This window comes from Moschus berezovskii, chromosome 4 (assembly GCF_049115385.1).
Source record: "Moschus berezovskii isolate FMDL1 chromosome 4, NW_MosBer_1.0, whole genome shotgun sequence".
In the NCBI taxonomy this organism is placed as follows: domain Eukaryota; kingdom Metazoa; phylum Chordata; class Mammalia; order Artiodactyla; family Moschidae; genus Moschus; species Moschus berezovskii.
The window spans coordinates 114,243,695-114,314,440 of record NC_142463.1 but is presented as its reverse complement, the minus strand read 5'-3'; the positions used below and the strand labels follow the sequence as shown (position 1 = coordinate 114,314,440).

The window sequence follows — 70,746 nt, the reverse complement described above, 5'->3', positions numbered from 1 at the left end:
GAACCTATTTGCAAGGCCACAGTGGAAACACAGACAAAGAGAACAGACTTATGGACAGTGGGCGTCGGGGGGAGAAGAAGAAAGTGAAACGAAAGGAGAGACTAGCATGGAAATACATACACTGCAATATGTAAAATGGATAGCCAGTGGAGATTTGCTGTATGACGGTGTGACTCAGGGCTCTGTGACAGCCTGGGGGGCGGAATGGGGTTGGAGGTGGGAGGGAGGTTCAAGGGGGAGGGAACATATGTATTCCTTTGGCTGATTTATGCTGATGTTTGGCAGAAACCAATACAATATTGTAAAGCAATTATCCTTCAATTAAAAATAAACAATTTTTTTTAAAAGGGTTCAAAAACAGACTTGAAGTCTCCAAGAGCATTGCCTTGGTGAGAAACGTCAAGTGCTGGATGCACCGCATTGACTGAAGAACTGTAAATGGCGTCTCTGAGGCAGAGACCAGATTGCGCACAGTGATTCTGCATCCCCAGAGAGCAAGGGTGGCCAGGTTTCCAGATGTGGATGGCCAGCTACCCTTGCGGGAGGACTGTCCCCAGCAGCCCCTGCTGGAGTGGTTCTCTAATGTAGGTGCTACTTCCAGGCAGCCTGCTCTCTTGTATCCCAGCCCTGATCTCTCCTCTCTGACCTGATTTCGCAGAGACTTAGGACCCTAGCACTTTTCTCTCCTGTGTCTCCCCCAGGTCCTCATCCCTTTTCTCTCAGATCTTCTCCAACAAGGGATGATTCCATTTTCTTTATTTAATAGGGCATTGGATCCCAACAGGCTCCATACATTTTCTTAAAAACCTATTTAGGAGGTTATGATCTGGGCCTCCACTGCTACCTGGCAATTTTTCCTGTTCAGTCTTTAAACCCAAAGGCTGATCATTTTCCCAGTCAGGGCGAGAAGGGGTTCATTTTGTGCCACAGTGGTATCTTTCTAGTTAGAAAGAAACTGGTGACACTTATTTACATTCTGCTAAATTTTCTGCTGGGCTTCCCAGGTGATGTTAGTGGTAAAGAACCCACCTGCCAATTCAGGAGACTCGAGTTCAATCCCTGGGTCAGGAAGAGACCCTGGAGGAGAAAGTGGCAACCCACTCCAGTATTCTTGCCTGGAGAATCCCATGGACAGAGGAGTCTTACAGGTTACAGTCCACAGGGTCACAGAGTCAGACATGACTGAGTGACTAAGCACAAACTTTCTGCTAAGCTTTGAGGCTTAGTTCAACATCACCAGAAGCTGACTGGAAGCTACTCTAACAAGTAGTATTTTCTCTGCTCCCTCCAACTGGGCTGGGTGTTTCTGCTCTGTGTCCAGTAATAGGCAGAGCAATATCTCTCATACAGCACTTATCACAATCTGTTGCAATTATGTGCTTATATGCCTATCTCTGCCACACATATGAGTTTCTGAGAACAGGGGTTATGTCTTATTCATCTTTGTATTCTTCACACCAACAAGTGTCTGACACATAGTGTGTGCATGTGTTTGCTCAGTCATGTCTGACTCTTTGCGACCCCATGGACTATAGCCTGCCAGACTCCTCTGTCCGTGGAATTTTCCAGGCAAGAACACTGGAGTGGGTTATCACTTCCTCCTCCAGGGGATCCTTCCAACCCAAGGACTGAATTCTCATCTACTGTGTCTCCTTCATTGGCAGGCAGATTCTTTACCACTGTGCCACCTGGGAAGCCCCTGACATATATCAGACACTCAATAAATGATTGTGGTTGTTTCACTGACTTCCTTTGCTAACTGGAGTAAATAAGAGAACTGGCCCCTGCCCTCAAGGAACTTAACTCCAATTTAACATTGATCATTGCTACTATGAATGATGATTTTTTCCTGATAGGAGATCTTTTTCTGAGACACAAAGAATTATAATGAAGATGGGAAACACATAGAAACATATTTACCTAACCATCAGATCAGTTGACTGGCTGTGACGATTCAGCATCAACTGGAGACCTATGATAAGAAGTCTACCAGGAGCCCAGGTATCATACAGTCTCTGCAGGATTCTGGATGAGATGTACCTTTTGTGAAGGGGTGGTAAGTGCTCTGACCCAAAGAACACAGAGTCAGATACCAAAGGGGTGTTTAACAGATACTTCTTTGAAAGTGGCTCCATGTCAAGGAAATATGTTAAAGTCTAGAGAAGAGCTGATGGAAAAAAAAAAAATCTAGCAGAGTCTCAGGAATGCCTCAAGGGTGTTTAGAATAGGAATTCTTCTGGGAACTTTCATTCTTACAGAGGAGATGAGGCAGGCCTTTGTGCAATAGGCATATACATATCTTTCTGATCTCTTTTCTCCGAATTGCAAAAATTGGCAGAGAAGCAAGATCTAGTGGTGATGAGGGACTTCCACTAGCAGGACATCTGCTGGAGGTCTCATGCAGAACAGCTGATGAATTCTTGCCTTGCCTTGCTGACAACTTAATCTCTCAGTAGGTAGAAAAAGCAGTGAGAGGGAACTGCTACTCAGGACTTAATTATGACCAGTAAGGAAGATCTGGATCATGATGTGTATGTTATAGGAGGCAGGGAGGAAAGTGACTATGGCATTTCTGAAAGCTAATAATAAATGAGATGGTAGCCTCTTATTATAATGAAATATGGCAACCATATCAATTCCTTTCTGGAAACAGTATATGGATAAATTAGATAAAATATTCAGATCACTGTATCCCAGATACCAAGAGAGCAGATTTCTGGAAGTTCAGAGCAAAGGATTGTAATCTCTTGACCCACGATGCAAAATAATAAAGGAGCTCCACTCTTTAATGGTATGGGCACTTCTAAGAAATGAAATTCAAATAACATTACTGTTAAGTCCTTCTGATAAAAAAAGGAGTAGGCAGCTAACAAAACCCATGGGGCTTCATAAAGAGTACTTTGATGAGCTCAGATTGAATAAAGCCCTGCACAAAACGTATAAGGAATAAAGTGTAAGTTATAATAAATCTAAAAGTGCACACAGTCCTATAAAGACAATAATAATGTTAATGCCTGATATTTACTGAGGATGTGCTCTGTGACAGGTGCTGTTCTCAGCACTTTACATATATTGACTCTAGGATTCCTCAGAAGAACCTTATGAAGTACCTGTAAAATTTACCCTGTTTTTACAGATAAAGGGTCTAAGAAGCAAAGTGGTTAAAGTCATTGACCCAGGATTGGAAAACCAAAAAGCTGGGATTCAAATCCAAGCAAGCTTACTCCAGAGTCAGCACTCTTCACCTCCATACTCTACTTTCGTCTACTCCACAGCTCTTCCTAGGCCACTGAAGGCAAGGTGAAGAGCAGAGTGCTTAGGTTTTGGCAAAATAACAATTGGATATGGCTTTTGAAGGGGATGTTCCTGTAACAGGAAGAAAAGGGAAATACTGGACTTAATGGAGGAGACAAAAATGGGAACAGATATCAAAGTAAAGGCAGTCCTATTAAACTCTTATTTTGTTGTCAATTTCCTCCAAAGGGGGGATTTTTTAAGTTGTAAAAGGTAGATTAAACATGCTTATAATGTGGAAACCAAAAAAAAAAAAAAAAAAGGAATAAGTTTCTTGTTGTTCCAAAGTAATAGCTGTCCTAGGGTTCTGGGGATTTTAGCTGGCCAGAAAAGAAACAAGACCCCTTTGTGATGTGAGGGCTTCCCGGGTAGCGCTAGTGGTAAAGAACCTTCCTGCCAATGCAGAAGATGGAAGAGACGCAGGTTTGATCCCTGGGTTGGGAAGATCCTCTGGGCATGGCAACCCACTGCAGTATTCTTGCCTGGAGAATCCCATGGACAGAGGAGCCTTGCAGGCTATAGTCTCTATGGTCGCAAAGAGTTGGACACGACTGAAATGACTTAGCACATATGCACAGCACACAGGGTGCCCAGGACGGGTAGGGTAAAGTGGCAACAAGTCATGGAAGCGGCACCTTAAAGACCTCTCAATTCAGCTCTTTGTCTCGTTTCACTCCATATAGCTGATTAGATTATGCTCAGTGCTGGGTAGAATGTTTTGTGGGAAGCATTCATCAACCATTCCATACATGTCCAAAGGAGGAAAAACTGATGGTAAAGAGTAGATGCTGTGCTGTATGAAGACCTCCTGAAGGAAACGGGGCACCCTAGTAACTATAGATGTAACATTTGCATGGCACATCATCATATGCAAAGTGCTTTCACAGGCATCGCCTTTCTTGATCCCTATAATATTCTTCAGCAGTAGGTAGATACTCTTGGTCTATTCAACAGAAATAGGAGGAAACCAACATGCAAATTAGTTTGCACCAAAGGCTCTGTCCACTATCCCAGGCTCCCTCATGGTTGCTATCTTCAATGATCTGAAGGGTTGTCATGTAGAAGAGGGATTGGGTTTATTCTGTTAACTATCTGGGATTCAAAGGGGAAGGAATTTCCCAGCAGGATGGCACCTGATGCTGGAAGGCTCAAGTAGAGTCCAGAGATCGGCTTATAAGATGATGCTACTGATTGGAGTTTGGTCTGATACCATAGTGGGCCTCAGACTTAAATTTCATGAACAAAACAACAACTATAGCAGCAGCAACAGCAGTAATGATCATAAACGGAGGACTGACATAACACTCTTACCATCTGCTTTTATCTGCTTGCTAAAAAAAGAAAACTGAACACCAACGGGAGAATAGCCTACTATTACATTGCGTTTTTTGTTTTCACATTTTGCTGTAGACTGGTTAAAAAAAAAAAAAATTGTCACAAACTGGCAACAGTCCACAGACCATTATTTGGGAAACATTGGATTAGAGGATTTTTAAGGTTCTTTCTAGTTCTAAAAATTGTACAACATACACTTTGTTACCTAATCACGCCTTTCTCATACTTTAGCCAACATCTTGAAAGCATTCTCAGTGCCAGGCAATGTGTTAAGTTCTTTACATGTCAGTCAATTTAATCCTCCGAATTACCCTATGTCATCAGTAGTTTCTGGTCCACTGTCAATGGAGACCGACTCAGAGAAGTTCCATGACTTATCCCAGGTCACACAGCTGGGAATTCAACTTTGCTTTCTGACTTCGGTGCCTCTGCTTTCATCAGTAGTATCCTATGCTTTTATTATTAAATATGAACAAAATTGGGCTTCCCAGGTGATGCTAGTGAAGGAGCCCACATGCCAATGCAGGAGACATAAGAGACATGGGATCGATCCCTGGGTTGGGAAGATACCCTGGAGGAGGGCACAGCAACCCACTCCAATATTCTTGCCTGGAGAATCCCATGGACAGAGGAGCCTGGTGAGCCACAGTGCATAGGGTTGCAAAGAGTTGGACATGACTGAGCATGCAAGCATGCATGAATAAAATATTTCGAATATCTTCCTAGACTCTGAGTTCCTAGATGGCAGGGTGTATACATTCTAGCTTCTGAATCCCATAATTGATGTTAGTACAGTACCTCTACTGCATTCAACAAAATTAGAGTATTTATTAAATAGCTAATGTAGTTCAGCACAGGGCTTCCTGAGGCACACAGAAGATCTTTGTTGATTAGCTGATCAGCAAATTAGTATAGGAGAATGTTGAATCTAAGAAACTGGCCAACATGCTTCTCACTTCACTTATACGCTACCTGAGTATTCAAATGCACAGGGATCACCAGCAAGGAGAGTCTTTCCTCTGACTTACCAACTCAAAGAAGGCAAGTGCCTCTGTCCTATTGCTTCTCAGAGTCTCTCCTTGGCCAGAGAGGATGGCAAGGACCTGTCCTTTTTCCCTGTGCTTTCTAAGCCACAACAGCTGCCCGACTTACAGCCTGAAAGGCCACGCAGGCTCCCCTCTGGGTCTCTGTGAGCCTCTGCACCATAAAAGTTTGTTGGGAAGAACCCACTGAGAGCCAAATAGTGGGAAAAAACTGATTCTCTAAGGAAACGGGCAAGGACTTGGGATTATATGGTGAAGAGGAAAGATTCTAAAGGGACCGAGAGCCTGGTGGTTGAATTCACAGTTACATTCATATGCTGTTTATGATGTGACCACTGTCCCGAGTGCAATAGAGAAGTGCTTTATTGTATTGCACCATTGGCGGAACAGTGAAAAAACGTAATTTGCCAAGAACATCCAATCAGTGTAGTTGTTACCTTAGTCTGAGCACAGCAGATGTGACTAAACAGCCTGTACCGGCTTGGGCTGAGGACAGGGCTCAGGCGAGGCTGCTAGGGCAAGGAGCTGTCCATGCTGCATCTCTAGGCCGCTGATATGGAGCTCGGTATTCCTGAACCTGTCGGCACTGCCCTTCCCACAACACTTATCCAGGGCTCAGGGACTGTGGGCGGGTGAGAAGGAAAGTGAGAAGAACGAAATCTATCCATGACAACCTGGAGGTGGCAATAATCACATTTGCTTGAAAATTGCCTGAGAATGAACTACGTGTTCTTGTGCGGGTATGCAAATGCATGTAAATGAATGCAAATAGGAGATCCTCTTAACTCGTTTTTCCATCTGGATGCGGCCTGTTGTGGTGAGGCCAGAGGAAGTGGACTCTAAGTGATGGAGTCTGTCCAGTTCTCCCTTTGGGCCAGGGGCCAGGGGTGTCTGGAGAAACATCTTTGTTCTCCTGGCCACCTTTTTCCTATAGCTAGGATTTAGAATTTGGGCACCTAGCTCGTGGTCAATCAGTTGATATATATTGCACTGATTCAGTATGATCTGATGTGGAGAAGATGAGTTTCGTGTTCTCTGTCCCTTTCCTCATCCCCAGCCCCTCCCAGTCCCAACCTATTCCAGATCATGATGTCGGTATCACAATAAATAGGGAAACTTCCACTTTAGTTGAGCCTCATCCATCAACTAAAAAACAAGAAGGCAGAACCCGATATACTTTAAGGTCCCTCCCAGGAGGTCAGATCTGAATGTCTGGACTCACTGATGGAAAATATAGCGAGAGGGCTGTGCTGTGATGACTTACCATTAGCTGGATGCAAGAGCGAAAGAAGCAAGGGTTTTAAAGTTGAAGTCCTTCTGAAACACACACTTGGGTTCAAATCTTTAGATTTTTTTGGTTCCTAACAACTTATGCTTGAACAAGTTACATGACTTCTGATTAGAAATTTCTACATTCTTCCCTTTTGGTACCTAACTTCTGTCCTCTGTACGTGTGTTAATACATACAACAGATATTTAACATTTAAAATGCATACTTGGTGTCCAGTACTGGGCTAGGTTATAGAAATTGAAAAATAAGGAAGCCATCAACCCTGCCCTTAAAACACCTAGTCTAGGAGTGACACATAGGGACAGAGGTTAAGTAACACAGAGTGTGCCCAAGAGACTCTGGGAGCGTGGAACAGGTACACCTAACTCATAAACCCAGCCTAAGAGCACATGGAAGATAGTGACACCTGAGTCACATCTTGAAGAACAAATTTAGGCATTGGCCAGACAAAGGGGAAGTGTGGAAGCTTTTCAGTCTACTGGAGCAGCCCCAGGCAAAGGTGCAGGGACCTGAGAGAAGGTGGTTTGCTTTGGATGAGTTGGGCACTGTGTCTGGAACTCAGCATGACTGGTGAGGCTGGAGAGGCAGGATCAGGACTGCAGGTGTCATGCTAAAGCTTGGCTTTCCTGTAGGATGATGGGCTTTTCAGAAGGCTGGAAATGTTAGTTCCTCCACTTGCCCCAAGAAGCTGGACCTGCATAACTCCAGCCAATAGCCTACATTGCGGACCAGAGCCAACAGTACTGCTAAGGTAACTTGCACTTTGTTTCTTTAGTCATTGCCTCTCTTAAGGGAGTATCTATGTAAGAAGAGGAAGCAGGGTGAGGGCAATGTTTATCAATGAGAGAGAGATTTCCAACAGCAGTCATTTCAGGAGTCAGCAGAGTGGGAGTGGGTTGCAGGGACTGGACTGGAAGGCCTTCCCCCACCATCCTTTTCCGCCTCCTTCCCATCTCTGACATACTTAGATCACATGGTAGTTTTGACCCAGACTGCTGGGTTAGGCCTGTGCCACCAAGCGCAGACGAGGCTTGGCCAGGGGGAAAGGGGCAGCATGGCCTCTGCCTAAAGGACACAGTGCCCAGACATAGTGTCAAGAAAGAGGACGCCTTGTGTACATGTGAACGTGCCTGCCATTCCCTGCGTATGGGATGACCCTGTGTGGTCAGTCTCCTTGCTACCCAGAGGGAGTGACACTTTTCCACCCTGTGACTGGCAACCCCTCGATACTCAGTCATTTGTTCTTTACAAGATTTTTTTTTTTTTTTTGACTGCACTGGATCTTAGTTGAGGCATGTGGGATCTGATTCCCTGCCCAGGGATCGAACCCAGGCCCCCTGCATTGAGAGTGTGGAGTCTTAGCCACAGGGTAGGGCCCTTAGTCTGACTCTTACATTATACCTGACTTACTAATGGTTTCTTACTGCTGTGCTTTCTAGAGATACCACTTATCCAGAGCAAAAGAAGGTAGAAAGATCATGTTCCCCGTTGCCCCAGAGCCCCCAGACTTGTGCCTTTTGAGGGAAGATTTGCAGAATGTCTACATTTCTGGGGCAGAAGGAGTCTGGGAAGGAACCAGGATGTGGTTTTTTTCTCACTTTGTCTAAAGCGTGAGAATAAAGTGCAGGTCCTGCCCCCAGTGCACGGTAATTCCTGAACTTTGAAGTGGAGTATGGAAGGCAGGGAGACTGGAGAAAGGGAAGGTTCAGAGAGCCAGGACTTCTGTCTCCTGAGAGTGGGGTGATGGACAGGGGATGATGGACGAAAACAGAGCCCGAGTTGAATAGCCATAAAAGTTGGGGGTGCTCCCCAAACTTCCATGAGCCTACAAATCACCTAGGATTATATTAAAGGGCAGATTACAATTCAGCCAAGGGTCTGGAGTGGAGCCTGAGAGTCTGTATTTACTGCAGGCTCCCAGGTCTTGCCAAAATTGTGATTCATGGCCCACACTTAGAGTGGCAGGGGTGTAGAATACGTAATATTAATCTTTCTCAAAGAATTGCAGGAAGCATAGGGCCTGCTTGGGCTTCCCAGGTGGTGCTAGTGGTAAAGAACCCATCTGCCAATGCAGGAGATATTAGACACCTGAGTTTAATCCTTGGGTCAGGAAGATCCCCTGGAGAAGGACATGGTAGCCCACTCCAATATTCTTGCCTGGAGAATCCCTTGGACAGAGGAACCTGGTGGGCTACAGTCCATGGGGTCGCACAGAGTCGGACACGAGTGAATCGACTTAGCGTGCACTCACACATGTAGGGGCTGCCGAGCAGGCAAGTACTTCCACAATAAAGAGATGCCATGTTCCAAGGGACAGAAACTGCAGGAAAGAACATGTGAGAAGAGCCGGAATGTGGTCATTTGGGGTCCCTGGACCAAGGCTGGGTATAATAAACAGCACTGTGGAGATATCACTGCTTTTTGGCAATCCAGGAATATTTTGTGTTCTGCCCTAAATAATACTGTAATGCAATAAAAGCCAGCCCAAATGCCAGCAAGATGCCTGCAACTACCCTTATTATCACCACTGCCATCGACCCCCTGGGTCGACCTCTCTTTTGAAGGCACGCTTCTAGGGAGCTTCCTATTAAGCTGTCTCAGACAGCTTCTGCTAGCCCTTTGGCCACAGGGCTAAGTGGAGACCCAAGGAAGAGGTAGAGGGGCGAGTCCCAGCAGTCAGCTTGTTATGTGTACTATCGCTTCTGTAAAATCTTACATCTCGGTGGAATGGCCCAGAAGGCAATGGACAATTTTCCCAACTGCCTGCAGGGCAAATTTTCTTTAATACTAATTGCAGTGTATTTCCTCCTAGCTGTAACTCATTTTACAGCTTCCACATCTGCCAGTTCATTTCATCTTTATGTCAGATCTGTAAGCTAGGCAAGCCAGTGCCGTTATCTGCTTTTTTTCAGGTGGGAAAACTATAGTTCAGAAAGCTGGTAACTGACATGTTTAGAATGCCATGATCCTTGTCTCCCAGCTCAATCCAATGCTCTATTCAAATGACGATTTCTCATACATTTTGTATTTTCCCAGGGAATTAAAATGACCCATGGAGTCGCTAATTGATGGCCTGGTTTCCTGGGGAGTTGTCAATTCTGGTTTTTTAAATTTATCTAATTTGAGATTATCTAAGACATGGCAAGGGGCTTACCAGGTGGCTAAGTGGTAAAGGCACTGGTCCATGCAGGAGATGCTTGAAGACATGGCAAGGGGCAAGAGGAATTCGGTAAGCAATTGCTTAGCTCTAGCACTTCTATTTATTAACGCTAATTCTGGTGAATAACTTTCTAAAATATGTATTCAGGAGTCTCTGCTTTCTTTTCAGAGTGCCCCTTCATCTTCATAGAGCCTGTGTCAGAAAACAATTCTTAGGCCAAGCGAGGATCTGGAGATAGAGCTGAAATGACGAGCTCTGACCACTAGAGGGACCCCGGGCAATAGCTACAATTTTTTTTTTTTTTTTTTTTTTTCTGCAGCAACTGATGCCTGGAAAGGTACACACCTCCTGGAAAAATTCAGGTCAGGTGCACATCTGGCTAAGAAGCCCTTCATTGTTCTACAAGCCAGGTCTGGAAGAGACCAAAGCACCCCAGCTCTGAGCCAGAGGATTTTAATTCGAGGATGCAAGCAAAGAGAGTAAAATCATCCCAAGTGAGACCCAGTCACCGGAATCAAAGCATTTTAGTCTAGCTCTTTCATTTAACCTATCACCATAGGGTTTTCAGAGTCTCCTGGTCCCAGCTATTTGAATTCAGAATATCTTGCATTGAGTCAAGGGCTGTTGAAATCCTCTCCCCAGGTGGTTCTGTTGCACTGCCAATTTGGGGGAAAGCTGCTGGACTCGTCCTGGATCTATCCCAGAGCATGGACTATTCCCAGAATATATTCTAACGATTCGTTACTGTCCAGCCTCAGCTTGAGTCCTTTCTGTAACAGTGAAATGCTGACACAGTATCAGTTCTAGCCTCTTATGCTCTTCTGTGGCACCAGTTGTGTTCTCTAGCAGCAGCATTTGTAATTTACCTGCATGCTTAGTGTCTCTGCCTCTCTTATTCATCTCTGAACTGGACAAAAGCAAGGCCCTCACCTGGTGTGCTCATCACTGTGAAACAGGAACACAGCAGTACGGACTACATTGTCTGTGTGTGCATGTGTTATTGTTTTACACTGTCAAGAATGCCACACCCTGTCCCTGAGATCACCAGTCCTGTCGTGGAAAGCCTTTCCTAACCTTCAGTCAGAATCAATCTCTGTTATTTCTCCCCATCCTGTGTTTCTAGTTCTAAAGCTACAGCTACATATATGTCTAATGTTCCTCTCAAGGACAACTCTTCAGGTACACAATGACAGCTATGTATTTTTCTACACTTTTCCAATGTCACTACCCCACCCACACCACCCCTGCTCTTTTAGCCCCTCTGTATGCAAGAGGCATAGTCCCTGGAGTTGCATCATCTTGGCCACCCCCTAGGAAGAGCTCTGATTTATTAGTGACTCAACATGTGGTTCCCAGAGCCCTTGATTTCCAGAATGGCCTGTCCTGGGCAGATGAGGGTGGTATATGCCCTCCCTCATCCTGGACACTGTGTCTCTTAATGCAATTGAAGTCTGCATTAGCTCTTTGGCTGCTGTACACACTGTTGAATCATCTTTAGCCTGTGGCCAAGTGAAACCTCTAAAATTTTTTATTTTTTTCAAAAGAACTTCTGTTGAGCCAGGCTTCTTCCATCCTGCTTTTGTACAATTGATTTTTTAAAAGACAGGTTTTGCATTAATCTGTTAAATTTGATTTAATTTCTGCAGAATTTTTTTCTATCTCAGTGACCTCCCCTCCAACTTACTCCTTTCACACTTCCAGAGCTGTCCATAGCCCTCTTTCTGTCAATCAATCAAGAATGCAGATTGAGCAGCCCAGTTCTGGACCCTGAAGGAGTGGATATAGAGGAGAAATATGGTCATATTTTTGGAAGCTTCCATGCTGAGAGTCAAGAGAGTCCACTTCATCCTCACCTCTTTCTCGGGTCACAGAGAGAAAAGGACCAACTGGTTTGTAAATAACTTTCTTTTCCAATGCTCCACACCCATTCCCTTCTCTTCTGGATGACTGGGCTTCATTGCACTGGCTTCAAGAATCCACCACACCCACTTTGGAAGAGTGTGGAGGGAAAAATGTCTTATATTTTTGTATCTTCTCTGTATCTGTACATAAAGAACATTCTGGATGTGACAGTGAGACAGAACCACCCATTGATCAGGAGCTTTGGTTTGTTGAGGGCCTGTAGGTGGTGAACAGCAGAATGGACGGGGCTGTGTCTATGTGACTGAGAGATTTGTGGAACTCCTGTGTACCCTGGTATCCAGATATGTGCAGAGTTATTCTGAAGAGGGCTGGGAAAGCCAGAGAACCAAGAAAGAAAAGGACCGAGGGAACCAGATGGGTCTGGAGAGATGCAAGTGTCCAGGATTGTGTCTGATTCACTCATGTGTCTCTCAGACCTCTCACAGTGTCTTTAACTTAGAAAGCACTCAATACACCCTTAAGTGGAATGAATTATAAGTGCATAATGATTATATACTGCTATATATTACCAGGGCTTCCCTGGTGGCTCAGCTGGTAAAGAATCTGCTGCAGTGCAGCAGACCCAGGTTCTATCCCTGGGTCAGGAAGATCCCCTGGAGGAGGATTTGGCAACCCATTCCAGTATTCTTGCCTGGAGAATCCCATGGACAGCCGAACCTGGTGGGCTACAGTCTATGTGGTCTCACAGAGTCTGACATGACTCAGCAGCTAACAGTTTCACTTCCTTTCATACATAATTATACAACCTTAGGTGCCTTAATGGAGAAAGAAATGGCAATGCATTCCAGTATTCTTGCCTGGAAAATTCCATGGACAGAGGAGCCTGGGGGTCTACAGTCCATGGAATAATGAAGAGTTGGCCACGACTGAGCGACTGAGCCCAAGTGCCTTAAAGGGTTAACCTGACAAAGTACCCAGAACTGTAGGGAAGTGAATGTAGGCATGCTGGCTACAGAGGCCAGAACGGGAAAGGAGGAAGCAGAGTTCAGAGGGTGGGAAGGCCTAGGGCACAGGGACACCTAAACTGGAACTAAAGAGGAGAAGGGGATAGAGTGGAAGGAAAAAATCAACAGGGAGACAGAAATGGCTTCTAGGTCCAAGGAGGGCGTGTGCGCTCCCACTGAGGGTGATGACATGTAAGGAGGTGGCTGGACTCCAAACTCAGTTTCGAGCCAAAGGGAGACTGCCTCTGAGAACTCTGGGGAGTCTCCCAGTACTCACTTCTCTGCAAGAGAAGATGAAGAGTGAGAGCCCTCCCCGGCTGTCTGAGGCCCACAGCTTTGCGGTGTCCGCAGCAGCTTTGTCCCAAAGGAAAGCATGCACCGTTCCTCCGTGGCTGGGGAGCTGTGGCGAAGACCCCCTCAGCTCCAGCCACCCGAAAGTTGACCCAGAAAACAGGTTTCCAGAAATCATGTGCTGACAGCCCTCTGAACTCTTCGACCCCCAAACGGCTTGCATGCTGTGGAAAGTATGGCCTGCGGGACTGAGGGAGAGGAGTTCCATTTTGGGGCATTTCTTCTGTGCTAATTCTTTTCTTACTTATTCCTCTTCCCCAAGGGACTGAAAACCCTGCAGAGTGGGGCACCACACTTTATTTTTATACAATTAATTATTTCTCATATATGAAGTGACGTGACAGTTACTTGGTCATGTCCTACTCCTTGCGACCCCATGGATGATTCGGTTCATAGAATCCAGAATACTGGAGTGGGTAGCCTTTTCCTTCTCCAGGGGATCTTCCCAACCCAAGGATCCAACCCAGGTCTCCTGCATTGCAGGTGGATTCTTTACCAACTGAGCTATCAGGGAAGCTGTTTCTCATATTATCATATGTTTATGAGCTCTATTTTCCAGTCACAAGACAGGAGAAGTTCTTGCATTCCTGGTGCTTGTTTTTCCCGTGGGGGGAAGGGTAGATCATCAACAAGCTGGTAAGCAAACCAATAAAGAGACAAGACCATTTCAGTGCATGGTACATGGTGCCATGCTGGAAACGTCCTAGATGAACTGGGAAATCATTGGGTGCATGAGGTGGCTGGGGGCTACAGCCCACTGGACGTCAGGGAAGGTCATTCTTGGAGGAGGTGAGATTTCCATCGAGATCTCAAGGATGAGAAAGTCTCAGTCAGAGAAAGAGCACAGGAAAGAGAGTCATGGGCAGAAGAGACGTCAAGTGTGAAGACACTTAGTGGGAATGGGACTTGCCTGTTCAGAGAGCAGACAGGTCTCCAGCTTAGTGAGCATGGAGGAGCTGATGGGAGCCCCTATAGGCAGAGGGAAGGCATGTGAGTTCAGCTCTGAGTGCAGTGGGGGAGAACGAAACACCAAATTTGGGGTGGAAAATTCTATTTTCCTGAAGAGAGATTTCACAATTTTTGCCAGATTTTCCAAGACACCTGCAATGTTCCTCCCCCATACATTAATAAGGCATGACACAGAGGGAGAAAGCCCAGCCCTTCAAACACATGCAGTTTGGAGTCCCACGTGGTGTATTCTTCTAGGAGGTGGAGAACTACTCAGGAAAAAAAAAACAAACAAACAATAACCCTTGAAGAGGGCAAGGGTGAATTTTGGGACATAATCTGTGAAATCTTAGGGAATAAGCAACTTCGATCCCTGGGTCAGGAAGATCCCTGGAGGAGGGCATAGCAACCCACTCCAGTATTCGTGCCTGGAGAATCTCATGGATATTGGAGCCTAGTGAGCTATAGTCCATGGGATTGCAAAGAGTCAGACACAACTGACTAACACTTCCAAATGGGGTAGGAACGTACCTCCAAATATGGGACGAAATGGCAGTTTGGGGAGTGCTGGAGGTCTCCTCCTGGAAGACAAGTTTGCAAACAACTGAACAATGAATCAGAGATATTTGAGAATTACCAGGACTTCTCCCTCTCATTTCCATAACTATGTCTACAAGGTTTCTAAAAGTCTAAGGGTGACATAAAAATGCCTAAAACCACCCTAAAACGATGCCTCAAACTTCCCCAAATCAATGTTTTCAAGAGCCTCTTTCCCCTGGTGATCCCCGCTTCCCTTCACCAAATAGCTGCACGGAGGATGAAAGCTGACACGCATTTTGGCCGAGTGGATTTCTCACCTCCCCCTGCCATCCCCTGAGTGCCCGAAGACCCTCCTGCCCCAATCACCTAGAAGACGTGCAGAGATGATTTGGAAGGACTCGGACTTGTTAATTAACCTAAACAGTCACATTCGTCTGCAAGGTGCATTCTTGTTAATTAAAACCGCGATTCTCCTTGTGCCCAGACGGCGGGCTGCTGTTGTCAGAATAATTAGGTAGCATACGATGGTTTTCATGCAAATCCCTGACAATCAGAGCTGGCAATGAATTGGGTTTGAAATCCCAGTGAAGTTTTCAATCAGAATTCCTCAGAGGACTCTTTCTTGAGGAAGGTAATGATGGGGCTATGGTTTCAGGGAAATACGATGTAAGGACCAGGTATTTGCTTCTGAAATCCTCTGGGAGGGGCTCCAGTTTGAAATCAATGAACTATGGGCATCAGTGCGATCTTCCATCTTCCCTTAAGAAGTAAGTCTCTCTCCATAAAGAAGCAATGCAGAGCAACCCTCCCTAGGGTATGTGTGTGTTCCCAAGAGCTTGCTTTCTGGCTGTCTTCTTCCTGAGAGGAGGGTTTTTTTCTTTAGCCAGAGGCCCAATAATGCATACAGAGCTAAAGTCCCTGCCATCCCTAAGATTAAATTCTTAAGAGTTCAAAGGAAATAGGAAGTGTATTCCTGAAGGGTTGCAGAAAAGATGCCTGAGTCAGAGCAGTTTGGAAGTAGTTGGTGATGTGCAGTGGGGTAAATGGACTGGGATAACAGGACCCCAGGAAAGCCTTATAGAAATGATTAAGGCCAGGGTTAGACTTACAGAAGAGCTACCCGAATGCAATGGAGATAACACAGGGAAAGGCCAGCACCCAGGGGAACTGGGGCAAAGCAGAGGGGATGGAATGGGAAGGAGAAAGTTGTGGGGACACATCTCCAACCAATCCTTACCTCTTATCAGCCCCAGGCTTCTGCCTCGGCCTTTCCTTTGTGAGAGAGGGGCAGAGTATCTGAGGGTCTCTCTACCCAGGCTGAGCAAGGAGGGATCTCTACCTGGAGGCATGGCTGAGGGGGTGGGTAGATAAGACAACCCAAGTGGTCTTAAATTAAGCCTCCTTTGCATCAGGTTGACACTGGAAGATTTGGCAAGTTGAAAATGCTCTCTCCTCCCCCTTAACTAGGTCAGCGTCTGAATCCAGTAGCTTGTAAGGGAGTTGGCCAGTACCTGCAGGATTGAGAGAGTGGTCAGGTGCTGGAGGGTGCAATTTATGAGAATAGGCTGGGAAGGGAATTACAACAAAGAACACACTGGGATACATGCATAAACTGTGGCGGGAGATCTTAGCATAATTTAGGCTTGTAATTCATCCTTCTCTATTTTCTCTGCCTTTCTTCCTGTTTCAGTATGTCTTCCGTGTCTCAATTGGTCCCTAAATCCCGCCTTTCAATTTAGGATGCACCAATCAGCAGCTAATCTGGTGGTTGCTAAGAGACGAGAGGTGGGGGGTTGAGAGGATTTGTCACTGCACCCACCCAGGAAAATTCCTCCTCCCTTTCAAGTCACCTGCCAAAGATGCTCTAACTCATCTCTGCCCCTCTCCTGCATTCTTCTACTTATCTCCAAAGTCCAAAGAGTGAAGCAGAAATGATTCTGGGGAGAAATCACATATAGCACATCTTTGAAAAATGGCAGGCCATGCCTAGATTCAGGGCTTCCCTGGTGGCTCAGAGGGTACAGAATCTGCCTGTAATGCAGGAGATCTGGGTTCGATCCCTGGGTTGGGAAGATCCCCTGGAGAAGGGAACGGCTGCCCACTCCAGTATTCTTGCCTGGAGAATTCCATGGACAGAGGAGCCTGGTGGCGACAGTCCATGGGGTCTCAGAGAGTTGGACACGACTGAGCGACCAGCACAACAACCTCCCTAGATTCGGATAGACGTAAGGTACCTTCTCAAGTCTCCCCCGTGTTTAATTGGGTTGGAGGCAGAGACACATTTTTGTGTGGCATCTCGGGTACAGGGTGAATTTGTTGGTCCCATTAGAATTGGTTTCCCTTGGGCTTCCCTGGTGGCTCAGTGGTAGAGAATCTGCCTGCCAATTCAGGAGAAAGGGGTCCGATCCCTGGTCCGGGAAGATCCCACATCCTGTGGACCGACTAAGCCCATGTGCCGCAACTATTTCGTCTGTGCTCTGGGGCCCGGGAACTGCAACTACTGAACCCCAAGCACCCTCGAGCCTGTGCTGCACAAGAGAAGCCGCCTCAATCAGAAACCTGCGCACTGCAACTAGAGAGGAGCCCCACCCACCACGCGGAGAAAAGGCCATGCAGCACAAAGGCCTAGCACAGCCAAAAAGAAAGAAATGAATACAGTGATCGAAAGAGGCTGTCCCCCTTACGGAGAGGGGCTTACTTACGGGCCTTCCTATCATCCCTAAACTTGACTGAGAAAAACCCTCCAGGATCAGGATGAAGCATCCAGACAGTCAGGGAGGATATCTGGGGAAGAGGTCCCCAGGGCAAAGGGGTACGGTGGGGAAAGCAGAAGGATATATTTGTGTGGGGAAAACGGTTTATTTTGAGAGCTAAAAGCTATTAGAAGGGAAACTTGGGGGATTCCAAGCAGACTGCCCAGCCAGATCAGGGCTTTCCTCCTCAAGTATCTTATGCTTCACAGCCTCTTGACTTTTAGTTCCCTGAAGGACTGATGCTAAAGCTGAAACTGCAATACTTTGGCCACCTCATGAGACGAGTTGACTCACTGGCAAAGACTCTGATGCTGGGAAATGTTGGGGGCGGGAGAAGGGGACGACAGAGAGTGAGATGGCTGGATGGCGTCACCAACTCTGTGGACATGAGTTTGAGTGAACTCCGGGAGTTGGTGATGGACAGGGAGGCCTGGCGTGCTGTGATTCATGGGGTCGCAGAGAGTCGGACACGACTGAGCGACTGAACTGAACTGAACTGAACTGATGCGCCCTTCATAGAAAAGGCCAGGTCCAGAAACTGGGGTAAAGAAAACTCATTTGAGTTAGGAGTGAGTTACAAATCTTGATTCCATACCCTGAGAGCAAGGATGGAGAGCAGAACGAGGTGGAGGGAGAGGCCCGAGAGAAAGAGAGCGCGGAGCACTCACACAGGAGTGTGCCAGCCAAACTCTGGAAGAGAGGCAAGTATCCACACAGGCGTCTGTTAGTGCTCAGTCGGGTCCCACTCTTTGCAATCCCATAGACTGGCTCCTATGTCTATAGCTAGGCCCCTCTGTCTGTGGGATTCTCCAGGCAAGAATGCTGGAGTGGGTAGCCATTCCCTTCTCCAGGGAGTCTTCTCGACCCAGGAATCGAACCCAGGCAGATTCTGTACCATCTGAGACACCAGGGAAGCCCTTCTGTTATTACATGCATGCATCTAACATGGACACGGGGTCTAACAGATTTAGACAGACAGATGCACACACACATGGGGATGAGGACTACGCTGAGGAGTAAACCTCAGAGAGATGACTCCTGGGAAGTGGCTTTAGAATTATCTTGCTAGGTTCCCTGAGTTAAGTAAGGTCCTTCAGGACGCTTCTCTCCTCCACTCCTCCCCCCAACCACCCTGATCTCTAAGCAAAGCCAACAGGAAGACAGCAGGCATACAGAAGGCAGAGAGGAGTGCTGGCCAGGCCAGGCAGAGAGGAGTCATGCTCTCAGTTCATCTTCACACTTCTGTTTTTCTCACTGCAGCAGCATCTCTTCTTTCTTTACTAGCTACGCCATCTCTTCTAGCTTTTTTTTGTTTTTTAGGTTTACCTGCTCTCCTCATATTCTGGTCCCCCTGCCCTTTGAGATGGCAGCAACCCCACACCTCAGGAGAACATCTGTGTGCCCTGAGGATGTTTGCACATCATTCACTTTGTCCCCAGGCCAGCCAGAGAAGCAGACGCTGACAGCAAAGTCTGGTGTGAAATGTCTCTCTCTCTCCATTCTCCTCCCTCTCCTTTACGTCCCCAGACAAAATAAGAAACCACCAGCTTCATTAAAAAAAAAAAAAAAGCGTAGACTTTAATTCAGGTTGGCAGGTGCGCAGAGAGCTAGGATTTGCCTCCAAGGGTGTCCAGATGAGAAGTCTGTGTTGTAGGCAGAGGCAGGGAGGGTGGGGAGGTGTGAGTGGCCTGGTAGCAGACCCAGGCAAGGAGCAGGGGTGTAGCCATGCAGTGCAACATTGCCAGGGCTTCTGCCACATCCAGCAGCATGTCCAGGGCCTGCTGGGCCGGACATGTTAACAGCACTATGGCCCTGGACCTCACTAAGGAGTCCAATCCCAGAGCCATGCCCTGAGGCCACCAAAAAATGAACCAGACCCACAGGATATCAACCCAGGGACATGGCGCCCTGCCCAGTGCCTTCCTCAGCCCCTTGACTCCCAACAAACCCAGTGGCAACAAGACAAAGATAGCAAAACAGGCTGCAGCGTGTATGTACCGCAACATTTCCCACTCCCCGCTGAAGGTCACGGTGCAGAGTCCTTGGGAAGTGTCACTGCCCAGCACGACTGGCAGCGACAGGAGGGCAGCCACTCCCCAGAGCCCCACAGTGATCCCCAGCCTGAGGCCTGGGACTTGGCCTGCACCCAGCTGGGGGCCCAGGCATGCACGGCACCCTATCAGCAGAGCTTGAGCAAAGGCTGAGCCATAGGCGACCAAGTGAGCCAGGTGGCACAGAGAGGTGATGAGAGCCCCACTGAGCCCCCGTGCCAGGATGGGCGCCACGATGCTGAAGAGGGCACTGCCCACGGCCAGCTGCACCAGGGTAGACCTGTCCTGGTAGAGCTGCCAGCGGAACAGAGGTCTGAGAAGTGCGTAGAGGACGGTTCCACTAGCCAGGATGCCCAGGACGCTGACGAGAATGAAGAAGGGCAGCGAGGAGTGGTCGAGCAGCGGGCAGGAGTGGCAGGGCGCAGCCGCTTCCAGGTCGGCCTCATTATAGTCTGGATAGTAGGTCTCCGGAAATTCACTCCCAATTTCCTCTTCAAAGGCCAACTTGGTGGAGTTGTCATCAGCCACCTGGAGGACATCCCCAAAGGGACAATCAGAGCATCCAGCTATCTCTCTGAAGCGGATCCTGGGCACCGAGGGCAGGAGGTAGGGAGAGAAGGGCAGCGGAAAAGTAGGGGCGCAAGAGCTGGGTGCAGGGGAGAGGGTGGGAGAGGACAAGACTGAGCGACTCAGGAGGAGCCAAGAGCCATAGGAAAGCAAGGGCAGGGGAGAGGACAGGCCTGGGAGAGAGGAGCGGGTCTGGATGAAACTGACAGAGATGGACGAGGAGGCAAGGAATGGAGGACCCTGGACGCAGGGAGAACAAGGGGACAGGAAAACGAGGGAAGGGACTAGCTAGAGATGAGAGAAGGAGCGAGGTACACAGACCCGAGGGGCAGACGGAAGGGGCGGTAGGAGGCAGAGAGGGAGGGACTGGCTCAGCCCCGCACTCACCGGGTGAAGACAGTTCCCCATGGCGCTGCCGGGTGCAGGGCGGGCAGAGAGACGGGCTGGGGTAGCTCTGTCTGTGGCTGTGGCTCCGAGATAAGCGCCAGGGACTAATGAAGGCCATCGGCTCTGGGCAGGGCCACGGGGCGGGCAGGGCCTAAGGAAGTGTTTACCCCACGCACACCGCCTGTCTGAGCCCCAGGACCACTGAGGGCACTGACGCCGGGGCCTTCCTGTTTTGAGACTGGAGTCCGCTGGTGAGGACCCACACTTGGGAAAGGAAAAAGGTGGGGACCAGAAAGTCGGGTGTTTTTCCGATGGTGGAAAGGGAGGCTGAGAAGCCAGGGGGCTTTCCAACACAAAGGGATTCTTCAAGCACAAGGAAGGAAGAGGGGACCAGAGGTGAAATGTGAGGCAGTGATAAGAGACGTGCTGGGAAATTGGAGGGAACGGGAAGCTGATGGCTCTCACTGTTTCTCCATCCCCTTGAACTTGATCCAAGGAAAGATATAGTTCAAAAGCGACGTGTTTGTGGGAGGGGGTGTTAGTGGTGCATGTGGCTGGATCCATGTGATGCCGACAACCTGAGCGGTATGTGTTCAGGAGGGGGCTCTTTGTGTATCATTCACGGTGGAGGAGTGTCCTTATTTATCTTCATGTGTGGCTGTGTGTCATATCTGAGTGCTAGGTGTCTGGGAGTTTTGGTGTGAGAGGAGGGAAGGCTGGGGGGCAGCTGTCAATGCTGTATAATGAAGCTGCTTCAGGGATGGATTGGGCATTTGCCCAGCCACCTATGGGCAAGATGCACAGTAAATGCATCTTCCATACCAAGCGGAACACACGATGTGACAAGTTAAAGCAGGCTCTGGGGGACAATGAGTTAGCATACTTTAAAATGGGACTGCTGCCTATGGGGCAATCTCTATTCACATTTCTGTTGGGGGATAACAGTCCTGGAAATGCTACATTGTCCTGGCATCTTAGCAAGATGTACAGTTTCTTGTGGTGCGGAGAGCTATTTCTCACCAGCATCCTGCAGGAGGATGCCCCTAAATGGACATTTCTACTCTTTGGTATGCCGTCCCCTCACCACCCCGTTTGTCACATGACTTCTGCTCTTTCGCCCGCCCCCCCACCCCTACCTTGCATTTTATTTCCTCACTGGGGGACGCTCAGTCTGGGCATGGGGAACAGTGACTCATAGAGCGTCCGTGTTGGAACGATACAGAAGATAGTTGGGTGATACTGCTTAATTTGTCCGAGAAGGCCCTGCGGGGTGTCACAGTGCTAGCTCTGCCCAGCCCTCCTTCCTGCTCACTCACGGGCGGCTGGAGGTAGACGCAGAGGTGCAGAGGGAGGGTCCCTTTGCTGAGATGGTCTCCTTTCTCCCGGGACACAGGCTTCAGCTTCAGGTTCAACATGAAGGGGACTGAAGAGGGAGTTTGGGGGTCTGTTGAAGCGATCCTGGAACGGTGTTGGAGGTCTCCTTTTTTTCCAGCATGGCCTGGCAGAGGGCAGCAGTCAGGTACCCCACCCATCCCTGGAATGTAAGGACCTGGCCAAAGGGCACGAAGGAATGCTCTTCTCTCCCACAGAAGAGTTCTGTCGTTTCCATACAAGACGCCCTGGAGAGAGCGGCCTGGCAAGGCACACACCTTGAGCCCTGGAGGCAGCAGGGGCAGAACAGCCCTTACACACACGCATCCCAACAGGAGCAAGAGTGGCAAGAAGGAGGCAGCCGAAGGACACGGATAATCCAGATATATTGAGGGTGGCCCCTCTGAGATCAGCACAGGAGAGTTAGAAAGATTATAAAGATACACGGTGCCCTCCCTGCTCCCTGCCCCGCCCCCCACCCCCAGACAGACACACACAGCACAACGGCCCCTGCTCCCCCCGCCCCCCGTACAAATATGGCTTCTGTGTAATATGGACAGAGTGGTTCAGCTCAAAGAGGAAAAGTCATTTTCCCAAAAGCGGGTGCTGGGAGGCAGGGAGCCCACAGGCCTGGGGCCCTAGGCTGCCTTGCTGCTGTAAGAGGAGGGGGCCCAGGGCCCTAACCAGCGGCTGGAAGAGTCACGACAGTGTTACCTGAACTGAAGGGGGTGGGCAGACCTGCTGGCTGCAGCTGCCCCCACTTTGCACGCCCCTGGGTTGTCAGGACAGCAGGACATGCTGGAGGAGGGTGAGAGTGGTGCCAAGGGGCACCCTGGGTCTGAGGTGGGGTGGCCGGCAGGCAAGGAGGGTGCGTGGCCTCGTTTCCATGGCAACCGGCTTGGCCACAAGGAAGACAGAAAATCAAAAGCAGGGATGGAATGGAGATGGGAAGGAGACAGGCGGTTTTGCTCCTAGCCCTCAACACACCGGGTACAGACTATGGGGACAAGAAGTGACAGCGGTCATTCCAGGGTCAGTGCCAGCGGGAGGCCTGAGGGATGCATAGCAAAGGCTTTGGCACTGACTCCATGGCTCCGAGAAGGGGAAACGGAGGCAGAGGGTGAACGCCCTGTGTTTCAGGGAGAGATGAGATGGACGACTGAACAAAAACACACCCTGGGACTGTTTTCTCCATAACAGATGGGCGCTGGGGACGGCATGGAGATACCAGGATGGAGCGAGGCCCCAGGTGAGGCTCATGGCCTGCCTAGGGACTGTCAGCTCCCGCAGCCCTCCTCCACATGCCCCACAGCCCCCCACCTGCCCAGGAGCCCCTCTGCCTGTCACTCACAGACACACGTGCACAGACGCACGGACACACAGACACACACATTCCCATTCCCTTCGTTTGGGCAGGAAACAGCTCAGCAGAGTGAAGCTCCTTTTAGTATTTTTGTTGTTCTGCCTGCCTGGCTGCTGAGGGAGGGAGGGCGGGCTTGGGGAACAGGAGGGGCAGAGGGCAGCAGAAGACAGGGAGGCGAAGTTGCTGAGCAGTGCCTAAGACGAGTGGTTGCCGTGCAACAGTCCGGGGCTCCAGTGAGAGAGTCAGGGGCCCCTGGGCGGGGGAGCAGATGCAGTTTAGGGCCCAGAGCAGCACCTCGCCACAGCTGCTAGAGCAAGGAGGGGCAGCCTTGCTCTGCTACCCACCAAGGGCGGTTCCTGGGAAAAGGGCCTGGCTTCATTCACCGTAGGGGCCGGGTGGTGGGGCGAGGGCGCAGAGAGGGCCATCTCTGCCATCCTTTCTCTCCAAAACTGCCCTTCCTGCAGGGACCCGCGTCCTCCCACATGGGGAAGCCCTGAGCCGCCACGTGGCTGCACGCCACCTGAAGGTCACATCTCCGGGGGCACCCCCATTCACGCCTTTCCTGTTAGGGTGGGGGAGGGGTGTCAGGCGGTACCTTCTCTGTGCAGAACTCACGGTGTGCGACTCACAGAGGAAAAGCCACCTCCCGCCTCCTGCTCACAGCCTCCCCAACCCTAGAGAAATCCAGGAAGATGCTCTCATGGTGGAGGGCTGGTGAGAGCCCCCCATCAAACTGACCCAGCTCCTTCCGGCCCTAGCCTTCTCCTTATCCTCCTAACACTCCAGATTTTCTGTTTGTGTGTTTTTTTTTTTTTTTTTTTGCTTTCCTCACCCCAGGGTCCCTGCCCCTCCAGCCTGGAAACGGATTTGATTTGGGATTGTTACAAAAATAATAACCCAAACGCAGAGAAGCCACGGAAAGGGCTGAGGGCAACCCTCCCTCCCCACCCGCCCTCCCCATTCCAAACCGAGTACAAAACCGCACCCAAAGCAGACATTCTGTACAGGGGGGTGGGGGAGGGGCTGGGGAGCAAGCGGGAGGGGCGGCCCTGGGGTCCTCTGTACAAGTCCAGGTTGGTGATGGCCCCAGACGTCCCCATGGGGTCCCTGGGGGGCGCCCCTAGATGAAATATTCCTTCTTGTCGTCCCCGCCCGACTGCCCGCCTTCTGCATTGATGATGGCCGTGTCCGCATCTGGGGCATCGTCGGAGCCTTTTGCCTCGTGTGTCAGGTAGGTTCCTGGGGAGAGAGAAGAGGCTCCTTCTTTCAGGAGCAGTTTCCGAATCTCGGAGGACCCCTGTCCACTTTCCCACCCACTCACGCACACCTTGCTTCTGTAACTTTTCTCCTACCTAGAGCTTTCTTCTTCCCCACCTGCCCTAATTAGCATCTTGCTGCTGAGATCTCTCACCTGAACACACTACTAAGAATTGATGAAGCCTGCTTTTAGTCTCATCTATAACACAGGCAAAAAAAAATTGTGTGTGTATATGTGTGTATACACACGCGTGTGCTCATACAGTGGTAACAGGGAAGCTGCGATGTCGGCTCCACGACAGCACTGCTGAGATCTGGCTAGCACCTGACCAGTCCACAGAATCAGGCTGCTGGCCAGGGATTTCCCTGGGTGTTCAACGGTTAAGATTCTGTGTTCCCAACGCAGGGGGTCAGGGTTCAATCCCTCTGGATCCTACATACCACAGCTAAAAAAGATTCCATGTGCTGCAATGCAACTAAGACCCAGGCAGCTAGCTTACAAGAAATAACAGAGGGCTAAATCTGAGAGGAAGGCATATGAGGAGAGGGGAGGAGGAGATGGCAGAGATACAAGCTGTTGCTGCTGCTAAGTCGCATCAATCGTGTCTGACTCTGTGCGACCCCATAGACGGCAGCCTGCCAGGCTCCGCCGTCCCTGGGATTCTCCAGGCAAGAGCACTAGAGTGGGTTGCCATTTCCTTCTCCAATGCATGAAAGTGAAAAGTGAAAGTGAAATCACTCAGTCGTGTCCGACTCTTCGCGCCCCCATGGACTACAGCCTACCAGGCTCCTCCATCCATGGGATTCTCCAGGCAAGAGTGGGTGCCATTGCCTTCTCCGAGAGATACAAGAGAGGAGAGAAAAGGAAAGGGATGGTGTGGGGTTAAGGGGTGAGGAGCTCAAAGGACAAAAAGCACGAGGCTAAACCGAAAGGAGCAAAGTGCAGGTAGAAACAGGAGAGAGATGCAGAGTTCAGGCAGTTCTGCCTTACAGCAGGCGGCCCTGGAAGCAGAACAGCACGGGAGCAGCAGCTGACTGAGTGGGAAGGTTTGACTTTACTTGGATGATCACCAAGTGATCAGGCTTGACTACGGGGCTGGCGGTGCTCAGTTATCACGGGTTGGCTGTGTTCTTTCCTCCACCAACGCTCCAGGGGTTTTGGACACTCCAGCCCGCTGAGACTCCGAAGGCCCTTCCTTCAGCCCGCTCCTACCCTGCCTGCCCCTGATGGTCGCCCTGTCCACTCTCAAGTCCTCCCGATGCTCCCTCGTGCCTCTGACCTTTGTGCCGGATCAAGTAGTGACCGAGGAAGATGAGCAGGATGAGCAGCAAGAAGACGATGAAAGCCACGATCCCTCCAATGATGGCGTGGTAGGTGCTGGAGGACGAGGGCACCGGGCTGGGGTCTGGGGGCAGAGGGGAGCACGCAGTCAGATCCGGGAAGAGCCTGCACCTTACAGCGTGTCCGACCAGGCCACGGACCGTCTTACACCACAGAGAGAACAGTGTTCCTTCTTGTCAGGGAGTTTAGAGTTCCAGCAAGACCCAATCTTCCTCTCATCAGAGAGGTCTGGGCTTCCATCGTCACTTCCCCACCATCCACAGGCTTGTTTGAAGGATAAAGACTGACCTTCTTCCTCCCAGTTCTGATGGCCTCTGTCAGCAGACATAGAGAATCTGTCCTCCACAGCAGTGTCTACAGAGGACAGATTCCCAAGCACAGGCTTGGCCAGGCATGCCGAGGGGAGCCTCAGTCACAGTCAGAGCCCCGCAGGTCTGAGAAGACCGTGCACATGCCTGGGACACAGTTCTGATGTGTCCAAAATTATACGAGCTGTAGTTAAGGATCTCCTACCCATGGGAGAGCAATTATTATTATTATTATTTTTATAGACTCACTTTGAGTCTTGATGTCTCATTGACTCCTCATACATTTTCCCTCTCCTACCTTATGTCTCCTTGGGCTTGACTGGGCCAGCTTTTTAGCTCCTTGCCTGTCTCCACCTTGTTTGGGGGGAAAAAATATGCTCTGGTTTTTATGCTCTGCTTGGGCGGGAGGGAGAAGAAGGTCCCTGCGGCTCTGTGATAGGAGGGGTGGGTGTGATGGTTCAAACTGGAAGAAACACAGTGAGGTTATCCACTGTTCCTTTCGCCTACCTCCGAGAGCGTGAGATATAATCTTTATTAAAAATCAGTTCCAGATAATTATCCCAGACTGTAAGAATGAAAATTCCCTAGGAAAGCCTAGGTTGGCACGGCAAAAGTGACCTCTGGGTTCATCAGTTGCAGGTTGGTGTCTCTAGGTATAACTCCATTTAATTTCACTCCAGGTAGTTGGAAGTCAACCCGGTTTAGAGCTCTCTCTGGAGGCAGATGCAGTAACTAACTCTACCACCAGGTGTCAGCACTGGAAGCAGACCCGTCAGAGAGGACTGGGCTTCTTGCACAGAGTGGCGGGATCAGCAAGAGACCAACCACAAGGGCACAGGAACTTTCCTTCTCTGCCAATGGTCATCAGAGTTGGTCTGGAGAGATCTGGGGGCAGACACAGAACCTCAGTGCATTGTTCTTGCTCCTGGCACCCGACGATAGCTTTGTTTGTTGTGCTGAGGCAGCTCCTGCGACGCTGAGGTTTGCCCCTGGAGTCCCAAGACCTCCGGTCTCTTATCCCTGGGAGGCCTGATTGCTATCTCCACACTGCTTTAATGGTCATTTCATGTAAGGGAGACTCTGATGTTCCCCTGACAACGCATTTCTCCTATTCTGAGGAAAGCCTGAGTTTCTAGCGGGACTCAGTGTTACAATGTGCTGCGTGCTCAGTTGCTTCAGTCGTGTCTGACTCTTTGCGACCCTATGGACTGTAGCCGGCCAGGCTCCTCTGTCCGTGGGATTCTCTAGACAAGAACCCTGGAGTGGGCAAGAATACTGGAGGCCATTTCCTCTTCCAGGGAATCTTCCTGACCCAGGGATTGAACCCGTCTCTTACATTTCCTGTATTGGTAGGGAGGTTCTTACCACTGGCAACACCTGGGAAACCCCCACTGTTATTGGCGGGGGACGGGGCTCTTCAAAAAAAACCCTCCAGAAAGAGGCCTAGCCTGTCACTTTTCTTGAAGCTGAATTTTGTAGTCACACCTTTGGGAAGAAGTTCAGAGAAGGAACATCATCTAGTCTCTCTAGACGATATGGCATCCGAGAAAAAGATTCTAACTATCTCTCCGCATAGTACAAATTTATCTCTGTTTTCTGCATGGATTCTCTGTAGCATGTCAAAGATCCTCAGAAAAGGCGATGGCAGTAGCAGCACACATCCTGTATTAGTCACAGGAGAAGTGACTCTCAGGATAGGCCTGCTGCAAAGGCAGATGCCTCTACACTCACACATGGGTGACTCTGGGGCCTGGGCATGCAGAATTCTTACTCTTGCTGCCAAGTGAGTGCAAAGATTGAAGGATGATATCACCTGGGTCATCGCTGCTAAACAAAGGCAGATGCAAGTCCACCATCCCATCGATTTTTCCTTATTCCACATCCGAGAGTGGACCCGGAGCCTGAGTCCTCGGGCCCTCCGGTGGTGGGCTGCTGCCCCCCTAGTCCACTCCCAGCCACGGTCTGGGGAGGGCTACCAGGATTCGGAAAGATCAGAGGACCAGAAGGCAGAGGGGAGGAGAAGGGGTCTGCTGGGCGGGAGCTACGGAGGGCTCACCGTTCACGTTGAGGGTGTAGTAAGCCTTGTAGCTGCCCATGTTGCTGGTGGCCGTGCAGCCGTAGGTGCCACTGTCGCTCTTGTTGAGGAAGGGGAAGATCAGGGCGCTCTCCTGGGCCATCTTCAGTGGTGGCACGCTGCCCTCCTTCTCCCATACGTACTGCTGGGGGCTGTGGAGACAGAGAAATCCGAAGTGTTCAGGAAAGAGCAGGGCAGGGAGCTAAAGGAGGAGAAAACGAAACTGCAAACAGGGAAGTCAAGGACAGTATGATGGGGGCTTGAGCAGTTCGAGGGGCCAGAGACGCTGAGCTGCTCAGGGGGAGGGGGAGGTGACCCCTTGAGGCCCAGCCTGGGGCGAGGGAGACCGCCGAGCTCGTGTCTAACTGTGGCCTGGTTCCTTGCGGGAACCTCGGGGGCACAGTTGTGGGGAGCGGCCCCTGCCCGCTTCTGCTGCTTTGCAGGAGAAACAGTCAGAAGATGGGCCTTGTTCGACAGTGTCAAGGAAAACGAGAGGCTCAGATAGCACGAAGGAGACAGGAAGACTCAAGGTGAAGTCTTCGTGTGCAGAGGTGTGTTAAAGTCCAGGAAACGGATCCTCTTACACGGGGTTGCCACGTCCCTCACAGTGGAGCAACAGTTTTTGGCCCTCGCGAGGATGTGGAGGGTCTGGCCTTATCTTCGCTGTCGGTGTGTCTGCAGAGAAGGAAATGGTGTCAACGTGAAACTCCCATGCCATTTAGAATGCCTCCATCTCAAAACCATTCAGTTATGCATATCAGCAGCCACCTCTGAAGGCCTAGGAGCCCAAGAGGCTGTGCAACCAAGGCCACCCCACCCCCACCTCTGTGAGCAAAGACTACTACTGCCATTGGATGGATGAAAACCATGCAGAAGCAGGGTTATGTCCATCCTTGCTAGGGACCCAAGGGATGTCTCAACAGAGAGCTGAGAAGGGGAATCACGGGATCACCTGTGCCTAGCACATAAACAGGACTTAATACATATTTTTGACAGAACAAATAAGCTTGAATTTGATCACAACTGAGCTTACAGTCTTTCCATCCTCTCTGCAAGGCAGTTTAAACAGGAAGCACTTCTGTAACACAAAACATCATTTTTAGGGGGCCGGTCCAAAACTGAAGTGAGAGCTTGGAAAGAGCAAGAGATGGGGGTCATATTTTGGCTACAAAAAGGCACTGACACAATATAGATGGGCTCCGGGAAGGAATAATGGCAGCTGCCACCAATGCCGAAGGGCTGCTTAGGAGGCTGGGTCCAGATGGCCACATAGAACAATACAACCAGATGCTGGTTTAGAATAGCAGATAAAGAGGCCGAGCTCCCCCTAAGGACAGAGCCAACCTTAACAACCGGTTAATGAACGTGTTTCAGTCCAATCAAACAGGACAAAGAGAATCAGGCCAGGTGAGAGAATGGCTGTTCCGGGGCCCTGCAGCCAGAGAAACCTCCAGTGTGGTGCCTGGAGTGCAGCATTTGTTGACTGACTGCTGATCACACGGAAGCCAAAAGGGTCCCTGGAGAGTGACTGCCAGATGGTCTGGTACCTAATAGAGAAGTCTTTGGGACTCAGACACGAGAAGGCCTTCTTTAGGACAAGAAGCTCAAGGTCAGGGGCTTTACACTCAGAACCAATAATCAGAGGAACAACTTAGAGCAATATAGGCCTTTGAAGTCTGCAAAGTTCTTTCATTATATATTGTTCCATTTATTCTTATGAAAATTCACTGAAGTAGACAGGGGCCACTCTGAGATTAAATGCTTTGGTGACAGTGACACAGCTAGTCAGCAGTGTCACTGTAGCTGGAATCCAGTGTCTGCTTCCAGATTGAGAATCTGCTAAATAGACAGTGACGCCACTCCAAACCTCACGTTCAAGTGTCAGCAATGGGTCTGGCGACTGAATTAAAAATCACTGGAGTCAGGCCTGGATCTTTCGTAAGAAAGAGGTGAAGGGTCTGAGTTCTTTTAGAACAGTACCCAGTCTTTAGAAAAGTTAGGACAAGAAATGCATTATTTCGTAACTCATTATCTTCTGCCTTTGTACTTTTTTCCCCCTTGAGTTTTCTATGCAGAAAAGTTCTTTTTGAAAAGTGCTAAATTTCCTATCTGTTTTCAAGGTAGAGTCCATAAACGGACGAGGATCCTTGGAAAGGTTGGGAGTAGTGATTGTGACAGTGGCCATTTCAGGTCAGAATCCCAAGAAAAATCATAGCGCTGGGGCAGATGGGGGGAATACTGGGAGAAATCTAGGACTAATGATGCCAGTGAGAGTGGTTTTCCTACTATCTCTTTTCTTGAACTCATAGTATGTTAGACCAAGGGGAAGCCTTCGTGACTCCATGTCCATCTTCGCATTTACCAAATAAAGAACCAAGCTCAATGGGTTAAGTTCCCTAACATCACTCAGATAGGAAGTGATGGAGGGGCAGATGAGAATCTGTGTCTCCTGACTCCTGATTTGCTACAGTTACGGCTATAATTTACAATTTAGATGCATAACACTGGCCTAACCCAGGAGACGGTAAATTTACCTATTGGGCCAAATCCCTCCAGCGACAGGTTTCTGTAAATAAAGTCTTATTGGAACACAGCTATGTTCACTATTTACATATGATCTATGGCTATTTTCCTGAAGCAACAACAGAGTTAATTAGTTGAGACAGAGGCTACATGGCCCTCGAAACCTAAAATGTTGACCTTTGCTGGAAAAAGTCTGCTGACCCTTGGCCTACCACTGGCACATCTTGTCTTATTTTTTCCCCCTATTTACTTATCTGTGCCTGGTCCTTCATATACAGTCACCCACACTTTTCTTTTCACTGTGCATATGTGCTAAGTCACTCCAGTCACGTCTGACTCTGTGCAACCCTATGGACTGTAGCCCTCCAGGCTCTTCAGTCCATGGAAACCCCACGGAGTGGGTTGCCAGGCCCTCCTCCAGGGGATCTTCCCAACCCAGGGATTGAACCCACGTCTCTTAAGTCTCCTGCACTGGCGGGTGGGTTCTTTGCCACCAGTGCCACCAGGGAAGCCCTTTCTTTTCCCCACTCCCCATCTTATACCAGATCCTCTTCACCCACAAGCCCATGACATACATAAAACTTCTATGCGTTGAGCAGTGGATCTGTCAGCTCCCTTTAGAGATTCATGGTTCACAGAGCACACAATGTCTGCGCCATCATCCTCCCGGGTGACCTGGAAGGTGACCGAGCTGCTGACGGTGAAGGTTTTGCCATTGGGATCTTCCTGTATTCGGGTAGATTCCCCTAGAGAGCAGAAACAGACACATGTGCGCGCACACACAGACAGAGTGGGCCCTAACATGCAGGGACTGTGTGGGCCCCACCGCAGACATACAGATGGTGTATCTCGACTTAGACAGACTTAGGAAGTTGTGAAATGGATATGTACACACAGGGAGGACGGAGGCCCCAACACACACACACACATTCAAACACAAGTGTACACAGAGTATCTATCATTCCCTTCTCTTCTTCCACACCGTGGCTGATAAGCACGCATACAGACAGACAGACAGACATGCACCCCTCCCACCTCTCTCCTCGCTGCTGCCCCAGCACCACCTCCTCCTATCGCCCCCAAGGCAGGAGGAACTTACCATGGAGCTCTTGGTCACCCTTCCTCCAGGTGAGCTGGGCTGCAGGTTTGCTCCCAGAAGACTGACAGCTTAAGGTGGTTGTATCCTTTTCCCGTAATGATGACTTGTAGCCACTGATTACAGGCTTCTGTGGGATTCCTGCCACGAACAGGGGGTGGCCAGGATAGGAAGGAGAGGCACCCTCAGCTCTCCCTGCTGGGATGGACTCTCAGACGGTTAGGACATCTGGGTTCTATTTTGGTTCCTGACGGGTAGAAGGCTAGAGAAATAATCTTTCTCTTTGATCTCCTTCCTGAGGATCAGGAAGAAAGACCGCCCCAGAGGAAAAAGATACAGTGGACGGAGATTTACTGTACCTAAGATGATACATGACCCAACGCACTAAAGTATAACTGGGTGGCCACAGACATAGTGTGAGGCTCAGGGAAGCAAAGAAGGAAATTGAAACATGGGGTCAAGATGAGAGCATGCGGACAATGAGGGTACTTGTCTTGGAAATCACAATCACACACTGGGCATATTTCTCATGCTTGTGACGTCACACAGTCTTCAGAGGTAAGTGGAATAGACACTAGCATCCTTTTGTTACAAGTTAGGAAATTCAGGCTCAAAGAGAGTTAAAGATTTGTCCCAGAGCAAACAGTAAGTAAAGGAGAAAAGGTTAGAATTACACCCAGCACGCTTTGCATTTCATTACATTGCAATATTAACACAGGCTGAACTTTCCCAACATGCCTGGAGACTTGCTTGGCTCTAGGCTGCTTTAGAGGCCCACCCAGGGAGATCTGTTTGCAAAGAAGCACGCCGTGGAGACATCGGGGTTTGGGAGCCTCACCGAGCACGGTAACGAGGGACTTGGCAGTTCTCACGGGCATAGTGAAGATGGAGCAAGTGTATTCACCCTCGTCTGCCAGGGCCACGTTGCTGATGCTGATGCTGAGCTCATGGGGTGTAGATTTAACCAGCTGAATCCGATTATCTCGAAGGGCTGGGGGAAATCGCGAGAATTGGAAGCAAGACTTTTACTGGCAACTTTCATCTTTATCTTCCAATCCCAGGCCAGGTTTTTTTTTTTTTTTTTTTTTTTCTGAGAAAGGGTCTAGCATGGTTTGGGGCAGAGGAGAAAAAAACTGCTCCTGAGTTTGAGCAGTCTTTAGGATATTCAGTCCCTTTCCTAGGACCTTGGGCTCAGTAGCCTCAGAGATACTCAGAAAAGTAGACTGTGTGGACTACCTTGGAGCAACACTGTCATCAGCCGTCTCTCAGGGCTCCTTTGGGGTGCCCTTTAGTTTGGGCAGGACTCTATGGGACCATGCACAACCTAGGTCAGAGCCATGATAATGAAGTTTCTCGGGAACCAGTTGAGGAGCCCACGGCCTGTTGATTCCCCAAATAGCTTCCCTTCATGTTTCTCAGCCTCTGGACTGCAGGGACATTTCCTCTCAGCTCTGCAGCCCCGTTCCTCAGCCCACGGGAGGGAGATAACTCATAGGACGCTACCTCTCTTCTCCCCAAAGTAGAGAGTCTGCTGGGCAGGGTTAGACCACTGTAGGGACGAGTCCTCATGGTCTTTCACTTGGCACTTGAGCACCACGGTGCCACCGGCCACCACTGTCTCATCAGATGTCCAGGGCTGACTGTCTGCAGGAGTAGAACAGGGTTAGTTTCCAGAGACGGTGCTGACCCCTCCACCCATTTCTGGGTTAAGTCCACCTCATCTAATTACGACCAGCCAAGGTCCACGTCTCTGTATTTCTTTTAACACATCACGGGGGAAGGAACAGGGGTGAGGGTGCGGGTAGGGGAAGACAGCCCTTCCTTCCTCTTGCTTTGAATGCACGGAAACAGTCACTTGTTGAATATTTGCTGAATGAACTGACAGGGCCACAAACATGGAGAGGAGTACAGGCACCCCAAACCTGCACATGCCACTCCACACGTGCCTTTCTGATAGAGCGCTGCCATTCACCTTTGAAAACACACATACAAATCTCTCGTTCTCTTTGACCTTCCTGCCACCACCTGCATGTGAGCGCACGAACAGGAGAAGCAATTGTGACTAATAATCCCCAAACTAAAGGTAAGGAAAAGGCCAAGTCGGCCCTTGGGTTATACATTCATTCACACAAGAGGTAGCTGATAAAACTGCAAAAGAAACAAACAAAAAAGATTAAAAAAAACAACAACAGGAACATTTTGACACAGACTCCTCAGTTCCTCCAACAATAACTTCCCTTTAGTCATCAGCTCCCTTAACATGTTCCTCTCAGCATCAGAGCTACCCACCTCCCAAATGAACACACAAACCCAGCTCACCACCTTGATGTTATTTTAAAGAAGGGACTAAAGTTTCCCCTTCTGGTGGCTCAGAGGTTAAAGCGTCCGCCTGCAGTGCGGGAGACCCGGGTTCGATCCCTGGGTCGGGAAGATCCCCTGGAGAAGGAAATGGTAACCCACTCCAGTATTCTTGCCTGGAGAATCGCATGGACGGAGAAGCCTGGTAGGCTACAGTCCATGGGGTCGCAAAGAGTTGGACACAACTGAGCGACTTCACTTCACTTCTTCGATGTGATGGAGGGACATGGTTTCTAATCCCTCTCTCCTTGGTCAAGTTAAACAAAAGAAGATAAGATAACGTACAGATAAGGCCTTTGAATTCCAAATATGCCTTCCAATCAGTTCGAGCTATGAGCCCCTCAGCCTGTGTGACACTTGGTTCCTTCATCCAGTATTGCCCCATGTGCACCCCAGCATGGACTGATCCCCAATATCGATTCCCTCATCTTCAGGTTTGACTTCCTGTGACCCAATAGCTCTGACCTCCCAGCTCTGATTTCTGAAACATCCACACAATTTCTTCTATCCTGCTAAGTTATTTAACCAGCAATGTCACCTCTAAATCAAAGAAACATACTTCCTACACTTCCTAATTGAGCAATTCAAAAAAATCCCCACACTTCCTATGGCACCAATCTTATCCCTACTTTATCAGCCTTCTCCTGTCTTTCTTGGTCCCCAGGGTTGCATTTTCAAGGAATATTCAGTGAGCACTCCTGGCACAGAGGGGGCCCTGAGGGGTGAAAGTGGCACCTGCCAGCGTTGACACCAAGCACCAACAGCTCTGGGTGGCTGTCTGCAGAAGCGAGCCCAAAGCCTGGCTGGCAGTTTTAGCATTTAGAATCATAAAAATTAGGACGGACAGGGATCTTAAGGCTCAAGGAATCCAACTCCCTCATTTTACAGATGTAGACAATGAGGCAATGTAGGTGAAGTGATTGCTTCAGATCATGCCACTGGTCAATGGCTCCAGTTAGGTCTAGAATCCTCTTGACTCACAAGGCAGTGCTCTTTTCTCTGGCATGCTCCTCAGTAGTCACCTAACTTGAGAACTAAAACTACAACTCTGATATTAGCGAGCCAGAGACTGAGTGAGCTGAATAAATGTGGAAGTGACATATTCCTCAAATATTTCAATGGAAGGGTTGGGAAGTCTTTCATTTACTGCTCACCATATAGTGATTTTTTGACTAGTAATCCCATTGTCCCTGGTTCCTTTTGAAGCATTCTACCTCAATTGGGTCCTTCCAGAACCTCTTTATTCTGCATAATACACTCCTCACGGAATCATTTGACTTTTGGAAAAGGTGTAGGGGAAACAGAGGTCTCTGTACTGGAGTGAGGGAAGGAGGAGTAGGTGCCAGAGAAGTTGGTGGTGTAGAACTAAGTACTGAAATGTCAGATGGAGAGGAGGAAGAGTTGTGCGGTAATGAGGGGAGTGAGAACACGGGGTGGAAGCAACATGAGTGAGAGATGATTTGAGAATGGCTGAGGGAACTGAGGGACATTGAGATGAGGGGGCCTGGATTCTCACCTTGACTGGCCAGCATGTCAGGGCTGCTCCAGACTGTGGAGCTGATGGCCTCGTCGAGTGGAGCCAGAGTTCCCAGCTCCAAATTCTGCTCTTGCCAGTAGCCTGGGGAGAGAGTCTCCATCAAGGATGAGCCCTACATGTAAGCTGCTATAGTTTGAGATCTGTACTTTCGTTGCTGGGGATGCGGGGAGAGGACTGGCCCCTATGAAAAGCATGTTCATCAGGGTACCTATGAGAAGGTGGTCTTCTCACAAAGGGGAGAGATTAACTAGAGTCGTGAAAAAGGAAGTGAAGTCCTTCTTTGAAAGGGTGCACTAAGGAGAAGGCTAAGCTTTAGCAGTCAATCATACAATGTTAGAGCCAACAGTGATCTTAGAGATCGTCGGGTCCAGTTCTCCCAGTTCACAAATGAGGACAATGAGGCCCACAAGGGTTAAAAGCGACTTGGTAAAAGTCATACAGAAACATGAAAGATAGCAAAGACTCTTCATTTCTGATCCAGGATTCTTTCTGCCACACCATATTCTCTACTAAAACAATAACAGGTTGAATAATTAGAAAATTCCATTTAATCCTTTAAATAAACCAGTCAAATAAGCATATTGGTATTATCATTTCTACCTCACAGAGAGGAGACAGAATGAAGTGACTTGCCCAGGGTCCTACAAACAGAAGAACAAAGACTGGAAATTCAATGCCTGCTTCCAAAGCCCAAGCTCTGTTTCAAGGTGAAACCCTCAGCACTGAAGAAGAGACCACAGTTGGGGCTGCAAGTTGCCCCATGCCTTCCCAGATTGTTGCCTTCTAAGGAAATGGCAACCCACTCCAGTGTTCTTGCCTGGGGAATCCCAGGGACGGGGGAGCCTGGTGGGCTTCCATCTATGGGGTCACACAGAGTCGGACACGACTGAAGTGACTTAGCGCAGCGCGCGCATCCAGAGTTCAGATTCTCAAGTTTCCCTCCTCCACCCTCAGTCCCACCCACCACTTTGTATCACTGACTCTGCTCCCTCATCTGGCACAACACACGCCCGAGGCCTGAGTCACGGCTCTCTTCCTAAACCCTCTCGTGAAGTAGTGTGCAGTGTCCATGGCCTATTGTCCCAACTCGACCTGAGAGGCAGAGGGACAAAGAAATCAATTCGCAGGATCTTTCCAGGATCGCCCGTCGTAAACCCAGAAGTAGCCAATCACGTGCTCAAAGCTCAGTGACGTCACCGGCTGCTGAGCAGAGTCCGGAGCGGCTCCCCGTCCCGGGGCAGCAGTCCCGGCAGAACTTCGCCAATCGTCACCTCCTCGCGCCGGCTCCGGAGCCAGCGGAGGCGGGCGCTGGGAGGGGAAGGGAGAGAAGAGGGTGGTGGGACCAAGGAAGATGGCCAGGGGTGATGGGGGGGGGGTACGGGGTGGCACGGGCGGCAGACCAAAGAGAGCCGTGGGAAAGGGGCTTGGGGTCCACGAGAAGAAAGGGAACGCGGGAGAGAACTGCCGAACCTAAGGGAAAGGCGGGTGAGGGAGCGGGGGGCGTGGGGGCGCGGAGGGGAGGCGGGCGGGGGCACGGGGCCTTCGGAGGAGCCCTGGCCTCCGGAGCGGGCTCTGCAGACAGCTCCGGAGGCGCCGCCGCGCTGCACGCCGTCTCAGCCATCCTGCAGGAGTTTGCAGACCTGACTCTGTTCCCGAACCGGAGAAGCGCCAGTGCCCAAATGGGGAGGGGCAGTACAGCAGAGAAACAAGTATCCGTAGCAGGGAGTCACAGGAGGGGACAAGGAAAGTGCTGATGGGGAGAGGCGGAACAGACGAGGGTGGCAGAGAGAAAGGCGGCCAGGGCGAGGTCGCCCGGGGTGCTCAGAGGCTCTCCCTGGGGGCCAGGCTCTCCCCCTGCCATCTTCTGTGGACCCCAAGCATGGAGGCAACCGGAAGTTGGTGAGTGTTCCATGCTATTTTCCAAGCAGTCTGTTTGTGGGTGCTTCAGTGGGAACGCAGATCGGTTGCGCCAAAGCTTGGCATGGTGGAGGGACAGGGAAAGCCAGAGAGGGGTCACTCAACGCCACAGTATTGGTACCCAGTAAACAAAGTAAGCACTAAATAGACCTTTGCTCAAATGGAGAAAATAGCCTTCTCTTAGGTTGGCATAAAGGCTTTCAGTTTTCAGAGTGGACTTTCAACCATGAATTCATGTCAAAACAACCTTGAGAGGCAGCCAGATAGGGTCCCTTTTTAGAAGGGAGGTTTGGAGAGGTTCAGTGACTTACCTAAAGGCACACAAATAGGACCCCTTTCACGGATCCTCTTTCTCCTGCTGGTTGGTGCTCTTAAAGCTTTTTCATCAGCTAGTCTTTCTTACAACATTTCAGCTCGCTGTATTGCAATTTTCTTTAGTTATCAGCCTCCTTATCTAAACTTTGAGTTGGTAAAGAGGGCAAGAGCCTTCCCTTTTTCATCTTCGTATCTTCAGTACTTAGCCTATAGTGGGCCATCAGTACATTTAATTGCTTCTGGTAATTCATTCAGTCACAACTGGCACTCTGCTATGTCCATCCTCACTCAGGCAGAGCATGTCTTCTGTCCAAACAGCATGGATTTAGTCTTCACTCTATTGCTCCTTATTTCATTTGTGCTGTTCTCAGCCTTCTCCTCTGTTGCTTTTTTTCTTGCTTACATTACATTCATCCCTTCCCTCCTCCTGCATTTTGCTGGCTTTTTTTTTTTTTTCCTGCATAGGATAAATAAGTGAAATGATGATGCTGGTCATTCAAACCAGACTGAATTGTTTAGTTGAGGGGTCTAAACAAATAATCTCTAATAAATGGCATGTTGGGGATATACTTGATAAATTGTCTCTGTAGGTTTATAAGGAACTCATTCTGGTTAGCTATGTTTTAAGAAACTGATTAAGAAATAGCTCTTTTTTTCCTGTGAGGGGTGATATTTTCCCCTTTAATTTTCCAAAGTACTTATGATCTCATGTCTCCTCTTGAGAATTGTCTGTTAATATGCCTGAAAGTTTTCTTGCTGTTTTTATAAAACTGTACACCTGTAATGATAAATTCTGAATAGCCACTCTCCTGGGAGCAGATGAGTGATTATATAATGTTATTCATAGAAACATGGATAAGTGGCAGAAATTATAACCTGGATTGTGAAAGCCTTGTTCTTTGGATTTAGATCTTGCCAATCGTTTATGACATCAGCATAAATTCCCTCAATGGGTTCAGACTGGAAAGAACTTAAGAGAGTGCTCTGAAAAGGTGGCGTGCACTTTGAAGTGGAAATAGTGACAATTCTCTTCAGGCAGGGTCACTGGAAGGAAATGTAGACTTTGAGACCATAAGACCATTAGAAAGGGGAGGCCTGGGTTACTCACGTAGAAAAATTGATAAAGAGAGCTCCAGTCATATAGGTCATGTTGTTTCCCTGCTTAGAAACCTTCACTGACTTCCCATCATCTGCAGATAACATCCAGATTTGTTAGCCTAGCTTACAAGATCCTGTGGTCTGATGTCAATATGCCTTTCAGTTTTGTCTTGTCTTCACTCACCCCATAGCCCAGACATATGATGCTATTTGGAATTCTTTCTGTAAACCCTTTGCTTTACAGCAAAGTTCACTTTCCCACAGTCACCCTGTTGATAATGCCCTTCACCCATCTGCATACCTCTAAGCTCCAGCCATCCTTAGAAGCCTATTTGTGGCACTTCCTTCAAGAAGGCTTCTCTGATTGCTTCAGGTGGAAATCATTTCTGATTTTTTTTTGTTGTTGTTGTTACAACATTTTATCAGCTTTTCTTAAATTATGCATCAATCTTTACTTTGAGCTGAAAGCTTGGCTTCCCTTCTAAATTATAATTCTGCAGGTAGTGTTGATATCTGATTCATCTCTATATTTGGTACCAGCCCTATTAGAGCATATTGCACTTAGAAGGTGCTTAATAAATATATCCTTAATAAATGAATCAAAGATGCTGAACATCTTCAATTGGGGTAACTAGATTCAACATATGCCCGTGAAGAGGAAATAGCAAATCAAACAGGCTAGGAAGAAATGGACCAAGGAAGAAGGGAGATATTCCAGAGGCTGAAGCTCTAGAAGGTTACAAGATGGGGGGAATCTCTATTTATTGATTACCTTCTATGTGCCATGATCCAAGCCAAGTGCTCTGTTTTCATTTATTCCAAAATAACCTGTGTGTATGTGTTAGCCACTCAATCGTGTCCAACTCTTTGGGACCCCACAGATTGTAGCCTGCCAGGCTCCTCTGTCCATGGTATCTTCCAGGCAAGAATACTAGAGTGGGTTGCCATTTCCTCCTCTAGGGGATCTTCCTGACCCAGGGATCAAACCCAGGTCTCACACTTTGCAGGCAGATTCTTTACTGCCTGAGCCACCAGAGAAGCCTGAATAACCCTTTAATAGATATTATTATGCATATGTTAAGGATGAGTTAACTAAGACTCAGAAAATTTAAGTAACTTCTCTGTATGATAGATCCACTAAGTACTGAGGTAGGGCAGCCTTTAAACTTAGATATCTCTGACCACAAAGCCCAGACGTTTTTTTGCACATCTTCACTACACTGCCTCCCTTTGTAGAAGCATGTGCTTTGTGTGTGTGGTGGGGGGCAGAAGGTATAGTTGGAAAGATTCCTTCCTGCAGTGCTAACCAAGGTTTGTTCACCTAAACGATATTCACAACAGTGACCTGCCATACGATAAAAATTAACAGTGTAGCAAGTTGGAAGTGGGAGCTTGTGGTGTTGGTATGATTTATACCCACTGAGTTATCTTTTCTATTGGATTCCTTAGTGCATCTTCATCTATACCTTTGGGGGCTCACCTCAAAGAGCTGGGATGATTCTTCAGTTAAGCAAGTAGTAGATGTGTCTGGTTAAAACGGAATCCCCTCACATTTTCATAGCACTCTCGCTCTAGGCTATGAACTAAGATTGCTGTCAGTTGTCTAGGGCTTTTCTTAATTCTTGGCCTATTTTCCCATGAGTTCCAGTATCTTCAGGACTCCCAGTATTTTAAAGGACAAAGTAGCCCTTTCACTCTGACTCCTTCTGAATGATTGTTCATATTAAGAGGAGCAGAGGTGGAAACTGGAGACTTACTAATGTGCCTTTTAAAGCATACATTGACACCTGTGATTATGTCTTTCACCCATAGTACAGGGCCTTACACATAGTAAGTACTCAATAAATATTTATTGAATAGATACATGAGTAACTTAAATGAATAAAAATGTATTATGTTTCCAATTTAAGTGATGTTAGTAGGGAAGTTTATGTGCTTAAAGTTTACTGCTTGGTTGACATATTTCCCCTGCCCTGTCTGTTTTGGGAATCCATACCGCATGGGCCTTAGGGCCATATCTAAAGTCACAGATGCACATTTGGGACAGTGGGGCAAGGGAAGAGAGCTCCCCTGCATAACCACTGCTGGCCTTGCAGTGCTTGGGTCCGGAGCACCACTTCCCAGCTTATAGAGGACGCCAGCTCCTCGAGTAGGAGTTGATGGTGATGGTGATGGTGATGGTGATGATTCAGCATTTCTCTAACTCCAGAGTTAAAAATATTCTTCATCCCAGCCTACTTGTTATTCCTCACGACTACCATGGCAGGTGGGTGGAGGAGTGTTATCGCCAAGGGAAAAGACACCCTGGGGGCTGTGGCCCAGAATGCTGAAGGGACCCACTTTTAGAAGGGTTTGCCCACCCCCATTGCTGGGCTCCCCGGACAGGTGATCTCACTCTTGATTCTTCCCTGACCCTAGCTATGTAGTGGATTCTTACATATATTTCTGTCACACTGCAGGGAGTGGAACTAGAACTCAGTGCCTGCATGCTTTCTTTATGCCCAGAGCCATATTTTTCTCTAATAGTGAATGTCTGCTTCTGCATTTGGAAGGAAGTGGACCAATCTCATCTGAGGCCCGATTTAATCCGTAACTCCAAGATTTGGGAAGGGAGTCACTCTGACCTGCGTAGCTTTAGAGCATAACATCCTGATCACAAAGAACCCTCCTTAAACTTCATTTTTCATGCTTGCTCTTGGCTTGCCAGGAATTCCATTACTTCTGCAGAAGTCACTGTGTAATTTCCTAATCAAAGACTCTGAGGGTCTGAGTGTCAAAATGTTCTCCCACTTCCTGCTCTATATTCCTTTTTAACTTTGTCTCCTTCAAGTCCCCAGCTCACTTCTATTCCCAATATTAGCGAGCAGTTGGATGAAAGAAAGCTGGGGCCATAGAGGTAAGTTATTTTGTCATCACGGCTTGTTTGTTTTTCTAGGTGTACTTCCTTCCCTCCCGGTGGCTCCTCAGGGCAGGCTCCTGTCCCCTCACAGGCAACATGATCCTAATGGATCTGCTCGCTCAGCTCAGGTGTGCCGCAGCTCACATCCACGCCAGAGCCTCAGAGCTCAGTCACGCTTCAGCTGCCTGCCTCCTGGTCGGCCTTCTCTCCAGCTCGCTGCCCCCGCCCTCCTCTCTCTGGTTGGGCTGCTGAGACCTTAGCTTCTCAGTGTTCCCTCCCTCCCTGCATTATTTCTGTTGTCTGGCTTTCCCTCCTGGAGTCCTGTTTATCTACTTTCTCTTTGGCTCCCAACAGCCTCTTGGCCCAGAGAACTCACTACTCTTTGGGTGTGGCTTTACTCTCCCTGGGGGCGGGGGCCTACAGGATATAAGTCAAACTGGATGGTGAATAGGGTGGGGAAGAGTACCTTCTTTGCTGTAAGGAGTCTCTAACATGCTGATTAGCCACCGTAGCTTGGTAAAGTGTAGCCAAGAGAACAAGGGATCTTTATAGAATGAGGGATCTTATTCTGTTAGGTGATCCAAGAGACTTAGGTTTGGAAGGGATGTACCTGGACTCAAACAAGTATATTATTATAGGCTGGCAGACACCTTTTGGCTGCATTCTAAGCAGTTGTTAGAAATGAAAGGCTTTTGTTTCTTGGCCTTGGAATGGTGTGGCACTTAGCTTTTCCAGGCTGAATGGGGAGGAGGGGATCTTTAGGGTAGTTGGCTAGTTGACTAGCTTGCCTGCAGAGAGCGTGAGGTTGAGGTTAAAACAAAAAGCACATCGTGGTGTTAACCCTCTTTTCACTAACTAACTAACTAACAAACAAACAAAAAACAGTTATCCCAAATGTTTTCCCATATCCAAGTGTTTTTTTTTTTTTTTTTTTTTAAACCCACGTTTAAGATGCCATGAGTAACTGTTTGCTAAAGCCCTGCAATCAATTCGCATGTTCTGGTCATTTTCTACTGACCCCTACTGGCCAGAGGTGGTTATTCCTAAGATCGTTTTGGGTCTTTGAGATGAAAATGTAACTGATGTCCTTTCTGACTCCACTACCAAAGTTCAATAATTCCTCACCTTCTTTTCTTGCGCCTCATTCTTCCCAAATATTTTCCCCTCTATGATTCTTAGGCTTCCCTAGTGGCTTAGATGGTAAAGAATCCACCTGCCATGCGGGGGACCTAGGTTCAATGCCTGGGTTGGGAAGACCTCCTAGAGAAGGGAATGGCTGCCCACGCCAGTATTCTTGCCTGGAGAATTCCACGGACAGAGGAGCCTGGCAGCTTACAGTCCACGGAGATGCAGAGAGTCAGACACAACTGAGCGACTTTCACTTTCGCTGTGGTTCTTAGCGACTTTCACTTTCACTGTGGTTATTAGCGACTTACACTGCGGGTCTTAGCGACTTTCACTTTCACAGTGGTTCTTTGAGTTGATAAAAATCCCAAGTAGTGTCTAGTGCACACTTCCTGTTTTAAAGACGAAAAACCAAGGTTCACAGAGGCTTAGAGACTACTAAGCATGGTCACACAGGCAGTTAGTGGCAGCTGGGTTTATAACCCCAGTCTTCTGTTCTCATTTTCATTCCTGTGCATTAGCTAATTGGGACGTTAAGTTACCATTTAGTGTGACTTTACTTCCAGTGACATCCAGTCTTCCTGCTTCCCATCTCCCTCTGCATTGCTGTGAGGAGCCCTAGGCCTCTGGACCTCCGGGGAAGTAACTCTGCTAAACGCCGGGCAGGTTAGAGAAGTTGGGGTGAAATGAGGAAGCAGAAGGTGCGAATAATGTCACCCTACAAATGTCACCATCTTCCTGGCAGATTCTGATTATTACAAAAGAGGAGGCCATGGAGCTGAAGCCACTTCCGTGCCCTTAGGAATTAAAAGGGTGATGAGGAGGGTGGGCTGTGTGAGTGTTAGCATCTATGTGGAGAGCTGGAGGATGCTAACCTGTTTGTGATGTGGGAGACAGAGATTGGAAGGGAGAAAGCCGCAGAGGAGCTTATCCTATTCTTGAGCTAGTGACAGAAAAAATCTGGAGGCAGAAGTGGGCTTGCAGTAGGCTGAGGGGGGGCCCTCAGAGACTTAGTTAAGATTCTGAGGAGCAGAGACTGGGAAGTGGGTGGCAGAGAAGGAGGTGGGGACAGCTGTTGCTTTGATTTGCTATTGAGTCAGTGTTCTCAGTGCATTAGCACTGGGAGGGAGCCCCGGGCTGGCCCCCAACACAAACAAGCCCCTCTGGAGCCAACACGGTGTTGTAGCAAGAACTGCAGTTGGGAGACAAAAAAGGAAGGGGATCTAATCCCCAAAGAGCCCCTTCCTCGCCTTAGCTCCTGCCTTCCAGGACCGGGCTGTGTGCTCCAGACAGGCATCTAGCGTTCTGTACTAAGAGGCTGGATGGGGGTATGAGACACACCAGAGCGGATGGCTTTGTAAGAGCTGCTGGGAGCACGGGTTCTGTGCAGGGGGTTGACTCTCATCATTTATTTCTCAAGGAAGCCCCTAAGGTCGGACGTGAAGTCACTCCAGTTGATGACGGCCTTGAACCATTTCAGAAGCACCCTTTCACCCCTATCCCCTCACTCCCTTCCCACCATGGCCACATCCTCAGAAAGCAGGACAGACATGACCTGGGTCTGTGTTCTAACGCAACAGAGAGTCAGGAGGCCAGATTTTGAACTCTCAGATGTCCCTTGAGCCAAGGGCCGGCACTTTATACCCTTTCTCTAAGTATGTGTAATTGCTCTCACATGTCTGTAATAGAATTGGGAAAAAATCACCCCATCTTAGGAAAGTACTTAGGAAAGGAAACGTAACAGAGTCAGTGTGGAGTAAATGAAAGCATAACTAAGTTTAACTTGTTGGAAAATATGTCTAGCCATGAGAAAATAGGAACTGGGAATGGGCAGGAAAGCCCAGGAACACTGGGGAGAAGTAAAGAACAGATTCCCTAAGGAATATTCATCCAGGTGCCCTGGCTCCTAATTGTCCAGAGCCACAAAACCTGTTTGAACAGATGAATGAGTTCCCTTCTCAACAGGCTGTATCTTATTCTCCTTTGCTGTTAATGTCGCACTGTAGATAGTTTAGGCTGATGGCTTGGTGTGGTGGGATAACAATGCTGTGAAAAAGTTTAATTTGTTAGAAGTCAGGCAAGAGAGCATTCTGGCTCTGTGCCAGCTCTCATTTTACTGACTTGTTTTTACTGTTTCCCCTCACTGGGTGATCAGAGTCAGGGTGTGGGTGACAGGCTCAGGGCAGTGATTAGGAGCATCACATGCAGAGAACACTGCTCTGCTCTGCACACCCACACTGCTCTGGGTGCCCCTCTTCTGCCAGTGCCAGCTGAGATTTAGTCTCTACTTTTCTCACCTAAAAATGTATTTTGCAGCAAGTGTCACATTGTTCAATTAGCCTTATTCTGTGCCTTCCTGGGAATTTAGCTCTTTTGTGAGACAGATACATTCCTTCAAGCCTACAGACGTCACAGTCCCTGAAATGGCCATTGATTCTGCCATCCCAAAGTTCTCTTCCTCTCCTTAAACCTTCATTGAGTGTCTCATCTTTAATGTGGATGTGCTTTCGATTTTGTTCCCCAAGATGCATGTATATTCCAACCTGGTTACTCTCTTTTTCCCCTTCAGCACGCGTCCTCCAACATACACCTGATGGCTAGTTTTCACTCTTTGTATCTCTGTTTTCCTTTTTATTTTCTGTCATGAACATAGCTTTCTTATGACCCAGATACAGAGCCCTTTTCACAAGCCCGTTATTAATCAGAACCCCTTACATCCGTCCAGCAAACCATATGGTTTAAACTCAGAGATTCTCCTCAAAACAGAATTCAGAATCCTGCTCCGACTCCCCAGGAGAGGGCCAGAATCCTCTTCTCCCCAGGGCTGAGCTCAGTCCATCTGTCACTGACACTGGACTCCAGGGCTTGGAAACCAGAAGAGAGTTGGCATGAAGCAGCAATTGAGGATAAATGAGAATGTGTGAGGCCCATGGGCTAGTGACGGTGGTTTGTATCTTTGTTTGAGATTATAGGATGAGATGAGTGGAGGAAATATATGTGTTTGGAAGTATCTCATCCTTAAGAACTAGAGTAAGAACCGGTAAGAACAAGTGAGTGCAGTTGTCTCACTGTTTTGTTTACGTTTTCTGAGGGACAAATGATTAGGAGCAGATGGTAAAACAGTCCTCTCATTTTATGATAATGAAAAAAACTTTGCTCTTCAAAGACTGACCTAGGCTAGGCTAAGTCTCAAGTAACTTGTCATCTAAGTATTTGTTAGACTCTTGCTGGGTTTCCAAGGAGGGTTGGGTATTTAAGTTAGAGACTCAATAAACCAGTTCATTCTGAAGCTTTTTACTCTGAGGCTTTGGCTGGAATTCTAGAATCTAAATTGGAAGTAAAGAGCTAGATCCCAGAAGAAAAAATGAAGGCAAGAAGCAAGGATCTGCCTATTCCCAGTAAAACCTGGTGTTGGAAGGACTAGTTTTCCATTCTACCTTGCTGATATCTGTGGCTGTATGAAGGAAGTAGAGAGCTAGTAATGGTTAGCTTAGAGATGAATGGCTGAGATACCAGCCTTCATTTCTTTTTTTCCCCTAGGGTGAGGTGATACATCTGACCTTTTTTGACCCTGAACTGGAAGTAAATGAGCCAAAGGTGCTTATAATTAGCAATCAATACACAATTAGTGTAGGTCTAGCTGGGATAAGGAAAAATGAATCCTGAGAGAAAATAACGTTTTAGTTCTTTATGTTATTTAGCTTTCTTACCATTCTCTTGGAGACCTCTGGGAGAAAGATGGAGAGAGATGAGAGGGTTAAAGAATCCCAGAGGTAAGAGCTCACACAGAAGAATGATACACATATTGAAAAAAAAGCTGGAATCTCTGCATTAGAATCCTTTCAGAAACATGTCTGCTCTTTATGAGAACAGGGGGCTCAGGGAGATGAGTAGATGCGAGATACTCCAGCTGTTACCATAACCCTAATTCTGTCTTCTTGAAAGCTCACTCATGGAGATAAATCACTTCCATTACCTGTCCTTGAGGAATGAAATTTCTCCTTGTTTCAAATAAGGAAATGGAAGAGGGGTACTGGAAATTAATTCCGGAAACCTGTCTCTCCAGCTTCACTGTGTATAGGTCATTCATAAGTGTTAACTATTATATGAACTATTATGCAAAATTGACAGGGGAAATCATCATTGAGGGGAAGAGAAGCTTGTGTAGCTCTGATGTGATGGGAGGAACAGGCTGTCTAGTCTCAGACTGGCAGGGGCTGAGCATTCTTGGCTCCTTGCTGCACTTGACGTCATCAGCTTATTGGCAGATCCCCCAAAAGAGTAGCAGAGTCCAGTTTAAAGATGCATCTTCTGAGATATGGCCAAGGACTTGGACTCTGGGATAAGACGGTTGCATTAAAGCCATTTAGTCTATACAAGATGGTTATAATGATGAGGAACATGAGTCATGGATTTGGTATTTATTTTCTATGCCTCTCCCATATTGCATTCTTCTATCATCTATTCTGAGGAGCCAGCCTAGATATTGTCTTTATGTTTACTGCTAAGGCCGAGGGGAAAGGGACAATGAGTGTCATGACAGGACAGTTTGAGTTGGTGGTCAGGCTCAGAGTGGTAGGAGGTGTGTGCTCATAAACCGAGTAGGACTCATCTTGCATTCTACGTGGATAGTGTATATGTGGTAGCTGCACATGAGCAGTGCTGTCTCAGTCTCAGCCACGACTCTTAGTAGTTCTGTCTTAAATCGTATGAGTCCATGTATGGCAAAACATTCAGTTCTTTTGAGGCCATTTGAGGTCACTATAGGCCCACATCTCCTGAACATTGCAAATGACACTTTTCCACCTCAGAATTACTTGCTTTTTCTGTCCCCTTCCTACAGGTGATTAGGTGGTTAGGGAGACTCTCCAGATCTGGTCTTGTTCCCCTCTTGCTGGTCGAGCCAGTCAGGAATCATAGCCAAGATCATGTGTGTGTTGGTGGTAGGAGGAGGGAAATCCCGTCCCTGTTTTGAGGGCTGCACTGTGGAGAGTGAAGAGATTAGGAATTCGGGTAGGGAGCAGGACCACGGAGAGCAGCAGGAAGAGCCTGGCGTGTCCCCGTCAGGGGCTAGCACCATGGAGAGCTCAGAGCACCTGCGGTTTGTTCCACGAAGAACAGGGAAACCAGGATCACGGGTTAAGGCAGCCAGCTCGCGCAAACCAGAAAGAGCACACCTCAGGGCTTCTGTTAGGATCATGCCACACCCATCATTTGCTCTCAAAGGCCTTCTCAAGTACTTTGTTTGAACCTGCCATACATGCAACCCAGAGATGGTGCCATAAAAGTGAGGACCGCCACCGGACTGAGTTTGTCAACGTAAGCCTCAGTAATTATGGAAATTACATAAGAGTCAGTGGGGGTGGAGAGAGTTTTGATTTGCTGCAACCAATTATGAATGACATTAAGAGTATCTTGTAATGTGGGAAACAGTGCCACAAAGCCTGCATCTCCTCAGAGACGCTAGAGATAAGGAAGCCAAAATGTGTATTATAGTTAGGCATGATATGAGACCCGGAGAAGGAAATAGCAACCCACTCCAGTATTCTTGCCTGGAAAATCCCATGGACAGAGGAGCCTGGTGGGCTACAGTCCATGGGGTCGCAAAACAGTGGGACACGACTTAGAGACTAAACAACAAACAAAGGGTATGACATGTGTCAATCAACTGCTCTAAGGCACCCCAAATTGCTCTGAACAGCCCAATCTTGATCATACATGGAAAAGCATAATGGATTATGCCTTGTAAAAAGGGTATTGTCCTCAGGACTTAGAGGTCTTTGTGTTAGCTGAGAAATTTGGCCACTGTCTTTAGACTTAGGGGAATTTTGGTAAAGCGACAGATAGCTCTCTCAGTGCTTGTTGCTTCAGTGAAGAATATGTAGCTTTAATGAGCTTATATTTTGTAAAAAACAAAAACAAACCTCAGCAGTTTCATGTGTTTAAGACTCATATCTCGGTGCTAGAATGGATGGATCTCCTTGTTGTCACAGGGTTGGATTGGGTTTCTACTTGGGTTGTAAAATCCCTGAGCATCAGCTGGTTCTGACCTGGTAAAAAATCATCTCTACTGCTGATTCTAGAGGAAGAGGCAGGTCTTTGACCCCATAGATTTGTTCTTCCCTATTTTTCAGTTACATGGAGTATTTGTTCTTAATTTGACTGAGTTCTTAGGGACCTGAATCTTTTTCTGATGGCTTGCTTTTCCAGGCTTTTTTTTTTTTTTTCCTCTAGTGGTTTGTTTCTCTCTTATCTCTTATAAGCATTCTCATGAGGATTGCTATTCTCAGAGTTTGTGGATGGGTCTCTAGGACATGACCTCATCCAGGAAACAAAATGTTCCAGTGCATGGACCTATAGCCAGTGATGAAACAGGAAGTGTTAACTTGTATCATAAAAGATGAAAGGAGATATAATTACCAAAACTTTCTGATACCCTGGCTTTTTCATTCAGGAGTCAGTTAGGAATTGGTGCAGTCTACAGCATGCTTCATGGAAAACCTGGAGCCTAGATTACCATTCTTCAGTAAAATTCCATTACTGAGAAATAAATGACAAAAAAGGGATTGTTGAGCTGGTTCTGTTGGAGTAGGAAACAACAAAGAATGTGACTAGCTTCAGCCCCAGGGGTTTAATTTCTCTGATGATAACTGTGAGGGTTTTTTCCTTAGGTTATTTTTTGTGACCTAAGGACAAGAAGCTTTTGATTCCAGTACATACTATTTGGACTGTGAGAAAGCGGCGATAACAAGGGGTACCAAAACCACATCTAAGAATTTTCAGAGCAATGGCACAACTACCTGGTCTGCTGTTTCAGAGTGACCAGAACACCAAAAAGATGCCATCTGTGGAATTTTATGGCTGCAGAACTATGAGTCATTCTTCAAGTGAATAGCGACTGTCTCCAACAAGGCACTGTTGAAATTAGATTTGGACCTTCTTTCTTGCTCAGTTGGAAGAGCAGAGAGAGGAAGAGAGAGAGCAAGAACCTAAGGATAGTGAACTGTCTCAATTATTGTCAGTCTAGGGTAGAGTCTTTCAAACTGTTTGCAGCAGAACCTCTGTGCCTTACGGATTAGGGGAAGTCTAGGGAAAGTCAAGAAGAACGGCGAGAGGGTTTCAGGTCTTACTTATCTGTTTCAAAAAGGGTAATTTTCCTTTGATCTGTTTTATTTATTTGGTAAAGAACCTTCACATCTTTAAAGATCAAAGTGAGAAAACCACTGTGCCAGAAGGAACTTTCTGAGGCCAGCAATGATGCCGAGCCGCAGGGAGTGCTCAGGACAGTCTTCGGTGTAACTGCTGGAACAGGCAGCTGAAAAGCTACAGCTTGGGTCCCACATCAGACAGACTGGTTCCGTATGGAATTAATGAAACTCTACGATACCAGTGCCTTTCTGATGCTTCCAGCTTCTCTGTGCCAGGAAATGCCATGTCTGAAGGGGGAGCATCTCCTTCCCAAGGATTCCCAGCTGCAACTGGGAAGAGAACAGAACGAGAACAGCTACAGCTGCAACCAGGAAAAGAACTGGGTGCAGTAGGTCTGCCAGGCGGATCCGTGGGCAGCTCTGGAGTGAATGCCTGCTGGACTTCTCCGGCACATTGGGCGTGATCTCTACACTGGGCAGCTGGCCAGGGGGCTGCAGAATGGATGGCAGTGGACAGAAGGTCATTGGGAAGGGAAAGATGTTCATGTGTGAGGCAGTGCACTCCAAGGTTAAACTGCTGTGTTTTGATCTGAAGGAAAGAGAAGCTGCCCACCTGTCTGTTTCTGTACCAGATCAATTCACAGAGTGCTGGAAAAATTTTGAAAAAGGAAAACCAAGGGAGGCTGGTCGCAATGTTGAATGTTGAACAGATCCCCAGAGAGACAACCACAGGATACGTTAAGTTCACGGGCCTTGTAATCCCTCAAACCTGGAACTGCCAACTTCTGCCAGCACTGGTGGAGAAATGTGAGAAGCAAGGGGCAGGTGGCTCACTCGGAATGTCTAAACCATTCCTGAGTTTTGAGCCACAGCACTAATGGTCAGGTTCAGACAACAATTGTTTGCCCTTCTCCAGCCTCTCAATCCCTGTTCAGTCTGATGAAATCTAAAAAAGTGTATGCTGTACTCCAGGGAGCTGTGTGCTGCCACTGAGCTCCCTGCCCAGGGCCCTCCGGAGCCCCAAGTCAGGGGTCCTAGACACACCTTCTGTATGAGCCTGGGCAGAATGGTCATCCGGACCACCACCCGTGGGTATTAAATCTATACACCTGCCTCCCACATCAGAGTGGGCCTGTTTTGATCCCGAAGCTAGGAAGTAGAATTCATTTAGATAGAAGATGGTGCATGGTTGTGTCTCTTGTGCATCAGTGCATCCTGAGACATTACAGCCAGACATATGTCCGCTGTCAGGACAGACAGTGCTCTCGAAGGACAATCAAGCCTGATTTGACTCTTTTTGGGAACAGATCTTCTAACCCATCTCCAAATTCTCAATCCCTCCTCCAGACATTCTCCATTCAAAATTTATATATATATATATATATATATAAGGATAAAGCATTTCTTTTCCTCTAAATCTGAAGCCTGAGTAAGCACTGAGCCCCCAAACTGAGGACCAAGGAAGAAGAGTGCAGCTAGTGAAGAAAGACTTGGCTAGTACACAGATTACTCTCTTCTCCAGTGTTTGTTTATATCCTAGAGTTGAAGAGCTCACAGCTTTCTGGGATGACTTCGTTCTGTTGAGGTTCCAGCCTGCCCCATCAGTTCCCATTGCCAAACAGGCAGTTTGGGTCACACTTGTCTCTCTCAAACACAGCTAGCAGAATGGGAAGGCCAGGGGCTGCAGGTGAAAGTCAAGGCCTAGTAGAGTTCTTATTTGGGTATGTACACCGCACGCAGCAACCTCTCCTTTGCCTTGCACTTAGCCTGCCCTCCCGCAGGACTCTCTTCACCTCCTCAGTGAGTAGGGTCATCAGTACAGCCGTCCAGGGGAAGGGGGGTTCCACATAGGGGAGAGGAGGGGCCTCCGCCCTGTGGTGACTTGGGTAGGAACTCCCTTGGGGAGCGTGAATGGATACAGAGTAGAAGGAGCCAGCCTGCAAGCTGCCCAGTGTCCCCATAACACCAGAAGCTCCTTCTTCATGATGGAGATAGGACTTGGGGAGCAGGTCAGGCAGAGATGGAGCAAGTATTCCTCCAGCACCCTGGCTCTTCGCCTGTTTCCTTCAGATGAAATTCTCTACATCATCCTCCCCAGTTTCAACCCCTCCCGTCTCCACCCCCGCCCCGCCCTGTGCCCATCCCTGCTGGCCACTGGGTCCATCGCCCAGGAGCCGCCTCCCCTTTCTCCTCCCCTGCGGTTCTTTCTGTTTTTCGTTGGCATCTGGCCGGGCATAGCCACCACCCTCCCCCTCACTCTCCCCACAGCCCTTGGCTCCGCAGAGGTCCCGGTCCCCCCTCCCCTCCCCCAGCCCAGTCCGCCTCTGCCAGGGGCGGAGGAGACTGGAGGATGCATTCCTTTAGTCCCTTCACCGCCTGCCCTCCCTCCTCCAGGGACCTGAGGCTCTGAGCTGTGCCTCTCTTCCCCGTCTCCCTACAAACTGGCCCCTGACACCCCATTAAGAGTCAGCAACCTTTGAGAAAGCTGAGGTGCCCCCACAGCGCTGACCTACATAGCCCGGTCCAGGGCGGGAGGGGGGCCCCTCGCCCCTCACCCCGGGCCCCGCCTCCGTTCTCCCCCCACTCTCTTCCTTCACCCTCTCCCATGACTAACCCGAGAAGCTCTGAGTTCCTGACTGAAGCCGAGGGGGCTAGGCGAGACACCTTAGCTCAGATGTGGAAAATCAGTTCTCAGCCCGGGAAAGCTTTGGGTTTTCCATGCGTCCTCCTCCCCAAACGTCTTCAGTCTTCCTTTCGCCCAGTCTCCCCCCGCTGCTCCCCCTCCTCCGCTCCCGTCTGGGTTTCTTTTCCCAGCTTCTGCCGCCGTTAGGGACACTGCCATCCGGGGGCCCTCTCCGCCCAGTGTTGTTGTTTTGCTCCAGAGAGAAGCCCCCCGCTTCCCTGCCCACGCCCCCCTCCACGGCCTCACCCAGGCCCCCTGCCCTGCCCACTCGTAGCTCCGCCGCGGCTGGGGGCGGTCGGGGGCGCAGGAATGTTTGCATACAGCAGTTCGGGGGACCGCACTGGCTACCCAAGCCCTCCAGACACACATACACAAACAGCCGACACACGCCCTGACTGAAACAGCGACAAATCTCACTCCGCCCCCAACACACACTGACACAGACATACACACATACTGACACAGAAACGCAGCCAGACGCGCACACCCAGGCGCACACGGACAGCAACACAACCAGACCCCGGGCGGCTCGCAGCACCCAGCCCCCGACTTGACACGCAGACACACTCGACGGTGTACACGGAGGGGCACCCGCGGCACAGCCCACGATCCAGAGACACGGATGCTCGGACACAGGCACAGGGCGCCGGGAGCGGCTGGCGACCCGAACCCCCGCCTCCAAACAAAGCCAGCGGGCTCCCCCCGCCCGCTCCGCCGGCCGGAGCCCCCGCCCCGGCCCCTCCCCAGCTCCCCTGGCGCCGCCCCCTCCCTCACTCACCGTCCTGGGAGAGGTTGGCCCCGCCGGGCGCCCAGCAGCAGGCGAAAAGCAGGAGCAGGGGCAGGGCGGAAGGGGCCCCCATGGCGCTTCCCGGCCGGCTCCCTGGCAGGGCGCTGGCGAGCCTGGGTCCCTGGGGGCTGGAGCTGGGGAGGGGGGCAGACGACGCCACTGACCGAAAGGGCGCCCCCGAGCCGCTTCGGAGCCCGGGGCCGAGGCGGGGACCGGGAGGGAGCCGGCGCTGCTGCAGTCGCGGGGATTAAATAGGGCGCTCGGAGCAAACCATTCGGTTGGAGGTGGAGGGGGGGTGACGGGGGGCTGGGCTGGTCGCGGGGGGGACCGGCTGCCGCATTCCCCACTCCCCCCGCCTGCCGCACCCCCTCCGCGCCGTCGTGGTGCCTTCCACCCTCTCCCCCGGGAGCTCCACCGGCCCGGCTCGGGCGTGGAGCAGAGGGAGCGAGCTGGCTCAGCAGTGGGACCCGGCGCCCACCCCTCCTAGACTTGGGGTGGAGGGAGGGGAGTCGGGCAGGGCCTGGGGCCAGCTGGCGGGAGCTGCCACTGCAGGCCTGGGCAAGGGCGTACCCACTAGCCCGAGAGCTTCCAGCCCCGCCCTCCTTCCTTTGGCAACTGGGGATCCCCAGGAGTGGGATGCCCCTAGGGTGCCCCTATCAACAGTGTGCTCAGGGCCATCTCTGCAATGGGTAACCAGTTACCCTGGTCTTTTTCCAAAGCACTAACATCCCTAGTTCCTCTGACGAAAGAGCCCTTACTTAGACGTCCAGCAACAATTTGTGGCCCCAGGCAATTTCCTTTGAAAGGCATCTTCCAGCAAGCCCCCAGGCCATGGGAATCAACACTTCCCTCAATCCCTCAAAGAAATTACTCCCAGTTTTAAAAACAACGATTTCCCTTCAGGTTCTGCCGAACCGAGCAGCCTACAATGCAACTCAGTGGTTTTCCCCCTTAATCCTTCCTGTTCCCCGACTTTACTCCCAACCTTTTCCAATATGTTTCTTCTTTATATTTCAGAGGATCTTGTCCTTCCTTTTTCAAGTTTTAGTGAGTAAGATTCTAGGTGAAAGGTGTGATCTACAGATTCTCAGGAAGCTACTCTCTTAAGGACCTTATGTGGCTAATGTAGTTCTTGCCCCTGAGGCCAGATACAAGATGAATGAGAGAAGCAGGGTGTCTGTATTTGCTCTTGGCTCAAGAGTTCCAAGCCCCTGGGGTTTGATTTTTTTAAAAAAAAATTGTGATTGAAGATCTCTGGAAGAGTCTTTGTAGATCGCAGAAAGAGATCCTCCTGAGTCAGTTTTGCTCCAACTTACCTCTTAGATATAAACTCCTAAATGTTAGAATCTCTGAATCAAAGTATTTTATGTATAAGAGTATTTTTTTAGTAAATATTATTACACAGGTGCAATTGAGATTCAAAGGGTATGAACTGATCTATCCAAGATTAGACTGACAATAGTAGAAAACACAAGTGTTGGCCAGGACATGGAATAATATGATTTTTGAAATGCCCTCTAGTCTTGGGTAGTATGTACAGATCTGAGAGTTGGACTATAAAAAAGGTTGAACACCAAAGAATTGATGCTTTTGAATTGTGGTCTTGGAGAAGACTCTTGAGAGTCCCTTGGACTACAAGGAGATCAAACCAGTCAATCTTAAGGGAAATCAGCCCTGAATATTCATTGGATATTGGCACTATGGCCATCTGATTTGAAGAGCAGACTCACTGGGAAAGACCCTGATGCTGGGAATGATTGAGGGCGAGAGGAGAAGGGGATGACAGAAGATGAGATGGTTGGATGGTATCAACTGACTCAATGGATGTGATTGAGCAAACTCTGGGAGATAGTGAATGACAGGGCAGTTCATGGAGTCACAAAGAGCTGGACACAACCTAGCAACAGAACAATAACCGATCCTGAGAGGCCAGTTTTGCCCCTACATGAGAGATTTGGGTGCCTGTCTAACTTCTGGGTCCATCCCCTCTCTGCACTAACTATGTATCACCATGCTAATCTTTAATGTTTGAGTAATCTTTCCCCGTCTCAGACAGCTTTTGCAGCTGTCTGTGATGGACTTAATGTCTCTGTCACCTAGTAACTCAAGGACAAGGATGTAGAAAGAAAGTGAAGTCGTTCAGTTGTGTCCGATTCTTTGAGACCCCATGGACTGTAGCCCACCAGGCTCCTCCGTCATGGGATTCTCCAGGCAAGAATACTGGAGTGGGTTGCCATTTGCTTCTCCAGGGAATCTTCCCGACCCAGCAATTGAACCTGGGTCTCTTGCATTGCAGGTAGATGCTCTAACCTCTGAGCCACCAGGGAACAAGGATGTGGAAGGTACTCTGTAATCAGTAAAGCTTTGTATAAATGTTAGTCACTGATGGGGAGGACAAGAGAGAATATTCTCCAGGAAGACCCTTAAGGGTAGCCAGAAAGCTGCCCCTCTGTTTTTCTTCTCACAGTTTGTGGAGTTTACCCATGGTTTCTGGGAGAAGAGCTCTGCCTCCCTCTTGAACATTTCTTGAGTTTCTGGGTGGTTATTAAGAATTATGTATGAGACAGCTTTTGACCACCTTGGGTTGTCTGACGTGCCTGCCTTGACTCATCTCAGTGACTCGAAACTGTCCTGCTGCATTGGGGTTCTCTGTCTCCCTGGGGGTTCTCTGGTACCTTGAAATCTCTGAGTCAGAGATGGAAGGGGAAGTGTGCTTGAAAGATACAACAAGGACACCTGGTATAAGAAAGAGAAGAGGCCGTGCTATGGGATAGGCAGGAGGGAAGATACAGGGGAAAATGGACCTTCTGACTAAGGTGGGATTAGGTTGGCGTGAATTTAGTCATGTAGCAAAAAGGAATGAGTGGGTGTGTTTTCAAAGAGAGAATGAAGCTTCAGAGAAGAATCATGCTATCCTAGTTAAAGAGTCTTGATGGATAAAGAGTATTATCTTTGGAGCTAGAAGTTTTAAAGATCATCTAAGTGGGATTAAGAGAAGACAGGTTAGTGTTGGGGGGAATGAGAGTGGGGATGGGTGGGATTGGGACGCTAGGATTAGGTCCCAAGCTTCTGTAACTAATCACCTTTTCCATCTGCTGCTCTGCTGATCCGCTTCTGCCTGTCCTTTAATTCTCTAATGACTCTGCTGGTCCGGCCCCACCCTCTACTGTAACTGCACGGGAAAAGAACCAAGGGTGGGAGGGGAGGGGGAGAGCTTTTGTGGAGAGTATTAAGCATGAGCAAATGAGACTCTGGAATGCTCTTTTCCTACCAGTTCCTTCCCTTGTTTCTGCATCATCAGCATCATCCTGGCAGCACTTTAGGGTCTGGGAATAGGAAGCAGTCATTGGCTTTTAGGAATACAGGGTAAAAGAGTATTAGAATTGTAAGGGACCTTCAAGATTACCTAATGAGTACCCCTTGTTGAACAGATAAAGAAAATGAAGCACAGAGGACTTAGCTGACTTCTGTGTTCACACGGCTGTGGAGGAGAGGGGACGCCGTACTGGATAAATAAGGCAGATGTACCCACGGGAGCAGGAGGATAAGGAGACATTTTTCTCTGGGAGTGTACACTGTGAGGAATTCTTACTCCTGGCTATCTCTGAGTGAAAGGGTCCTGTCTCCTGCAGAGGCAGATGGGTCCATTTGGAATAGCTCCTTCCCTCTAACCACTCTAATGCTCTGTGTCCCTGTGCATCCATCCTCTTACAGGCACCCGTTCACTAGGAATAGAGTTTTACAAAGAAAGCCTGAACTACAAGGATTATCCTCAGCCCGAAAACAGGTGAAATAAAAGTATCCACGTTGCATTGTGATCTCTATGGTTACTTTTCACTGTAAAATGCTATGATATACAATCAGTGTTTCCCAGAGACTTGCACAGAGCCTGGAGTGGGATGTCTGTGGGATTCAAGAACTGGTCACCACAGTGAGAGCTGGGGGGAGCAGAGAAGGGGAGTGGAGAGAAGGCGAGTGCTGGCTCCTGGGTGCCCTTGTCCACTCAGCAGTAGCCTGGGTGGCTGGGGCTGAGGAATGTGGCACTGGCACCGCTTCTGGGCTGGGTGCAGCTGTGTGGGCCCTGGACATTCCTTTCCCCACGTGGCGCCTCTTGGGGAGGGCGGGGGGCAGGCACTTGGCCTGAGTGGGGTGAACACTACGTATTCATCTAGGAGGGAAGTGAGCACCTGCAGGGAAAATACTCCGAGCCCTGGCTCAGTTCTCCTTTGCCCTCTAACCCTTGGCCTCTGTGTGACTTTTTCTTTATCAGTAAATTCTACACAGGTTTCCACATTTGCTTTCCTCTTTACTCTTCCACACAGGTAGACCAGGATTCCTCATACTGCTTATTTCTATTATCCAGTTTTAATTAACCCTATCCTTAATAAAAACCTTCGTATGTGTTTTAATTCTAACCTTAATTGAATTCCAGTTTCAACCCTAACCCTAATCTTTTATAGACTCTAACTACTAATCCTAATACCAACTCCAATTTAATTGTTAATTAAGCAGCATCTTAATTCTAACCTGTTGTTAGCCACCAATTTGGGACAGCAACTTGTTCATAATAAAAATGATCATAGGTACAATTTTTTGGGGGGAGGGGAGTGGGGGAAGCTTTCCTGGTATCTCAGCTGGTAAAGAATCTGCTTGCAATGCAGAAGACCTAGGTTCAATCCCTGGGTTGGGAAGATCCCCTGGAGGAGGGCATGGCAGTATTCTTGACTGAGAATCCCCATGGACAGAGGAGCCTGGTGGGCTGTAGTCTATGGGATCGCAAAGAGTCGCACACAAGTGAACAACTAAGCACATAGCATTTTTTTGAGAATCTGTTGTATGCCAGACTTTGCACTGGGTACTTAACTTGCACGGTATGTCATTTAATACCTGAAATACCCTAATGTGGTTGAGATTATTAGCTGCATTACAGATATGAGGAAACAAAGGTTTAATGAGATTATGTAATTTGTAACCAGTGAATCCAGATCCACTGTTGGTGTTCATTTCTCTTTCTGCTAACAAATACTTTCTGATTGGGCTTTTCCTAAAATCCTAACTAATTTTGACTTGAATAACTTCTAAATTACTGAATGTCTTGCGAGTATATTATTAGTTAAGCTTAAAAAAAATAAATAGTGGTACAAAATAGAAACCAAACAAGCCAACAAAAAGCCCAAATTGTCCCTGCCCAGAAATCCCATCACCACTTTAAAACATTAAAGTCATGTGTTTATAGAGTTAAAATAATCAAACTATGGAAAGAAACAAACTAAAAGGAAAGGGCTTCTCTCCTCCCCAGACTTTCCATACTGAGCCACCCCTGGGGGCATTGTTCCCACTGGAGTTTTGCAGTACAGCAGTCCTACCTCCCACAGTGCATCGGGAAAGCACTTAAAGTCAAAATAAACACCTACCAGTGAAATCACCATATATATGCATGTGACTTAGGCATGAGTCTCGCTAGACAATTTGAATTTACCGTGAACGGTAACTGTTAAAGGCTAATGATCTGCCAGGTTCCGTGCTAAACTCTTTATTGTCCTTCTTAATATTCACAAGTTCCCCGTGCAGCATGCCTTTACCCTTATTTTACGGATGAGGACAACGAGGCCCAGAGAAGCCAAAATCACAAAGATGTTGAGTGAGAGACACAGGTTTCCAAGACAGATTTGTCTTACTACACAGCGTCAATTTTTAACCACTAGATTTAGCCAGGGAGGCTTGTTAGAGAACAGGTCATATGAGCTTCGTTCTAAAGGAGAGAAGGGGAGTTGCTTGATATTAGAAAGGAGGATGACCTTTAAGACTATAGATGGACTCAGATCGATATGGGAGGAGACCGTCCAAGGGGGAAAGGAGCAAGATAGCTAGCAGATGGGGGGAAGTGAGTAAAAGGGGAGAGCAAAATAGGGAAATAGAACTAATATGAGCGGAGACCCGGGGAATTTCATGTGATGAGTTCAGGCAAAAATGGAAGCAGGTGATAAGTACAGTGTGCCACTGTTGCTTCGGCTCCAGGCTGACTGCTGTGTGTTGGAAAGACAGCAGACACGCATAATCATCCACAAACAAAAATGCACATTTTGGTTGCAGGGATGTCTGCAGCCTCCCCGCCGCAAGATCTCTGCACCCCTCCCCTCACAGTCTGTGCCCCAGCAATATCAAATGGCTTGTAATTTCCCGGACACTGTGTTGCTTCATGCCTCGATGTCCTTGCACATTCCGTTTTCTATGGCTGGATCGCCCGTCTCATCAAGCCAGATGAAACTTGGGTTTGTGTTTATTCATCCAAACTTGGATTCGGTGTCACCGACTCTGTGAAGCCTCCCATACAGACTCCTTGCTAGGTGCTACCATTGTACTGAATATATGCTTCCACTCTTACACCCTTTCCCTGGGTTGTGGTAGTTTGTCTACATGTTTTTCTCTTTTGTGAGCTCACTGAGGGCAAGAATGATATTTCATGAATCTTACTATTCCCAGGGCTTCGCTTAGAAAGAGAAAAATAGTTGATTCTCAGTTAATTCTACTGAATTAAACTGCAATGATAGATTTACAAACACACAGCCTTGATGAGTTTTTTTTTTTCTTTCAGAGACACAGACATGTATATAATCTGATTTCGTTGGTACACTCCCTGAATTTGTATGTGTTCATATAGATACAGTGTGTCCCAAATTAGGTGAATGACTCTAATACACATATTTTCATCCACTTATTTAAGATAACATTTTATAATTCTTGGAATTGACTTAGAGCCTGCCATTTCCTTTTGCATATCTTCAGTTGTGAAAAATTTCCATCCTTGGAGGTTAGATTTTAATTTTGAAAATAGCCAAAGGCCTTTGGGATCCAAGCCTTATGGATAAGTGACAGTTCATGTTGGGTAATACAAAGACAAAAGTTGCCTATTAAGTAATAGTAAATGGCTTAAAGGTTGACTAATATGTTGGTTCTGAAAGCAGTTCCCAGAGTCCTAGAAAATTTCTGAGCAGTGGCATTCTGATCTATTTGTTAGTACAAACGAAATCAAATAAGGATTTAGTCATTTTATAGTCACACTTAAGTATAAGAAGACAAGAAAAATCATTTGTTCAGAATAGAACTCTTTTTCATTCATTCATAGTTTATTGAGATTTTATGTGCAGTGCACAGTGCTAGTTGACAGTGGCTGTTCTGACCCAGCTGTTCTGTTGCGGTCTATAAAAAAATCTATAAACCCAGGTTTCATTTTTATAATTATAAAACAAAATGATCAGTGGATGCTCTTACCCCATCTCCAATTCCCACCCTGGTTTTGAGCCTCATCTTATCTAAGAGGGATAATGCAAGGGTCAGGGATACGATAATACTTATGGATGCGAAGTTCATCATGATAAAGACCAAACTGACACTAATGGCTTACTTTTTAGAATCATAAAGTAAGAGTGAATATTTTAAAAATGCCATGTCTAGTGCTGGCTTCTAGAGAATACAAAAATAAGTAAGTCATGAAACTTACCTTCAAGGAACTGATAGTCCAGTAGGAAAGATAGGCAAATGCAGAATTACTCTACCATGTGATAAATGCTACAGTGCAATGGTATATAAGGCATCTTAGAATCAGGGGGGAGGCAGGGATTAAAAATTATAGAAAACCTTAATAAAATGACTAGGGAGTTGGCCAACTGTAAAAAGGATGAAAGGTATTACAAAAGGGAACAGCATATCCAAAAGCAGGAAACAGAATAGTCTGTTGTGGTTAGATTGTGAAGGGTATTTATGCTGGAGATTGCTCTTTATCCTGACGACAAAGAGTCATTGAAGGGTTTTAGCAGGGAAATGTCAGGGCCAGATTTGCATTTTAGAGTGATAACTCCAGCCGTAGTGGATGCGTGGACTGGAGGCTACACATTGTTTGATTCAGAAGCCTGACCATTCTGGGGACCACCAATCCAGCTCCATGACATTGAGTAGGATCCACTGAGTGTGGTCTTGTCTGATCCTATAGGTAGTGTGGAGATAACCCCAGGCTACTGTAGTTGGACCCAGACGTAAATATATAGACAATGCGTAGACAATGCTGTGGAGCATACAGACCCAAGCAGTGGCGCCAAGCAACGTTAAGTTGTATGCAGAAGGGGTTAGGTACCCTGACCAGCTGCCCCAGCTTGCCAGAGGCATTTTCTAGGACTTTCTGTGCTAAAATTGGAAAAATCTAGACAAACTTGGATGAGGTTGGTCTCCATACACAGTTCCTGGCAGAAATAGCCTGTGTTTAAGGGCAACCATTACTCAGAACATCTCCCCAGCAAGCAGTTGGGGTCATCTCCAGGCCAGGCTGGAGAGGAAGGAAAGTTGAGCACGCTCTTTTCCATTTTAGAGGAAGGAAGGGGTGGGAAGGGACGGGGTAGTCATGAGTCTGAGTAGCTAGGCCAGTTGAACAGGAGGGAAGAGGAAAGGCTCAGTAGGAGGCAGAGGGTAGAGACTGGATTTTGGTACCAGATCACACCTCCATTCTCTGCCATCCGGGCTCTCTGCTGGTGGCAAGAGAGCTCTCTGCAGGCTCAAAACAGGATTGCAGAGAATGAATTGGATGTATATATTTAGCTTTTCATTCATTCATGGAGTTCATATACAGTTGACCCTTGAAGAACACAAATTTGAACTGCCCTGGTCCACTTACACATGGAGTTTTTCCAACAAACATACAGGTAGCCCTCTGTATAGGAGGATGCATACAGAGGATGCATACTGACCATACAGAGGGCCAACTGTGAGGCACGTGAGCATCTGCAGATTTGGTATCCTGGTGGTGGGGGCGGGGGCCTTGAACCAGTCCCTTGTGGTTACTGAAGTGTGACTAGTCACACAGTCCTTCGATATCCATGGAGCGCTTCCTATGTGCCTGGAACTTTGCATATGCTTCCATCACTCAGTCTTCATGGATAGCCCTGTATCTTGTAGGTATTAGCATTCCCATTTTACAGGTGAAGAATGAGGCTCAGGAAATTTGGTAACTTCCTACAAGTTACACATTAGCTGATGGAGTTCTTGGTTATCCAGAGAAACCGATACACCGACCTGTGCCTGATCACAGGACTTATGTGGGAAGTGAAGTGAGAGTCGCTCAGTCGTGTCCGACTCTGCGACCCCATGGACTACTGAACTGGGTAGCCTTTCCCTTCTCCAGGGGATCTACCCAACCCAGGGATCGAACCCAGGTCTCCCACAGTGCAGGCGGATTCTTTACCAGCTGAGCCACAAGGGAAGCCCAAGAGTACTGGAGTGGGTAGCCTATCCCTTCTCCAGCAGATCTTCCAGACCCAGGAATCGAACTGGGGTCTCCTGCATTGCAGGTGGATTCTTTACCAACTGAGCTATCAGGGAAGTCCTGATATCAAGGAAGCCCTGAAGTGGGGGCACTGGTTAAAAATAATACAGGTACCCTGCGGTTTCTCGTTCCATAGGGTAATAATAAAAATTCCTGACCTCACCATTAGTAACTGCTACCAGATGACACCTCAGTCCTGACATTCCTGAGAAACGGCACACCACAACTTGTGGATCCTTACGAGGAACTCACTAATTCCTGAGAGAACCATATCTGTAAACAGTCTATTGTGTTAAGTTTTAAAACCAAAACACATCACTGAATCTCTCAACACATAATTTCCGCGACTCTTCCTTTCAGTGATGGCTAACCTTGTTTGTGAAACCCTTTGCAGTCCGGCCCTTGCCTGTGTCTGTGACCTCGTGTTACCTTCTGGCCACACGGTCACTCCCAGCCTGTCTGTTTTGCGTCTCTAACAACCCAGCTCGTGCCCACCCTAATCCTTTGCACTGGCTGGTCCTCCTGATCTTAAACTCCCCTCTCTGCTCTATGCAAAGCTGCTCTTGCTTGCACATCTCGGTTTGAATGTCTCCTCCTCAGAGAAGCCTTCCCATTCCCTTGTAATCCGTTAGCTCCTCTGCTTAGTCGTCAGTCGTGTCTGACTCTTTGCAACTTTTGGACTGTAGCCCGCCAGGTTCCTCTGTCCATGGGATTTCCCCTGCAAGAATACTGAAGTGGATCCCTTCTCTGATCAGTTAGAATTTTCTGCTATTTTCAAAACTAATTTATCATTGGCTTATTTGTTGTCTGTACTCCTTCTCCCAGTAGATACTGGCTTCATGAGTAAAGAAACCCTGTCAATCTATCTGCCAAGTTGTGTTGGCAGAAGCCGAAAGGACGGTGCACATTAGGTCACTTGCCACATAGTCAGTGCTTATTAAATATTGTTTGAATGAATTCGTGGGAGAGGACTCTCTCCTTCATCCCGTTTGGAGAAGAGCATCCACATTCCTTCATTTGACGCATTGATTTTACAACAAGAACCTCCTACTATCATATAAGGCTTTTCCCTCTGGTTCATGAAATAAGACCTCTCTTTCTCTTTCCTAGCCTTTACAACACATCTCTCTAGAGGCTGCAATGCTATTATTAAATGGCTCCTCAACCTCCTATCGGAGAAGGCAATGGCAACCCACTCCAGTACTCTTGCCTGGAGAATCCCATGGACGGAGAAGCCTGGTAGGCTACAGTCCATGGGGTCGCTAAGAGTTGGACACGACTAAGTGACTTCACTTTCACTTTTCACTTTCATGCATTGGAGAAGGAAATGGCAACCCACTCCAGTGTTCTTGCCTGGAGAATCCCAGGGATGGAGGAGCCTGTTGGGCTGCCGTCTATGCGGTCGCACAGAGTTGGACACGACTGATGTGACTTGGCAGCAGCAGCAGCAACCTCCTACATGTCAGGTAAAGTGTCCTAATTCTTAACTCTCTGCCAATTCCTTTATCATTTCAGAACCTCTTCCCTGATTCTCTCCTCTTAGATAGTTGAGTTCAGAACAGGTCCTGGGAGGTAAGAGAGGCCATGGCTGATGTTATGAGTTGAACATGAGACACTGTTCCAGGCTCTCTTGTTTATTTTTCTGCTCTCCTTGATTTTTAAGCTGTCTTCCTTGCATGACTCATGATCACTTGTGATCCATGTTGGTCCTGAGACCTTTCTAAGCCTTGAAATTCCGGAGCTTGCTACCCTTCCGGTAGCATTCCCTTGCCAGGTGACACTTGGTGAGATTTGCCAGCAGAGACTCCAGTCTGAAGGCTTCTTTGTGGACTTGTGCCCCCACTAGCTTTCACCAGCTGAAACCCTGGTTAGTGTGGTATGGACGAAGGAGGCCGGGAGTGGCTGTGTGTCCTCTTCTAAGGAAGTTAAACAGGCTCTGGGTCCCGCTGCAAGGAGCCATTCCTGACTTCTTATAGAGTGGTGCAGGACAAAGCTTGGCTTTTGAAATTGGACTTTCCTGGGCTTGAATATCAACTGTGCCACTTCCTTTATTTGAGATCAGTCTTTTCACTTGTTGAGCGTTCCACTTTGTTATTTTCCATCTTGTCGTGAAGATTAAACGAAGACATTTATGCACAGCTCCTAGCTAAGAATTCACCCCGTGTTGGTTGCCTTGCTCTGTGCCCTTCGCCTTAGAGCAGGTGTGTGCGGACTATTTCTCTCTTCTGCCTGGTGCGCAGTGCAGTCTTGCTCTGTGCCCACTGTCTGGATGGAAAGCGCTTTTTGGGTCTAGATTGTTGTTCAGTCGCTAAGTTGTATTCGAAATCTTTTCGACCTCATGGACTGCAGCACACCAGGCTTCCATGTCCTTCACCATCTCCAGGAATTTGCTCAAACTCATGTCCATTGCGGAGAAGGCAATGGCACCCCACTCCAGTACTCTTGCCTGGGAAATCCCATGGATGGAGGAGCCTGGTGGGCTGCAGTCCATGGGGTCGCGAAGAGTCGGACACGACTGAGCGACTTCACTTTTCACTTTCATGCACTGGAGAAGGAAATGGCAACCCACTCCAGTGTTCTTGCCTGGAGAATCCCAGGGACGGCGGAGCCTGCTGGGCTGCTGTCTATGGGGTTGCACAGAGTCGGACACGACTGACGTGACTTAGCAGCAGCAGCAGCAGCATGTCCATTAACTCAGTAATGCCATCTGACCATCTCATCCTCTGTCGTCCCCTTCTCCTACCTTCGATCTTTCCCAGCATCAGGGGCTTTTCCAATGATTCAGCTCTTCACATCAGATGGCCAAAGTACTGGAGCTTCAGCTTCAGCATCAGTCCTTCCAATGAGTATTCAGGGTTGATTTCCTTTAGGATTGACTGGTTTGATCTTGTAACCCAAGGGGCTCTCAAGTCTTCTCCAGCACCTAAGTTCGAAAGAATCAATTCTTTGGCACTCAGTCTTCTTTGTGGTCCAACCCTCACATAAGTACATGACTACTGGAAAAACCATAACTTTGGCCATACCGACTTCTTTGGTTTCAATAACCTGTTCACGGTTTCCCAGAGCGGTTCTGTTTAGCTTGCTCTCTGCTGCCCTCGTGTGGTCACCCTGACCCCTCGCCATTCCTGGTCCTCTGCTCCCTCTCTGCGGCTGCTTTGCTGTAATGCAGGCTCTTGCCAGATTCTTGGCTGAACTGGCTCTCAGCTCCTCGGAGGCATTTTTCAGTGTAACTTCAGTATTTTCAGATACTACTATCTCAGTTCTTCTAACGCTTTTTACTGGTCATCTCCTCTGGTCAGAGATTCTGTGAGAAATGTATCCTGAATGTTACTAGTTTGGGTGCCAGCAAGACCTCTTCAAGGGCTTCCCAGGTGGCGCTAGTGGTCAAGAACGCACTTGCGAATGCAGGAGACATAACAGATGCAGGTTCGATTCATGGGTCAGGAAGGTTCCCCTGGAGGATCAGGGGAACTGTATGGACTGATCTGTATGAACTATGGACTGTAGCCTGCCAGGCTTCTCTGTCCATGGGATTCTTCATGCACAGAGGGAACATGTCTCCTTGGATGTGTTCAGTCACTAAGTTGTGTCTGACTCTTTTTGACCCCGTGGAGTGCAGCACACCAGGCTTCCTTGTCCTTCACCATCTCCAGGAATTTGCTCAAACTCATGTCCATTGAGTCGGTGATGCCATCTGACCATTTCATTTTCTGTTCTCTGAAGGAGTGAACATGTCCGTGGAGACATGTTCCCTCTTGTCCGTGGGGAATCCCTTGGACAGAGGAGCCTGGCAGGCTACAGTCCATAGGGTCACAAAGAGTTGGACATGACTGAAGCAACTTAGCCTGTATGCACACAAGACCTCTTCAAGTTTTGGACCCTGTTATCTGTTGTCCTGCTCAACACCAAGTTGTCTGTCCTGGGAACGCTGAAGGAGCAGTGTGTTGCCATAGGCTATTTAATCATAGAAATCCCCTCCTTTTGCCCTCAACATCAGAGCTTTTAAATAAGAGAGAATACACCTATGCTTGCTTTGCTGAAGGGTGATAGTGGGCCTCAGATAGACCCACAAAGCCAGTGCTTCAGAGAGAAGGTGTGTGGACAAAGGATATATCTGCTTTCTCTCTATTCTAATTGCAGAGCATGCCTAGCCAAGGTAATGAAGGATTACTTTGAGAAACTTTGTGGATAAGAATAAAGGGAAATAAATTCAGGGAGGTGCCTTTAAGCCAAATTTGAGAGGCTAGGATGTGAAAATCAGACACTGAAGAGTTTTATCTTTACCCCAATGTCAGTGGCAAAATTTTTTGAAGCAGAATGTTATATGATTGAATTGCTGTTAATCCTCAGATTCAGTGCAACAAAGATGTTAACTCTTTTTCCCTCTGAATCTGCAAATTCAGTGCAATCCCATGCTACCTTCCAATGTCTTGTTTTATGGAACTTGATCAGTCAGTTCTAATAATCCATTGGAAAATAAAGTCAAGAATGGCCACAGCGCTTAAAAACCATGTGGAGAGGTGATGGTGAGTTTCCCACTGTCCTTAAGAAGCTTTGAACTTGTCGCAGTGACTGCTGAGGAGGTCTCTGCTTTACACACGGTAGTGTATGTGGGTCAGTGCTGCTTTCATCCGTCCTGCTCACTCTGCTGTGTCCACAAGTCTAGTCTCTGTGTCTGACCTAGAGGGGTGGGATGGCGGGGGAGGGAGGCACAAGAGGGAGGCGATCCCTGTGTGATTATGGCTGATTCGTGTCGTTGTTCGGCAGAAACCAACATAACGCTGTAAAGCAATTCTCCCCCAATTAAAAATCAATTAAAAAAAAAAAGAACGTGAAAAAAAATTTTATCAGTGAAAATGTTGTGGCATTGACATGGAAATATGCAGACAGTTTCAAGGAACGAGAGAGAGGGTGGTAGTCACAAACCGATGTGAGAATTGAGTGTGTGAGGAATAATGAGCTGTGTCGTGCACTATGCTTTTAGTTAGTGCCCAAGGGTCCAACTGCTCAGTGACTGGCGTTGCAATAGCTTGATAGCTGTTCGACAGTTGGGGTGGGCTCAAGGCCTTCCTTATGCCATATACAAAAATGAATTTCAGGTGGAGTGACATGCTAAATTTTATAAATAAAACAAAACCAAAAGAAATTATTAAAAACTATAGAAAGTATGTTTAATCTCAGAATGGGAAAGACCTTCCTATGTAAGACCCCTAAACTCACAATCTCTAAAAGGAAGAACTGGCTAGTGTATATGATTTTTATTTTCTCTTTTTCCCCTCTTTTTTTACGTTTTTATTTTATGTTGGCTGTAGTTGACTTACAGTGTTGTGTTAGTTTCAGGTGTACAGCAGAGTGATTCAGTTATACATACACACATATCTATTGTCTTTCAAGTTCTTTTCCCATTTCTCATTATTACAGAATACTGAGCAGAGTTCCCTGTGCTATACAGAAGGTTACTGTATGGTTTTTAAAAATTGGGATATGTTGTAGATGCTATTAAGGCAAAATTTAAAAATAAGTTACAAATTGTGATAATTTAATTATAGCCAAGTTTTAAATTGCCAATGTGTAGAATATTCAATAAATACATGTAAAAGACAATTCAATAGAAAATTACACAAAGGGTATGAGTAGGAACTTTTAGAAAAGATATAGTTGTCCAAAAAACATCTGAAAAGATCTGCTCCACGTGAATTTTGAGAAATACAAGATAAAGCAACAAAGAAATCCAAGAATTTTAAAAATTAAAATGATGGAAAATATCCAGTGTTGGCAAGCATTTGGGAAAAGAGGAACCTTTATTTATTGTTAGTAAGAATGTAAATTGGTGCAGTCTTTTTGCAGATATTTTTTATCAAAATTAAAAATGAAAATACCAGTAGTGCTATTTCCACCAACCTGTGCTATAGATCTATTCACACGAGTGCCATGATTGATGTACAAGAATCACGTCATTGCTTACAGTAGTGAAAAATGGAAAATAATCTGAATATCCATCAACAGTGAATTTGTCAAATAAATTATGCTATAGTCATACTTTGTAATAACATCTAACAGTTAAAAAGAAGGAGATGAATTTATATGTACCAACAAGGAAAGATAACCAAGATGTATCGTTAAGAGGAAATGCAAAGATAATACACATATTGTTATCCCTATTGTGTAAAGTAAGAGAAAAAACTAAAAAGACATGTTTGCATATGTTATATTTCACATATAACATGTGAAAATGTGTGTTAATGTAAATGAATAGGTACTTAGCTGTGTGTCCTTGGGCAAGATGCTTAACCTCTCAATACTTTATTCTCTTTGAATGGAAAATACAGGTAATAGTAGTACATATCCCCTAGGGTTGTGTGATGTGAGGCTTAAATAAATTAATCTACTAAAGTGCTTTGAATAGTGCCTGGCACATAGTACTCACTTGATGAGTACCCCTATTATTCAGACACATATTAAACTTGGAGAATTATTTGGGAGGATGGGAGTGAGATTTCAGATTCTGAATTATTTTTAGAGCTTATTCTAAAGAAGGTCATTCAAAGCTGATTTAGAAATCCATGAACAAAATCAGACAGTCCTGAGTTGGGCGATGCTGTTGGAAATGGAAAGGAGACTCTGAGTTTGGTGTTGGTGATGGAAGGGCCGAGAGTAGAAGGCAGGGGCCACTCTCAGTTTGGGGTTTTGAGTGATAGACTTAGAAGATGCTGCAGCATAGAACAAAGCAGTGGAGACAGGAGACTGTCTCTGTGGGGTGAAGTATTTTGGAGTGGAGGAAGATTAGTTTTGTTTTAAATTATATTCTTTAAGCTTCTGGGAGCCCATCTACTAGGAAGTAGTCAGTAGACTGGATGTAAACACTGGCACTCTGGAGAAAGATGAATGCTCCAACTACCCTTTGAGGCAGAACAGCAGAAAACGTCTCCAGTCCTTAGGTCTCATTTTAAGGATTTCCATCTAATATTTCCATTATAAAAATAAATGATTGTGATATTATGGAATAATCTCTGGGTAAGGGGGGCAGAGAACCGGTTCTAGTCAATTTGTTCATCTATTCATTTTTCCCCCAACAAATATAAATTGAGCAACTCTCATGTGCCAGACACTGCTCAGACTGATGAGGTAGCAGGAACTCAGTTGCTCACCATCTGATTTAGGAGAGAGACTTGAGCAAAACTGATTGCAGTACAGTGCGCTCAGTGCTCAGTAGCCATCTGTACAGGGCTGTGTGAAGATGGATGTGATCCAGGCTGCTTAGGGTTGTGGGGAAGTCAGGGAAATGTGATAGAAAATGAGATGGCTGAGCTGAATCTTTCAGGAGGGAAACAATCCTCCAGGAAGGTGTGAGGGCAGGAACACAGGAAGGGCCTTCCAGAAAGAGGAAAGCATTGCATCTCAAAGCATGTTAGCATGGGATTGGAACAGGTTCTTTGTTGGTGGTGATAGCTTTTTTGGGTTTCTATCGTAGAGAACTGTAAGTACTTTGGCATGGTATGGCATGGGGGTAGGGGTAGAGAATATGAGTAAGTGAATTGAAAAAAGTGGCAGGGATCAGATCATAGGTGGCAGGAAAAATATCAGTAACCTCAGATATGCAGATGACACTACCCTTATGGCAGAAAGCGAAGAGGAACTCAAGTGA

At 47.8% G+C, this 70,746-nt stretch overlaps 2 protein-coding genes across 3 annotated transcripts; both read right to left on the bottom strand.

Annotated features, from left to right (window-relative positions):
• Positions 1-19,132: 19,132 nt before the first annotated feature.
• Positions 19,133-21,681, bottom strand: ACKR1 (atypical chemokine receptor 1 (Duffy blood group)). Its single transcript, XM_055402997.2, has 2 exons — positions 20,588-21,681; positions 19,133-20,161 (listed from the first exon to the last, which is right to left on the bottom strand). Exons 1-2 carry the CDS (start codon positions 21,149-21,151, stop codon positions 19,190-19,192), a joined length of 1,536 nt encoding a protein of 511 aa, XP_055258972.1. The 5' UTR covers positions 21,152-21,681; the 3' UTR covers positions 19,133-19,189.
• A 1,710-nt stretch (positions 21,682-23,391) lies between these two features.
• On the bottom strand, positions 23,392-54,032 carry CADM3 (cell adhesion molecule 3). 2 transcript variants are annotated; one of them, XM_055402998.2, is made up of 10 exons: positions 53,780-54,024; positions 35,796-35,897; positions 33,425-33,565; positions 32,760-32,912; positions 31,925-32,062; positions 31,401-31,571; positions 28,887-28,977; positions 28,285-28,454; positions 25,859-25,984; positions 23,392-24,560 (listed from the first exon to the last, which is right to left on the bottom strand). In XM_055402998.2, exons 1-10 carry the CDS (start codon positions 53,859-53,861, stop codon positions 24,442-24,444), a joined length of 1,293 nt encoding a protein of 430 aa, XP_055258973.1. In that variant the 5' UTR covers positions 53,862-54,024; the 3' UTR covers positions 23,392-24,441. The 2 variants fall into 2 exon arrangements, with proteins under 2 accessions (XP_055258973.1, XP_055258974.1); XM_055402999.2 differs by lacking the exon at positions 35,796-35,897 and having other exon boundaries at positions 53,780-54,032.
• Between the last annotated feature and the right edge of the window lie 16,714 nt (positions 54,033-70,746).

Excerpts from the sequence above, each read along its gene's own strand:
- ACKR1 (XM_055402997.2), bottom strand. The coding sequence starts at position 21,151 with ATGGATCCAGCCACATGCACCACTAACACCCCCTCCCACAAACACGTC. Across the intron at positions 20,162-20,587 it reads TGGGGAACTGTCTTCACCCG|GTGGCTGATGACAACTCCAC; the intron begins GTGAGTGCGGGG and ends GATGTCCTCCAG.
- CADM3 (XM_055402998.2), bottom strand. The coding sequence starts at position 53,861 with ATGGGGGCCCCTTCCGCCCTGCCCCTGCTCCTGCTTTTCGCCTGCTGC. Across the intron at positions 31,572-31,924 it reads GGGTGACCAAGAGCTCCATG|GGGAATCTACCCGAATACAG; the intron begins GTAAGTTCCTCC and ends TCTGCTCTCTAG. Across the intron at positions 28,978-31,400 it reads TCAACGCATAGAAGTTTTAT|ACACACCGACAGCGAAGATA; the intron begins GTATGTCATGGG and ends CCTTCTCTGCAG.